Source organism: Delphinapterus leucas, chromosome 17, assembly GCF_059928025.1.
Source record: "Delphinapterus leucas isolate spDelLeu-1000000601 "Yukka" chromosome 17, BTC_Dleu_Yukka2, whole genome shotgun sequence".
In the NCBI taxonomy this organism is placed as follows: domain Eukaryota; kingdom Metazoa; phylum Chordata; class Mammalia; order Artiodactyla; family Monodontidae; genus Delphinapterus; species Delphinapterus leucas.
In genome coordinates, this window is record NC_143145.1 from 35,077,431 (window position 1) to 35,149,179 (window position 71,749).

A 71,749-nucleotide genomic window follows, 5' to 3' on the forward strand; every position below is an offset into this window, starting at 1 on the left:
TTCTGACAGGCTGTGACTTCGGATGATACTGGGGGACCGTGTCTTCTTGTACCTGTTGCCACCAGGAAAGCACTACATATTTCGTGCCTCTAAAACACTCTTCTTCAGTTCCCTGGGACTAAAGTGCAAGGACAATGATAAAACAAACTTGAAGTACAAATAGTTTTCCTGAACTCTAGTCAACAAAAAAATTACCAGTGCCTTCTAACTGTAAGGCATTCTTCCAGGAAGTGTGACGTGGCAGGGGGTGGGGGGTGATACAAAGAAGTAAAAGTGGGTACAAATACAAAGTAAAAAATACGGTCCTGAGCTTCCCTGGTGGCACAGTGGTTGAGAGTCCGCCTGCCGATGCAGGGGACACAGGTTCGTGCCCCGGTCCGGGAAGATCCCACATGCTGCTGAGTGGCTGGGCCCGTGAGCCATGGCTGTTGGGAGAGGCCCGCGTACCACAAAAAAAAAAAAAAAAAAAAAAAAAAAATACGGTCCCTTTCTCATGCAGCAGAGGAGGCAGGCTGTGAAATACGTGCTTCCTGCGTCTCTCCTTCCCTGTGAAGTCTGCTCATTGCCCCCAACTCTGTCAAAAGTATTTACGGTAAACCACACTTGTGAGTGAGCCGTATATCATTGCTGTATTTCTAGTCAAAAAAGTAGAATGTCAGCAACTTCATTTGGTTCTACCTAATAATCAGTTCTCCCAAAGCACTTTACGTGTTCCTCTATTATGACCCTGTTTTCGATCTGTCTTGGGAATGATTAGGTATTTACATGACCTTGTCCTCCACTTGACTACAAAACTCCTTGAGAGCATCTCCAGCTAGTACTGCACCTTACACAGAGTAGGGGAACAAATGAATAGGAAAGTAAATGTGTGTGTGTGTGTGTGTGTGTGTGTGTTTCTAAGCAGTGTGCTGGTGTTGGGGATAAAAGGCTGAATCAGCAAGGGCCCTGCCCAGGATGAGCTCAGGTCTCAGTGAGACAGAAGGAAAATTTCACTCCATCAAGCAGGGTTTCTCAACAGCGGCATTATGGACATTTGGGATCAGGGAACCCTTTGTCGTGAGGGTGACTGTTCTGTGTGTTGTAGGATGCACGGCAGCATCCTTAGCCTCTACCCACGATATGCCAGTGGTATACCCTCCACCCCACCCCCATCCAGCCTTGACAATAACATATCTCTAAACAGGGCCAAATGTCCCCTGAGGAACAAAATCAGCCCTATTGAGAACCACTGCCACAGATGAGCTAAGGTGGCAGGATGCCAGTGTAGCAGCTCAGAGGAAGTACCTGGGGTAAGTCTTGAATGACAAGTATGAACCAGCAAGGTGAAGCAAGGTAGAGGCCACTGTACAAGCCAAGACACGACAGCTTACACGTACTTTACCTTGACTGGCTCAAGTATGACCCGCATGTAAGTGAAAGGCAGTGACTTCAAACAAAAAAAAGCAGCCTACGTACTCTCTCATTAAAAAGTAGATCCCATCAAGTCTTGGTTTCTGATATAACTTTCTTTCTATAAATTCCTCTGCTTTCAGCAATGCTTGGCCCAAACATAGGACCTTGATGAATTAAGTGAGGTCACTCAGAAGTTTCACTGCTTGTGTGGAAGCAACGTCAGGAGTTACAATACTGTCTTCTTCTGGCAAAGGTACTTTACCACATGTTTTCCTCTCTACTTTTTTCTTTTTTGCATTATATTTTTTAAGTGCCTTAATGAGATGTTGAACACATACAGAAGAATATTTAACATGCAAGCACACAGAGTACCGATGAAGCATGTAACCTCCATGCAGCCATAGACATAGACTATCACAACCATCTCTGAAGCTCACTGTGTGCTGCTGATATCATTCCCCTCTCTACCCCACAGAGGGGAAAGATTTTTGTGTTTACAGTTATTTATTCAACAAACATTTTACTGAATACCTCACTAGGCTATGGGCCAGGCTCTGTGCTATAGAGCAGTGAACAGAACAAAACCTTCTCCTCCCTTACTTAAAGCACTTTCACATCAACCATTCAATTTAATTTGATGCTCTCAATATCCCAATGAGATACCTATAAGCAATGAATAATTACTCTTTCCGCCACGTCCTTCACACATGAGGAAATAGAGGCTCAGACTGTTGACTTGTCCCAGGTCACATGGTTACTAAGTGGCAGAACTGGAGCAGGAAGCCAAATGGTTGTCTCCTTCCCATCCTCCTTCCATTACTCCACAGAGCCTGCCCCTCCCCTCCCCTCCCCTCCCCTCCCCTCCCCTCCCCTCCCCTCCCCTCCCCTCCCCTCCCCTCCCCTCCCCTCCCCTCCACACCTGACAGCAGATTCACTCCTACCAAATGCCAAGCTCTGCAACTAAAGCGAGGCAACTGCAGAGCCAGGAGATGTGCAGGGTTCAGAGACCCCTAATGGCCCTGCTGGATTCAAGATGAACCAGACTGTGTGTTGGGGCAGGGAGAGAAGTCTCTGCAGTGAAACAGATCCCAGTGGGGGCAGACTTGTCCCCAGGCATTTGGGTCCATATCAAACCCCCATTTTGTTTTTTAATTTTTCTTAAATTTTAATTGAAATATAGTTGGTTTACAATGTTGTGAATTTCAGGTATACAGCAAAGTGGTTCTTTTCCATTATAGGTTATTACAAAATATCGAGTATAGTGTCCTGTGCTATACAGTAGGTCCTTGTTTATCTATTTTATATATAGTAGTGTGTATATATTTTTTATAAGATTTATTTTACTATTTATTTAATTTGTTTATTTTTGGCTGCATCGGGTCTTAGTTGCGGCACGCAGGATCTTTGTTGAGGCGCACAGGATCTTTCGTTGTGGCGCGCGGGCTTCTCTCTTTAGCTGTGGTGTGCGGGCTTAGTTGCCCCATGGCATGTGGGATCTTAGTTCCCTGACCAGGGATCGAACCCGTGTCCCCTGCATTGTAAGGCAGATTCTTTACCACGGGACCACCAGGGAAGTCCCATAGTGTGTATATTTTAATCCCATACTACTAATTTTTCCCTCCCCACCCTTTCCCCTTTCGTAACCAACCATAAGTTTGTTTTCTATGTCTGTGAGTCTATTTCTGTTCTGTAAATATGTTCATTTGTATCACTTTTAACGATTCCACACATAAGGGACATCATATGATATTTGCCTTTATCTGACTTACTTCACTTAGTATGATAATCTCTAGGTCCATCCATGTTGCTGCAAATGGCATTATTTCATTCTTTTTTATGGCTGAGTAACATTCCATTGTGTGTATATATACCACATCTTCTGTATCCATTCCTTTGTTGATGGACATTTAGGTTGCTTCCAAGTCTTAGCTATTGTAAATAGTGCTGCTATGAACATTGTGATGCATGTATCTTTTCAAATTAGAGTTTTCTCCAGATATATGCCCAGGAGTGGGATCGCTGGATCATACAGTAACTCTATTTTTAGTTTCTAACCTCCATTTTAAAGTTGCACCATATCAGACAAACAAAGCCATGTTTTTGCCTTTTACATTTGATTGAAAAAAAGAGGTTAGTTGTGGTTGGTTTAATGGTTACTTATGTTGGATAAAGTTGGGGCCGTTTATTTAGGACTCAATTTCTACTTTACTTGTTGGTATTCTTTGGCAAAGGCCTTCCTGCAAACAAAAATATGGATGCCTCTGATGGCCCAGATGGCAGTAAGACAGCCCTCAGAGGCTGCTCAAGGCAAGACATGGCTTCCATCTAGTGTAGCAACTCTGAGCAGTTGGTAGTAACTATCCAGGGTGTTGTCTTGAGAAGACTTGAGGGCCAAAATAGAGTAGTGATCACGGGCACTGCAGAATGGATTGGGGGCCCTTATGTCACATATTTACTAACCTGGATATAGCTTGTGATCAGCCAAGACTGACCAAGCACCAGTGAAGACCTCAGACCAGAAGGGTCCATGGTGCCCAGTATCTGGCCTCTTGGTGTGTGAATCACATACTCTATAAGGGAGGCAAAGATCTGGTCCCTGGTTCCTGACCCTTTCAATCAAGGACATAGCCTGATAGGAAAGACTCAGCTCCAGAACCAGATGTGACCTCCAGTGATCTAAAAAGAACTATGTATTTGGTCTCTGCCCCCAGTTCCTGACACAGAGCTCCTAAATCCCTAGGAATTTCCTGGGTGACAGGAGCATCATTTGTTCTAATGAGGTAACTCTTGGTGGGCTTCTGGATGGCTCAGGTTGGGGGCTGGTCACTAGAAAGACCAAGTCACGATTAGAAGCTTGGAGTTTTCAGTCCCATCCCCACCATTCCTCTAGGGAGGGGAGAGGGACTGGAGATGAGTTAATAATGGATCATGCCTACATGATGTAGTCTCCATAAAAGATCTTCCGGGTTGGTGAACACATCCATGTGCTGGGAGGGTGTTGCACTCCAACTCCATGGGGGCAAAAGCTCCTGCACTTGGGACCGTCCAGACCTCAACCTATGTACCGCTTCATCTGGCTGTTCACCTGTATCCTTTATTATATCCTTTACAGTAAACCAGTAAATATAAGGAGGTCCTATGAGCCATTCTAACAAATATTCGAAGCTGAGGAGAGGGTCATGGGAACCCCTGATTCATAGCTGGTTGGTCAGCAGTACAGGTGACAACTTGGGACTTGGGGCTGGCATCTGAAGTGGGGGACAGTCTTATGGGACTGAGCCCTTCACCTGTGGGGTCTGTGCTAGCTCCAGGCAGTTAGTGTTAGAATTGAGTTAAATTATAAGGTACCCAGTTGGTGTGCACTGATGATTGGAGAGTTGTCGGGTATAGAAAAACCTACCCGTCTGATATCAGAAGTCTGAGGAGTTGAGGAAAACAGGGGTTTTCCTTTAGTTCTGCTTGATCCATTCACTCATTCCACAAACATTTATTGCATGCTTTTCTGTGCCAGGTACTATACTGGTCACTGGGGATCCAAAGGCAACCACATCAGAGCCCCTGTCCTCAGGGAGCTCACTGTCTAGGGGTGAGACAGATATCAAACAAATAGTAACACTACAGTGTAGTGCGGGCTGCGGTAATCTTGCTAGAGCTTATTGACATGAATGATCAGGGACGGATGGCTGCCCATGGCACTGGGGACAGAAAAGTTGTTCAAGGACCAAGGAAGTTCTATTCTCCCCTGAAACATTTTGGTGAGACTGTTTTGTGACCTGTCTATGCTTGATGATACTAGGAAAGCAATTAGAGGCCGGACTCAGGGCCCCTTGGCATTAATGGACAGAATAGGTACCCAGGGCAGCTATATATATCCAGTTATGCAGGTTGTGGCCTGCACAAGGGCACCCAGATTAAAAGGGAAAGCGGGAGGAAGGAAGGGGTGATCTTTACTAATGCTACCCAAAGGAGGCACCTTTTTCTAATTTGCCCAAGGTGCTGTTATTTGCCAGCAGAGAATCTGGGGAATCATCTTTTTCAATTACCCTGTGATCATGGATGGTAGGACTAACTGAGTTACCTTGTAACTGATGTCAACACATCTTAATAGCCCACGAGCATTTCTTGGATCTAAATGGAAGGCCAATTCCCAAGTCTTGCTTTATTTTGGACACGGGAAGTGTTTCTTGACTGGTCAGTCAGGGTTCACCCAGGGGAAGCAGAAGCCCCTGTGAGTTCTGAGGTAAGGGATTTGTTATAGGAGTGAGACCTGACTTCCCTGTGGGAGGAGCTGGGGAGGTGAAGACCTGGAAGGGACTGGAGGGTCAGAGAAGGAGCCACCAAGCGTCCAGTCGGATAAGTTAAGTAGACCCCACCACTGCGGAGGGACCGCAAAAAAAGCCTTCTGGGAGGTTTTGCAGGGGGACTCTGCCCTGTGTGGGTCCCTCCTCCAGGGCTCTGCCACCAAGCATCTGAGGGAGGGTCTGGGGCTGCTGTTAGGAGGAGCTGGATGTGGAGTGGAGGAGAGTGAGGACAAGTGGGACCTGGCACCTTCGTGTCTGTCTGTCACCGAACTTAACCCCGACCACCTTCCGAGAGTAATGGCCACCACCCCACATTCATCTTCCAGATCTTTTACGAGTTCCTCCTTTGTCCATCTCTAACTCAGCGTTACGGGGAAGGGGAGCTGGGAGAGGTAGTTTCATTTTAGCCAAGTTCAGGGTACAAACCACCATGCTTGAAGGAAAGCGGGGGAGGGGTGTGCAGAATAAAGACACAAACACTGCAGAGTCCTTAGTTCAAAGCACCTGAGGTTCTGAGATGTGTGTGTAGCAGAATTGCTTGGGGAGATGTTGAAAGACAAATTCCCAAGCTCCAACTCTCAAGATTCCGAGGTCGCATCTGGGCACCTGTTTTAACAAGCTCTATAGGTGATACTGATGCACATAAAGCTTGAAAACCACTGTCACCAACCTTACAAGCAAATAAATAGGTTATTAATCAGTTCAACTCTCACGGCCTGCTGCTGGAAGCCCTCAGTAACCTGCCATTTAGGGACCCTGGGACCGTGTCCAGATGTTGACACTACCCCAAATTCCCTCCTCAGCTGGACTTGGATAGGCCCTCCATCTGCATGCCTGCACCCTTTCAAAAGCAGACGAGACCTACTCTCCTGAGCTCTTCTCTCAGGGAGCTCGGTGTGGGGTGTGGTGGGTCGGCAGAGGAATCGCGCCTGATACTGCCCAGGTGTTGATGGATTGGGAAAGCTGACGTATGCTCCACCCTGCAGACTGGGTTTACTGGTAACTCACACAACGGATTTATTTCATTCAGATGATTACCATTAAACAGTATGCACCTGACAGCCCAAAGTGCGTGGGCATCTGTGCAGGGCACTATGTGAAGCAAGTGAAAATGGTGGGTACCTGCCTTAGAGGTCAGGGAGGACCAGATTCACAGACCCTCCCACGTTCCTTATTTGCCCTGGGGCTCGCAGGCTCTCCCCACAGCCACCTACGTACACACCGCTTCCACTGGCTCCATGGAAACTTTTGACCCAAAGCTACGGGAAATGCCAGCCTCTAGCTGCCTGGGGAGGTAAGGCAGGCAACCTGATAAATCTCCAGGGGTGATGGGGCAGGGCCTGGAGTGGCCCAGCTAAGGTGCAAGGCTGAGCTGAGAGATCTCCCTGCAGAGCCCCATAGGGTCAGAGTCAAGGCCATCATGTAGCTCTCCAGACCATCCCTTTCCCACACCTGTGTCTTCTGACTTTGTGAACAGAATCACAAAGAAACTGAAGCACATTCAAAATGCCACTTTCCCCTGTCTTCTCCTAGTATTAGTCAGCAGTACTGACTGAACAAATCGGCAGGCTGGGGATCCTCACACGTTAAACCTGCCTTGACAACCCAGGGACCTTGATGCGGAATCCAGAGTTTCACCCTCAAAGGACCTGACTCAAAAGGTGAGACCGGGACGCTGCATTTTAAACGATGCCACGAGGAAGTCCCATGCAGATGGTCAAGGACAAGATTCTGGAAAACATTGTCTAGGCAGAATGCTTGTGGAGGTGGGGTGGGAAGAGGAAGGGGCAGACCAGAATAAGACTTCACAGTCTAGGTGGGAAGGCAGATGGCACACAAATGAAAGACACTTAAGGACAGGCAACATGCAGAGCCCCACAAAGATGCTGGGAGAAGGGAGAGTTTACTTAGGTGCATTGATCTCTGTCTGTTTTGTTCATGGCTGTGTCCCCAGCACCTAGCAGGGCTGGGACTAGAGTGAGACAAGCGAGGCACCTAGGGCACAAAATTTAAGGAGGCGCTCACTCTCAGGTGACAGCCCTGCTCTTGCTGCTGCTAGAGGGAGCTGCTGATTAAATTCTGCGTCCTAGGTACCTCGCCCTCCCTCATAGCCCTGAAACCTACAATTATGCCTAGCGCATAGTAGGCACTCTGTAAATATTGGTTGGGTGAATGAATGAATCTCTTTAACAAACATTTACTGGGTGAAAACCATAACACTAGGTGTGGGCAATGGGGGAAGGGGTGGGTCCAGGAGAAAACGACAGCCTAGAAATGAATTGGACACAGATTGAGCTCTGAAAGAATTTGTAAAACTTGATCTAGTAAGGTGAGCAGGCTGGGAAATAGAAAATGCAAGGGAGTGAAGGCTGCTGGAAAGGGAAGGGGCAGGGGCAGGGGTGAGGGGGTCTAATCGATCTCTGCTGGACGACATGCTCTGTGAGAGCTGAGACCCTGCCTCTTCTGACATAGCCCCGTTCCCAGCACAGGGTGGGCACTTAATACACATTCATCAAATGACTGAATGGCAAGCAACAGCCTGAAAGGTCCAGAGACATGCCCCACTGTGCTGTGCACCTCTACAGTTGAGTCTAAGTCCAAAAGAAGCAAGCGCCTGGAATTCGCTGAGGTTAATAACAAAGGCTCCCTAAAGATCCAGCCCAGCAGATCCCACACTTGGTTGATTATCAAAACCATCTGAGGCGTGTTTGGAAAATACTGACTCCCAGGCCCTACCCTAGAGGTGCCAAATCAGGGTCTTTATGGCGGGGCTCAGGAATCTGTATCTGAAACTCCCCAGTGCAGTTCATGAGCACCTGGCCTGGGGACCATCGCTCTAATCAGGAGACCAGACCCCAGCTTCCCGAGCACACTTGGTGGGCTCAGCCTCCAGGAGTGGCCACAGCCCTCCCGCATACCCCCAAGTTTGTACTGTGGTAACATACACATGACATAAAATTTACCATCTTGACCATGTCAGTGGTATTAGTACATTCATAACATTGTACAACCATCATCACCAACCGACTCCAGAACTCTTTTCAGCTTGCAGAACTGAAACTCCCACTCTGCTCCCACAGCTGGCGTACCTGGGAAGTTGAGGTGTGTCCCACAGGGGGATGGGACATGTGACTATGGGAAGGTCTGAAGGTGTGGGCCCACGGGGGCAACCTCAGCAGGCCTTGATTCCCTTCACTAGAAGAGGGCGCCGTGCTTCACGTTGCTCTTTCAGGCCGATTCCTTCCCCCAGATAATGATGAGAAATCAGCTGGGCAAAGAAAACCCTGGAACTCCCAAACTCAGAAGCATCCTTCAACTTAAAAAACAAGGGAAGTGATGGGAATTCCCTGGTGGTCCAGTGGTTAGGACTCCGCAGTTTTACTGCCGAGCGTGCGCATTCAGTCCTGGTCGGGGAACTAGGATCCTGCAAGCCATGTGGTGTGGCCAAAAAAACAACAACAAAAAAACAAGGTAACTGAAAGATTACCTCCTCCCTTCTAACACTGTCCACCTGCCTCCCTCATCTTTGCCCAAGGAGGTGAAATGAGGCTGCTTCTTCAACTGCATCCAGCTTCTTATACTCCTAAAAGGCAGGAGTTGGCCAGAAGGTGGCTACTGAAACGCAAGGGCCATCTCATAGAGAACCTCTGCTTTAAAAAGAGGTCAGTTGTCAAAATGAACCAATTCAGAAGCATAGCCCCTGGAGGATCTCAAGCTGTAAGCAGTGGTAGGAAGGATGCCTGGGTCAGGCCCAGGAGGTGGATTAACAACCTTGTGACCTTTTTTTTCCCCCTTGGCCTTGTGGTTTGCGGGATCTTAGTTCCCCGACCAAGGATTGAACCTGCTGGACCGCCAGGGAATTCCCCCTTGTGACCTTTCTTTATCACATTCTTGTTAGTGGGTTTAGGCCTCCTTTACACAGTTGTCTGGGGGAAAAAATACCCTTTGTTTTGGAGGATTATGCAAACATTTTATAAGTGATTTACTGGCCTGTGTTTAACCTTTATTTAGTTGGTCCTGATTTACTTTACTAATTGATGCTCAATTCCAGGAAAAGCTCTGCTTCAAGGTTTACGGCCTGCCGAAAAAATGATTAAGATGTGTAAACACACAGCAGGAAGATTCTCTCCACTGTTCAGGTGATAAGGGACTTCAAATACATGAATGGCATCCACACAGAAAAGGAATTAGATTTGGTTGGGGTGGAACTCCACAATGGCAGAACTGGGATTAGTGGGATGGAAGCTATAGGAAGAAGTATCCACTTGGTACGAGGAAAAAACTTTTGAACAATTATAATTATGTTAAAATAAAAATGAAGTGCCCCAGGAGGTGGTGAGCAGCTGAGCACTGGAACCATTGAATCAGGGGGTGGAGGGGTCACCTGTCAGGATGCTGGGAAGGGTTTGAGCTGATGTCAAAGGAGATCCAACTCAGGTCTAGGATTCTGTGATGAATGTTGGGGCTAGAAAGTTATATACACAGAGTTACTCCCTGTCCGGGGCCAGGGAAATGCTTTTCAGACAGGACTAAGGAGAAAGGATTTCCACATGGGGAGACTTGTTACAGAAAACATTATTTCAATGGGTAGTTAACAAAATAGAGCATGCATGTGAACTTATTTACAAAATGGAGATGGTGTTATTCACGTTGGTCACAGGGCTGCTGTAAATACTGAGACAATATAGGGATGTGCTTGGAACAGAGCCTTAGCTCAGTAAGTGTTCGAGATTATTAATAGATTATTTACAATGTGTAAAAGTTAGCTGGTCAATTTCTTTCTGAGGACATAGTCGTTAGATGGCTACTGAAATAACTAGGAATCTATAAAAATTGACTGTGGTATATTGCCCATGGTAGAGTAGGAGGAGATAGGTTTTGGGGTTTAGAAACTAAAACTTGGTTAATATACCCACTTCTCCAATCACAGGAGATAGTAACTATCTGTAATGCCACATTCAAATACAGAATACAGTAACTTGCGTTACCTACATACAGTTTACAGTGTACATTTACCTCTTTTGCATATAGATGGAGACATATGGCATAAGTATTTACATGAATATTTATAATTACTCTAATTCCTTGAAGTTAGGAAGTTAAGCAGTGAAAATATTCTTATAAAGTTATAAAATTGGTCCCTACTAAAACATCACTTCTCAGGTAATACTACTACCCCCTACTTCTTCTGTGATAGGGCTTTAAAAGTCCAAGTAAAGTGAAAGATGTTATGATTTATAATTTTGTCAGAAAATGTATGCTGAGAAAAATAACATATAATTCATTCTCTAAGAATCAGTCCATGTTTGGGACTTCCCTGGTGGCGCAGTGGTTAAGACTCCGCACTCCCAATGCAGGGGGCCCGGGGTTCGATCCCTGGTCAGGGAACTAGATCCCACATGCATGCCACAACTAAGGAGCCTGCCTGCTGCAACTAAGACCCGGCACAACCGAATTAATTAATTTATTAATTAAAAAAAAGAATGATGCTTGTAAAAAAAGAGAATTAGTGCACATTTGCAGTGATAACCTAGACTTATTAAACCTAAGAAAACATATTTTAATATCATTTAGTTTCATTTTTCAATATGAAGTTCCAATCAAACTTTTTCCCCCACTGATTACAAAACTGTGATTCTCTAAGTGAATTCATATTAAATGCTCTTGCCTGGTAGCAATTATCCTCAGATGTGGGAAGAGAAAGAGAGGGAGTGTGAGCAAGCACCAGTGACCTTTCTCAACTGTTGCCTAATTCTCTAGCTAAGTAGCAATGCGAGACAAACAGATCCACTGTCCTTGCTTCAAAGTCTTGTGAAATAGAAGCAGAATGACATTTCCTTTACTAGAGGAGGCCCTAAAAAGTAACCCGGGTTCTTTTACCAGAATTTTGCTGGAAGAGTTTGTGCGATGTGTTTGAAGTAGACAGCAACATTCAGATCAGATACTTCAAGACACTTCAGAGTTCAAACCTCACCGTGACTTTTTTTTTTTTCGGTACACGGGCCTCTCACTGTTGTGGCCTCTCCCGTTGCGGAGCACAGGCTCCGGACGCGCAGGCTCAGCGGCCATGGCTCACGGGCCCAGCCGCTCCGTGGCATGTGGGATCTTCCCGGACCGGGGCACGAACCCGTGTCCCCTGCATCGGCAGGCGGACTCTCAACCACTGCGCCACCAGGGAAGCCCTCACCATGACTTTTGATTGCCATTTGAATGCATTCTTAGAATTTCAGAGCTAGAAAAACATTCTAGAAAATGATCCCTGGGGGTCAAACTTGTGTTGCTTTTGGTCAAATACATTTGGAGGCAATCCTCTCATTTAATAGGTAAGAAAACTGAAGAGAAAGTGGATAAGTGATTTTCCCTAGACAACAGGAGATTAGTGGCTTGATTGGAACCATGACCCAAGTCTCCTGGAATCACCTGAGGATCTACAAAAACTGATACTCCCTGATCCTACTGATGTCTCAGTCCCACCTCCAGAGTTGCTGACTTAATTGGTCCTGGGGGCAGCTGAACTGGGCATTTTGAAGAGCTCCCCAGGTGATTCTAGCATGCAAGAGATTCACTGATCTTTCCTAATTTTTGCTCTTACAAAGGGACCTATATCACTTTCCACTACAGTCTTTCTTCCTATCCTTTTACTTTTTCCTCACAGTTAATCCTAGTGTTGCCATATCCCAACAATTATTAAAGCCCACTGCCTGAAAAGGTGAGGCTGTGTGACCTCCAATGGGCGGAAGAGGATGGGAAGGCTGGGGACAGTGCGGGGGTGATTCAGAAGGTGTATGAAACCACAGAACAGCGGGCACCTAGTCCGCCCGGCCTTCTTATACTGAACAGATGGTGAATTTCAAAGCCGAATGTACGAGGGAACCAATGCCATACACCCAAATTTAAGTTTAAATATTCTCCATATGCTCGGGTTTTGAATTCTCTCCGGGAGCAGCAGGCAGCAGAAGCTAACCACCCCGAGTCCTAGCAGACAGCAAATGTCTCTTGGAGCTGAAAACTGCCAACTGCTGTGGTGATGGGAGCATGAAGCCAGGCCCTGGACCAATCCATTTCACCACCTGCTTGCTTGTCCCTCAGCTGTGAGAGGGTCTTTTCATTGCATTTAGTTGGGTGTGTAACAATGAGTGTTGGACCCTGTCCTAGAAGGGCAGTGGTGAAAAATTAAATTTAGAAATTACTCTTTCTTTTTGAGAAAAGTGATCAGTACAAGGAGAAAAACCTGTTCTGGAAGCCCGTGCCCTTGTGCTGGGCTTGTGGCCACAGTGATCGAAACGACACAGAAGTTCTCCGCCCCACCTTCAGGGCCACCAACTTCAGGCCCTCAGATCGTGCAAGAAGTTCTGCCCCCGCCTCCTGGAGAATGCACCAATCAGGACTGGCCGCTGTAGTCCCCGCTAGGCTGGAGGATTCCCCTGATGCTGTGTTATGCTGCAGACTTCCTCAGAGGGGAGCTTCGTGTTCTCACCACGTGGGAAACGGAAGTGCTGGCTTTCCCATAAACAACCAACCCAGCAAATACCTGACCCTTCTGGTCATGTGCATGCCAGATCTGGCTGCACAGAAGGTAGCTTCCATCTTTCTGAAGGATACGAGGCTGCAGTGATGAATACCCACTCCTTTCTTGTAAAGGCTTTCACCCCAGTGTTTCATATGATTCTGCTTTCCTTTTCAAACCATGGGAACCCAAGAGTTCACTTTAACTATGTCCAAACTCTCTTTTTAGTTTTATCCAATCATTTCTGGGACATACATTACACTGTTTCTTGAAGGGAAGGAAAATAGAGATGGTACTTTATACCTTTGGACACAAGAACTGGAGCAACTCTCTCCTTGTTATCATGTATTAATTTTGTGGCATATTCTAGGACCATAACACAAGGCACTTTGAAACTACTACCAGTTAAAGTTTTGAATTAGATATAAAATAGTTAGAGGCCAGGTTGCTCCACCGTTTGGCTTAGGGGGCTGGGGAATCCATTTCTAAAACATTATTAGAGAGGGGCTTCTTATGTGATTAATTCTGGGCAGTGGACATAGGCAAATAAGGTTCCCACACTCTACGACCTCACAGTCTAGTGAAGAACAGAAATATTTGAATTAAAGATGACCATCCTGGGTTGTCCTACAGGAGAGAGATGCACAATTAAGTGACTTCCTTAGATTCTCTATCAAATCAGTAGTGTCACCAAAGCTGGGGAAGCAAACCCCTGATCTAACATATTCTGATGCACCTTTGGACAATGATGTCCACATTACCTTGGAGCCCAGGTTCTGTCCGCTAGGGACCTATTGAAAGTGAGCGTAGCAAGAAACCAAGATGAGAAGACTCTGACTGCAGCCAAAAAGATGTCAAAGAGAGAAAGTCCATGATCTGTGGTGAGGCAACAGTGAGGAAGATGGCACCCGAAACGGGGAGTTACATGTGGGATAGGTCATATAGGACTGGATTGTGAAGGCTGTTATAGAGGGAGTTACATGTGGGATAGGTCACGTAGGACTGGATTGTGAAGGCTCTTATAGAGGGAGTTACATGTGGGATAGGTCACGTAGGACTGGATTGTGAAGGCTGTTATAGAGGAAAATTTTAGGGGGGTTGTTTTGCTTTTATCTTTTTTTCACCCCAGGTGAAGAAATTTGAATTAAAAATTCAGTTTTTTAAGCACTTCATCATTAATCCATGTAAGGTTCTCTTACTTTACTTTTACTTTTTACCTCCAAACCCTAATTATATTCCCTTTGCCCCCATAGTACCTACTCTCGTGTTTACTATATCTTTAGATGTGCATGCATACCTTCTTCAAAAGGCATATTACTTTTATGTGAATGTGTCTTTACAGAAATGATAATGTGCTATAAATCCTGTTCTGTTTCCTATGTTTTCCCCTCAGCACTAGGTTTCTAAGATCCATCAGTGTTGCTATGTACATCTGGTTGACATTTCTTAACTGCTATTTAGTTTTTAAGTGTACATCTGCCAGATTTACTAATAATCCCTTTCTCTAATGATAAGCACCTAGGCTGTCTCCAACATCCAGCTACCCCAAGAAGTCCCATGATGAACATCCTTATGGACCCGTGGGGGAATTTCCTTGGAGTATATTCCAGATTTTTTCCACAGGTCATAGGGCATGTGCATGCTTAATCTCAACAGCTGTCAGATTGCTCTTCTGAATGATTGTACCAGTTGACACTCCCTCCAACAGTGCCCTAGTGTTCCATCTTCCACATTCTCAGCTGCACCGTTATCACCCTTCTGATATTGGTCATTCTTAGGCATTCTAAGACAGAAGCTTAGAGTAGATACAATAGGTCATAGGGAGCTATCTAAAGCTCTTCACCTGTGAGTACCACGAGAAAGGGGATGCTTTAGAAGCATTGTGCAGGGATGAATGATCTGACTTGCAAAACCAAAAGATGCAACTGTATTCTCTGGGACGTTTGGGAGGTGTTTAGCATTACAAGTGCAAAACGTTTTCTACATATACTACTTTCTTTGCACAAATATCCCATTCGGTGTTTGTTCCCACTCCCATGATTGGTTAGTTTGTGCTGATCTGGCCTGAAACATGATTTGACTTGGTTATGGCCATTGTTCACTATGGCTGGTAGTGGAAGGCAGGGAGGGGAGGTGGGGCTGCAAGACCAGAGTATCTTGCTGAGCAGAAGCCCGGCCTCTCTTGATGAGCTGTGCCTTCCTCCCTATCTTCAGCTGTCATCCTCCTTGTGTGAGAGAATTAGATGGAATATTAAAGTGACACTAAGTGATAACAAGGAACATTCGTAGAGTACTTGCTACTCAAAGTGTGGTCCTCAGACCAACAGCTTAGGTAACACCTGGGATGCTGCTTGTTAGAAATGCAGAATCTTGGTGCCCACCCCAGACCTGCAGAATCAGAATCTGCCTTTAGCAAGGTCGCCAAGGGATTCTATGCACATTAGAGTTTGACAAGCACTGCTTCAGTCTTTGCCAAACATTTTTTACATAGACTGTCATATTTCCACTCTTCCCAACACCCTGATTTCCTTGGGTATCAGTTATTTAACTCCCATGTTACAGGTGAGAAAACCGAGGCTGGGCAGGTTAAAGTGACTATTCCAAGAATACCCAGAAGAGCCAGTGCAGCCAGATTTTCAGACTCTGCAACTGCCTCTCAAGGTCGTGCTTTACTTACATCCCCTTCTCCCCATGCCCCACGTTTCTTCATTCCAAAAGAAAGACACCCAGGAAGAGCTCATTTCAGAGCGAAACAAAAATGGATTGGTGGTGAGGCTACCCAGTCTGGTGGTCCTCTGGGATGCAAATTGCATTCACTGCTATTCAGACTCAATCCTCCTGCTTCACTGCAACTTAGTTAAGAGGGGCAGTCAGATCTTCACTGAGTGTGAGTTGGGTGGAGATACTAGTGGGTCCCTCCCTTGATTGAAGAGTACCAGGGTCCATTTTTCCTTCTTAAAAGCAGGTTAAGCAGGGGTGCTTAATCTGGGGTTCCTCAGGCCCCCAAGACATTTGTGAATAGAGTTCAGGAGTCTTCAACCTTAGCATTTTCTTAAACATAACTACATATAGAAAACAAACCACAGTAGCATCAGAAGGACCTGTGATTTTGTCACTAATAGAAATCACAGGTATTTCTATACCGAGTTGCAACTATTGCACATTTCAAAATCATGTTTATGTTCATCACAACTTCAATATTACTTCAGTTATTAGACCCACACTAGATCTTGTTTTTGAATGTGTTCATGAACGTGCACTATATTTCTAAATTACAATTTTTTAAATATTTTGATAACTATATCAGTATAATGGTTTCCTTTGTAATCTGACAAATTGCATTTTATGAGCTTCAAAACATTATTCTGAGAAGGAGCTCATAGGCTTCATTAAACTGTAGAAGGACTATGTCAGATTCTGGAAGTTTTATCACATCTTCCAGTCTGTTTTTGGTCAGTTAGGTCATCCCTATATTTGTTTTATATCTGTTATCGGTAGCAACATAGCACTTAAAACCAAAAGGGCTTATGTGCTTGTCTTCAGGGGTGAAATGAAGGATTTTCTGCACACCATTCTGCACACCATTGCAGTCAGGCTTGGTGGGATTGGAGGTTGAAGAACCCCAAGGGAGAACATTTATGACCCTTGCCCTTCTTCTAGAAGATCTTCTCAACATTCAGAAGATTTCAATTAAAATTGCTGGTGCATGGGGCTTCCCTGGTGGCGCAGTGGTTGAGGGTCTGCCTGCCGATGCAGGGGACGCGGGTTCGTGCCCCGGTCCAGGAAGATCCCACATGCCGCGGAGCGGCTGGGCCCGTGAGCCATGGCCGCTGAGCCTGCGCGTCCGGAGCCTGTGCTCCGCAACGGGAGAGGCCACAGCGGTGAGAGGCCCGCGTACCGCAAAAAAAAAAAAAAAGAGAGAGAAAGAAAAAATTGCTGGTGCCACATGCTGGACAGAGACCATTAACCATAGCTTTTTCTATTATTTCCCCTGCTGCAGGTGTGTGTTATAATCTCGATTATAATCCACAAAGAAGCTGGAAGATGTTCGGCCTTTGAAAAGGAACATCCCTTCTTTTTATTTTTTGCATCTTTATTGGAGTATAATTGCTTTACAATGGTGTGTTAGTTTCTGCTTATGACAAAGTGAATCAGCTATACGTATACATATATCCCCAAACCCCCTCCCTCTTGTGTCTGCCTCACACCCTCCCTATCCCACCCCTCTAGGTGGTCACAAATCACTGAGCTGATCTCCCTGTGCTATGTGGCTACTTCCCACTAGCTATCTGTTTTACATTTGGTAGTGTGTATATGTCCATGCCACTCTCTCACTTCGTCCCAGTTTACCCTTCCTCCTCCCCGTGTCCTCAAGTCCATTCTCTACGTCTGCGTCTTTATTCCTGTCCTGCCCCTAGGTTCTTCAGAACCATTTTTTAAAAATTTTTTTAATTTTTTAATTTTTTAAAACATCTTTATTGGAGTATAATTGCTTTACAATGGTGTGTTAGTTTCTGCTTTATAACAAAGTGAATCAGTTATACATATACACATGTTCCCATATATCCTCCCCCTTGCGTCTCCCTGCCGCCCACCCTCCCTATCCCCCCCCTCTAGGTGGTCACAAAGCACCAAGCTGATCTCCCTGTGCTATGCGGCTGCTTCCCACTAGCTATCTGTTTTACGTTTGGTAGTGTATATATGTCCATGCCACTCTCTCACTTTGTCACAGCTTACCCTTCCCCCTCCCCATATCCTCAAGTCCATTCTCTAGTAGGTCTGTGTCTTTATTCCCATCTTACCCCGAGGTTCTTCATGACCTTTTTTTTTTTCTTAGATTCCATATATATGTGTTAGCAGACGGTACTTGTTTTTCTCTTTTCACTCTGTATGACAGACTCTAGGTCCATCCACCTCACTACAAATAACTCTATTCCATTTCTTTTTATGGCTGAGTAATATTCCATTGTATATAAGTGCCACATCTTCTTTATCCATTCATCTGTCAATGGACATTTAGGTTGCTTCCATGTCCTGGCTATTGTAAATAGAGCTGCAGTGAACATTGTGGTACATGACTCTTTTTGAATTATGGTTTTCTGAGGGTATATGCCCAGTAGTGGGATTGTTGGGTCATATGGTAGTTCTATTTTTAGTTTTTTAAGGAGCCTGCATACTGTTCTCCATAGTATCAATTTACATTCCCACCAACAGTACAAGAGGGTTCCCTTTTCTCCACACCCTCTCCAGAATTTATTTATTATTCTTTTTAATTTTTATATTTATTTGTTTGTTTGTTTTTGGCAGTGTTGAGCCTTCATTGCTGTGCACAGGCTTTCTCTAGTTGTGGGGAGTAGGGGCTACTCTTCTTTGCGGTGTGCGGGCTTCTCATTGCAGTGGCTTCTCGTTGCAGAGCACAGGTTCTGGGCACGTGGGCTTCAGTAGTTGTGGAGCGTGGTCTCAGTAGTTGTGGCTCATGGGCTCTAGAGCTCAGGCTCAGTAGTTGTAGTGCACGGGCTTAGTTGCTCCACGGCATGTGGGATCTTCCCGGACTAGGACTTGAACCCGTGTCCCCTGCATTGGCAGGCAGATTCTTAACCAGTGTGCCACCGGGGAAGTCCTCCAGCATTTATTGTTTGTAGATTTTTTGATGATGGCCATTCTGACTGGTGTGAGATGATACCTCACTGAAGTTTTGATTTGTATTTCTCTAATGATTAATGATGTTGAGCATTTTTTCATGTGCTTGTTGGGAATCTGTATATCTTCTTTGGAGAAATGTCTATTTAGGTCTTCTGCCCGTTTTTGGATTGGGTTGTTTGTTTTTTTGCTATTGAGCTGCATGAGCTACTTGTAAATTTTGGAGATTAATCCTTTGTCAGTTGCTTCATTTGCAAATATTTTCTCCCATTCTGAGGGTTGTCTTTTCATTCGTTTATGGTTTCCTTTGCTTTGCAAAAGCTTTTAAGATTCATTAGGTCCCATTTGTTTATTTTTGTTTTTATTTCCATTTCTCTAGGAGGTGGGTCACAAAGGATCTTGCTGTGATTTGTGTCATAGTGTTCTGCTATGTTTTCCTCTAAGAGTTTTATAGTGTCCAGTCTTACATTTAAGTCTCTAATCCATTTTGAGTTTATTTTTGTGTATGGTGTTAGGGAGTGTTCTAATTTCATTCTTTTACATGTAGCTGTTCAGTTTTCCCAGCACCACTTATTGAAAAGGCTGTCTTTTCTCCATTGTATATTCTTGCCTCCTTTGTCAAAAATAAGGTGACCATATGTGCGTGGGTTTATCTCTGGGCTTTCTATCCTATTCCATTGATCTATATTTCTGTTTTTGTGCCAGTACCATACTGTTTGGTTTTTTTTTAACATCTTTATTGGAGTATAATTGCTTACAATGGTGTGTTAGTTTCTGCTTTATAACAAAGTGAATCAGTTATACATATACACATGTTCCCATATCTCTTCCCTCTTGCGTCTCCCTGCCTCCCACCCTCCCTATCCCACCCCTCTACGTGGTCACAAAGCACCAAGCTGATTTCTCTGTGCTATGCGGCTGCTTCCCACTAGCTATCTATTTTACGTTTGGTAGTGTATATATGTCCATGCCACTCTCTCACTTTGTCACAGCTTACCCTTACCCCTCCCCACATCCTCAAGTCCATTTTCTAGTAGATCTGTGTCTTTATTCCCATCTTACCCCGAGGTTCTTCATGACCTTTTTTTTTTTCTTTCTTAGATTCCATATATATCTGTTAGCATACGGTATTTGTTTTTCTCTTTCTGACTTACTTCACTCTGTATGACAGACTCTAGGTCCATCCACCTCACTACAAATAACTCAATTTCGTTTCTTTTTATGGCTGAGTAATATTCCATTGTATATAAGTGCCACATCTTCTTTATCCATTAATCCGATGATGGACACTTAGGTTGCTTCCATCTCCTGGCTATTGTAAATAGAGCTGCAATGAACATTTTGGTACATGACTCTTTTTGAATTATGGTTTTCTCAGGGTATATGCCCAGTAGTGGGATTGCTGGGTTGTATGGTAGTTCTATTTGTAGTTTTTTAAGGAACCTCCATACTGTTCTCCATAGTGGCTGTATCAATTTACATTCCCACCAGCAGTGCAAAGTGTTCCCTTTTCTCCACACCCTCTCCAGCATTTATTGTTTCTAGATTTTTTCATGATGGCCATTCTGACCGGTGTGAGATGATATCTCATTGTAGTTTTGATTTGCATTTCTCTAATGATTAATGATGTTGAGCATTCTTTCATGTGTTCTTGGCAATCTGTATATCTTCTTTGGAGAAATGTCTATTTAGGTCTTCTGCCCATTTTTGGATTGGGTTGTTTAATATTGAGCTGCATGAGCTGCTTGTAAAGTTTGGAGATTAATCCTTTGTCAGTTGCTTCATTTGCAAATATTTTCTCCCATTCTGAGGGTTGTCTTTTCGTCTTGTTTATGGTTTCCTTTGCTGTGCAAAAGCTTTGAAGTTTCATTAGGTCCCATTTGTTTATTTTGTTTTTATTTCCATTTCTCTAGGAGGTGGGTCAGAAAGGATCTTGCTGTGATTTATGTCATAGAGTGTTCTGCCTATGTTTAGCTCTAAGAGTTTGATAGTTTCTGGCCTTACATTTAGGTCTTTAATCCATTTTGAGCTTATTTTTGTGTATGGTGTTAGGGGGTGTTCTAATCTCATACTTTTACATGTACCTGTCCAGTTTTCCCAGCACCACTTCTTGAAGAGGCTGTTTTTTCCCCACTGTATATTCTTGCCTTCTTTATCAAAGATAAGGTGACCATATGTGTGTGGGTTTATCTCTGGGCTTTCTATCCTGTTCCATTGATCTATATTTCTGTCTTTGTGCCAGTACCATACTGTCTTGATTACTCTAGCTTTGTAGTATAGTCTGAAGTCAGGGAGCCTGATTCCTCCAGTTCCGTTTGTCTTTCTCAAGATTGCTTTGGCTATTCGGGGTCTTTTATGTTTCCATACAAATTGTGAAATTTTTTGTTCTAGTTCTGTGAAAAATGCCAGTGGTAGTTTGATAGGCATTGCACTGAATCTGTAGATTGCTTTGGGTAGTAGAGTCATTTTCACAATGTTGATTCTTCCAATCCAAGAACATGATATATCTCTCCATATGTTTGTATCATCTTTAATTTTTTTCATCAGTGTCTTATAGTTTTCTGCATACAGGTCTTTTGTCTCCTTAGGTAGGTTTATTCCTAGGCATTTTATTCTTTTTGTTGCAGTGGTAAATGGGAGTGTTTCCTTAATTTCTCTTTCAGATTTTTCATCATTAGTGTATAGGAATGCAAGAGATTTCTGTGCATTAATTTTGTATCCTGCTACTTTACCAAATTCATTGATTAGCTCTAGTAGTTTTCTGGTAAAGTCTTTAGGTTTCTCTATGTATAGTATCATGTCATCTGCAAACAGTGACAGCTTTACTTCTTCTTTTCCAATTTGGATTCCTTTTATTTTCTTTTTCTTCTCTGATTGCTGTGGCTAAGGGTTCCAAAAGTATGTTGAATAATAGTGGTGAGAGTGGGCAACCTTGTATTGTTCCTGATCTTAGTGGAAATGGTTTCAGTTTTTCACCATTGAGAACGATGTTGGCTGTGGGTTTGTCATATATGGCCTTTATTATGTTGAAGTAAGTTACCTCTTTGCCTACTTTCTGTGGGGGGCGGTTATCATAAATGGGCGTTGAATTTTGTCGAAAGCTTTTTCTGCATCTATTGAGATGACCATATGGCTTTTATCCTTCAATCTGTTAATATGGTGTATCACATTGATTGATTGGCATATATTGAAGAATCCTTGCATTCCTGGGATAAACCCCACTTGATCATGGTGTATGATCCTTTTAATGTGCTGTTGGATTCTGTTTGCTAGTATTTTGTTGAGGATTTTTGCATCTATGTTCATCAGTGATACTGGCCTGTAGTTTTCTGTCTTTGTGACATCTTTGTCTGGTTTTGGTATCAGGGTGATGGTGGCCTCGTAGAATGAGTTTGGGAGTGTTCCTCCCTCTGCTATATTTTGGAAGAGTTTGAGAAGGATAGGTGTTAGCTCTTCTCTAAATGTTTGATAGAATTCACCTGTGAAGCCATCTGGTCCTGGGCTTTTGTTTGTTGGAAGATTTTTAATCACAGTCTCAGTTTCAGTGCTTGTGATTGGTCTGTTTATATTTTCTATTTCTTCCTGGTTCACCCTCAGAAAGCTGTGCTTTTCTAAGAAATTGTCCATTTCTTCCAGGTTGTCCATTTTATTGGCATATAGTTGCTTGTAGTAATCTCTCAATATCCTTTGTATTTCTGCAGTGTCTGTTGTTACTTCTCCTTTTTCATTTCTAATTCTATTGATTCAAGCCTTCACCCTTTTTTTCTTGATGAGTCTGGGTAATGGTTTATCAATTTTGTTTATCTTCTCAAAGAACCAGCTTTTAGTTTTATTGATCTTTGCTATTGTTTCCTTCATTTCTTTTTCATTTATTTCTGTTCTGATCTTTATGATTTCTTCCCTGCTGCTAACTTTGGGGTTTTTTGTTCTTTCTCTAATTGATTTAGATGTAAGGTTAGGTTGTTTATTTGAGTTGTTTCTTGTTTCTTGAGGTAGGATTGTATAGCTATAAACTTCCCTCTTAGAACTGCTTTTGCTGTGTCCCATAGGTTTTGGGTTTTCCTGTTTTCACTGTCATTTATTTCTAGGTATTTTTCGATTTCCTCTTTGATTTCTTCAGTGATCTCTTGGTTATTAAGTAGTGTATTGTTTAGCCTCCATGTGTTTGTATTTTTTACAGATTTTTTCCTGTAATTGGTATCTAGTCTCATAGCATTGTGGTCAGAAAAGATACTTGATACGATTTCAATTTTCTTAAATTTACCAAGGCTTGATTTGTGACCCAAGATATGATCTATCCTGGAGAATGTTCCATGAGCACTTGAGAAGAAAGCGTATTCTGTTGTTTTTGGATGGAATGTCCTATAAATATCAATTAAGTCCATCTTGTTTAATGTATCATTTAAAGCTTGTGTTTCCTTATTTATTTTCATTTTGGGTGATCTGTCCATTGGTGAAAGTAGGGTGTTAAAGTCCCCTATACTATGGTTGTGTTACTGTCGATTTCCCCTCTTATGGCTGTTAGTATTTGCCTTATGTATTGAGGTGCTCCTATGTTGGGTGCATAAATATTTACAATTGTTATATCTTCTTCTTGGATTGATCCCTTGAGCATTATGTAGTGTCCTTCTTTGTGTCTTGTAATAGTCTTTGTTTTAAAGTCTATTTTGTCTGATATGAAGATTGCTACTCCAGCTTTCTTCAGATTTCCATTTGCATGGAATATCTTTTTCCATCTCCTTACTTTCAGTCTGTATGTGTCCCTAGGTCTGAAGTGGGTCTATTGTGGACAGCATATATATGAGTCTTGTTTTTGTATCCATTCAGCCAGTCTGTGTCTTTTGGTTGAAGCATTTAACCTATTTCCATTTAAGGTGGTTATCAATATGTATGTTCCTATTACCATTTTCTTAATTGTTTTGGGTTTGTTGTTGTAGGTCTTTTCCTTCTCTTGTGTTTCCTGCCTAGAGAAGTTCCTTTAGCATTTGTTGTAAAGCTGGTTTGGTGGTGCTGAATTCTCTTAGCTTTTGCTTGTCTGTAAAGGTTTTAATTTCTCCATCGAATCTGAATGAGATCCTAGCTGGGTAGAGTAATCTTGGTTGTAGGTTTTTCCCTTTCATCGCTTTAAATATGTCCTGCCACTCCCTTCTGGCTTGCAGAGTTTCTGCTGAAAGATCAACTGTTAACCATATGGGGATTCCCTTGTATGTTATTTTTTGTTTTTCCCTTGCAGCTTTTAATATGTTTTCTTTGTATTTAATTTTTGATAGTTTGATTAATATGTGTCTTGGAGTGTTTCTCCTTGGATTTATCCGGTATGGGACTCTCTGTGCTTCCTGGACTTGACTATTTCCTTTCCCATATTAGGGAAGTTTTCAACTATAATCTCTTCAAATATTTTCTCAGTCCCTTTATTTTTCTCTTCTTCTTCTGGAACCCCTATAATTCGAGAGTTGGTGTGTTTAATGTTGTCCCAGAGGTCTCTGAGACTGTCCTCAATTCTTTTCATTCTTTTTTCTTTTTTCTGCTCTGCAGTAGTTATTTCCACTATTTTATCTTCCAGGTCACATATCCGTTCTTCTGCCTCAGTTATTCTACTATTGATTATTTCTAGAGAATTTTTAATTTCATTTATTGTGTTGTTCATCACTGTTTGCTCTTTATTTCTTCTAGGTCCTTGTTAAACACTTCTTGTATTTTCTCCATTCTATTTCCAAGATTTTGGATCATCTTTACTATCATTACTGTGAATTCTTTTTCAGGTAGACTGCCTATTTTCTCTTTATTTGTTTGGTCTGGTACATTTTTAACTTGCTCCTTCATCTGCTGTGTGTTTCTATGTCTTCTCATTTTCCTTAACTTACTGTGTTTGGGGTCTCCTTTTTGTAGGCTACAGGTTTATAGTTCCTGTTGTTTTTGGTGTCTGCCCCCAGTGGCTAAGTTTGGTTCAGTGGGTTGTGTAGGCTTCCTGGTGGAGGGGGACTGGTGCCTGTATTCTGGAGGATGAGGCTGGATCTTGTCTTTCTGGTGGGCAGTACCATGTCCGGTGGTGTGGTTTGGGGTGTCTGTGACGTTATTATGATTTTAGGCAGCCTCGCTGCTAATGGGTGGCATTGTGTTCCTGTCTTGCTAGTTGTTTGGCATAGGGTGTCCAGCACTGTAGCTTGCTGGTCGTTAAGTGGAGCTGGGTCTTAGCGTTGAGATGGAGATCTATGGGAGAGCTTTCGCTATTTGATATCACGTGGAGCCGGGAGGTCTCTGGTGGACCAATGTCCTGAACTCAGCTCTCCCACCTCAGAGGCACTGGCCTGACACCCGGCTGGAGCACCAAGACCCTGTCAGCCACATGGCTCCTGTGGGTTGTCAGTGAGCCAGGAGACCGCGGTCATCTGAGCGCATCCAAACTAGAAACCAGACTTTTTTCTTCCTTTGTGCTTAGTCTAGTTTCACTTGGTCGTAGGGTACCACATGTGGAGGTTCTGCACCGGGCACTTAAGACGAGAGTTTCTAGTGCAAAACGACTGCGCCAGTGCCTCAGCTTAGACGCTGCGATGACTCTGTGAAGGAACATCCCTCCTTTCATACCCATGATACTAGACAAGATTTCCAGGATTCTGAAGTCTCAATAGGAAAAAGGTAGTAACTAAGACTCTCCAGAGAAAATGGAAACTCATACTTTTAAATAGGCTGTAAGAACTCTATAATTATTGATGTGCAGAGTGATAGATTAAGTTAATAAACAAAAAGCAGGTTACAAAGTAGCATACCTTATTATAGGGTGGGGTGGGGGGTAGTGAGAAGGCAGGGCAGAGAAAAAGAGTGAAAAATGTATATCAAAATGTTAATAGTGGTTAATTCTGGGTAGCAGGATTACAGGAGATTTTCATCTTTTTATTCCTTTTTGTATTTTTTTATGATCAGCATATATTATTTTGTTTAAAAAAAAACCCCAAGGCGATAAGGCTGTTTTCATTTTGTAACCTTGCAGTACCACTTAACCAGTTAACTAGCTTCACACTTCCTGGGGAGATAAAAAAGAGCGGAATGGAGAGTGGAAAAATTGAATTCTTTACCAAAAAAATCCTAAAGTGTTATAATAAACCATGGACTTTATATAATGGGTCAAATTAGGTCCCCCGTATACCTAGTGAACCAGGCAGCAACTGGTGCATAGCAGGCGCTGGATCAAGGTGAACTCCCTTCCTTCCTATTACACGTTTATTTCCATTTCCGAGCCTCAGTAGAGTGCTGGGGTGGGGGGAGCGGGAGTGGGGCTGCTGGGGGTAGGGTTCTTCCAGATCTACATACTTACCCCTTCTCCAAGTTAAAAAAAAACTTACTTCTTGCTCCAATTTTTCTTCCTTTTCTAATTCATCAGTTTTTTTAGTTCTCCTTCCTGGAACCTTCTTCCAGCCATTTTAGATTCTTTGAAGAAAAAAAAAAAAGTATTCTTATGAGTATTTTGAAAACGGTGGCTGTCTCTCCAGAGCTGAAACAAACACACAGCCACTATTTCAGTTATCCCTTGCAGCATATCAAACCACCCCAAAACTTAGGGACATCCCTGCAGACAGAAGTGGGGGTAAGGGGCTACTGGGTGGAGAGGAGGCAGGAAATGCTGCCTGGGTTACTCTTCCATTTATTGTTCATGATTCTGTGGGTCAGAAATTCAAGTAGAGCTTATCTCTTCTCCAGGCTGTGTCAGCTAGGCCTGCTTGACTGGGGCTGGAGGACATCCAGTCGCCCTGTCAGGCATCTGGAGTCTTGTTCCTGGCTGGTGGTTGGTATACCTTGGTCTCCACGTGGCCATTCTCTCTTCAAATGTTCTCTCTTTATTCAGTAAGTTAGCCTAGCCTAAGCTCCTCTGCCTAGTGGCTGATTTCCAAGAGGGTAAAAATAGGAAATTCAAACCCTTCTTAAAACCTAGGCATGAAGTCCCATAGTACCATCCAGGTCCCTACTGGTCAAAGCCAGCCCAGAATCAAGGGTTGGGGGAATTAAACTTCACCTCTTGATGCAGGAATGGCAAAGTCACATTGGAAAAGATTATGCAGAATGGGAGGGGTTTTGTGACCATCTTTAGAAACAATCTACTCAACATATCAATATTTAAAAAAAAATTTTTAAAGAGCTTAATAACTATGGTAACTAGTATAATGAAAATAATGAATGATATTCACCAATCAGAGGGGATAATTATTTTTTCTAATTTGTTTGACCCTTTCAATTTCTGAATCATCCCCTGTTTGCCTTTCATCTCCACTTTGTGTCACATTAGGCCAAGAAATCCTAAGTGCTGCATGTATGAAAGAAGTCCTCACTGTGTCACTCTTTGCCAGTATTTCACCATGTGGCTGTTTCCTCTTAGTCTCCGTCCTGTGCTTGTAGTTCACCAGAAGACCACCCTCAGTTCTCTTACCTCTCATTCCTTACTCTTCCTAGAGGATTTCATTCACCCCCTGGTTTCCAATGCCACCTACACCCTGATGACAACAAATTTTAATCTCCAGCCCAGATCCTTCTCTTCTGGGCTCCAGACCTGAAATTCCAGCTGCCTCCTGGACATCTCTATTTGGATGTCCCACAGGTAACCTCATGTTTATATGTCCTAAATCAAGTTTGGCATTTTCTTCCTCTCCACCCTAACTTACTACCTCCCTACAGTCCCTTCCTTGGGCAATAGTGTCCTGTTTTTGTCCTGTTTCATCCAGTGAATCAAGCCAAAAACTCAGCAGTCCTCCTCCACACCTCCCTCTTCCTCACGCCCACATCCAATCAATTACCAAATCTTCCTGGTTCTTGGTGTCTCTGTTCCAGCTTTTCCATGCCTGCCACCATTTCCATAGTTTAAGCTACCATCATCTTTGTTGCTTACATTGCTACGAAACCTTCTCACTGGTGTTAGACCCTAGCCTCTGTGGTCCATTATCAAACTGGGCCAGAATGAATTTTCTATACTATCATTGCTAAAACCTGTCAGTAGGTCCCCCCTGTCCCCAAGATAAAAGTCCCACATCTACATTTCTTAGCAGGGCACACAAAGGCCCTTTATGTTTGGGGCTGCTTCCCTTAATATACTAAGTGCCTCATCCTAACTCTCAAATTTGTGATCCAGACAATTCAGAGCATCCTGAATCCCCACCACTCTCTCTACTCTTCACCTCCACCTCTCCTCTCCTCCAGCTTAGAAGTCAACCAGAGGAACCTTCCCTTACCCCTTCCTTCCTCGCCTACCTAGGACACTGTGCATACTCTTTTCTTAGCATTTACCACACCACAGTAATGGCTGGCTCACTTATTTACTTCTTCCACTGTACTGGAAGCTCCTGAAACACAAGAGCTGTGTCTTTTCTTATGGTGGTTCCTTAGTGTTCAGCTAGTGCCTGGCATATGGTGGGGCAATGAATGAATGAATGAATGGTGATAATATCCACTGGCTGTAAGGAGCAAAGAGAAGATGGCTGGTGGGTACAATGTGTTTTAATATCCATATAACTGAACTGAGGAATCTTTACATGTCACCCCCCGGCCCCCCCTTCCCCTTCCTTCACTGTTCTGATTGAAGGAGAAACCAGCACCATTAGCAGGAGGGGGTCAGCACTTAATTGAAGTAATGCTTACTATTGCCTACGACTTTTTTTACTCATGTTTAAGATGACAGTTTTCCGTGCCTGGTCCTGTAATGATGTAAGCTAAGGGAAAGACTTAGAAGGATCCATACTTCTGCCTAGGCACTTGTTCACATTCTGTCTATAACCTCAGTGAATCTTCACAGACAACCTACAATTTTATTTCCTCCATTAAAGAGTCTTGACTGCCTAAAATGTCTGCACTGGACCACAAAGATGATTATGACATGGCTACCATCTTGAAGGAGCTTTTATTTATACATATAGTCTACTTGTCTTTGTCTTGCCGTCCAAGCCTTCTGAGAGCAGGGACCTGGCCTGTCTTATTCATTGCTGTTGTCCCAGTGCCTACAACACATAGTAGGTGCTCAACAAATGTTTGTTGAATGGAGTGGATAAACGAGCAACACAATGTTTATTGAATGAGGATGTAGCCATAGGCAAGGGTATATCTGGGTGGGAGATGAGGTTTATCTCCTAGGTAACAGGAGCAAAGGATCATTTCTTAAGTAGGGATTGGATCATGACTTTCAAAAAACCCACTCTGGTTTCAGTGTGGAGAGTTTGCCACTGGGGTGCCAGCTGGGCTGGGGTGGGGGGTTGGGTGGAGAGAGTGTAAATTGTTTAACCCAAGCAAGAATTGATGACAGACTGACCTAGAGTGACAGTTGAGGGGTACAAATGGAAAGTGAGGGAAGAGAGACATTTCTGAGGCAAAACTGCTCAGACCTGGGGACCAACTGGATCCAGCGCTTTGGGGGAGATGGTGAAGGCTGGATGGGAGACGAGAAGCCCATACGGGAAGAAGTAAAAACAAGGACTTTAGTTTTGGTTACTTTGAGTCTGAGATGCCTGGGTAACATCTTTCTCTGAATCTCTAGGAATTGTGCCACCACCACACTGTTCCTCCTACCCCTTTTCTCTTTTCTTTCCTGTTTTGAATCACTCCCACAAGCCATAAATGCTCCCTGCTTCTTGGCGTGCTGGGGCACCATGCCAGCAGGGCCCACATTCAGTTCAGACCTGGAGGGCCGACTGTGGCCTCTGAGGATGGCAGCTCCCTGACAGGAAGGAAGGCTGGCTTGCCGGCTGGGCACAGACAGGAGCTTGCTTTGCTGCAGCAGGTGCCCAGGGCCAGCTGCTCCAGTACCCTCAGGCTCACATCAACAGGATGGGACAGCCCAGGCGGAAGGAAGCCTGCAGGGAGGGACACCGATGCAGACAGAAGCCGGGGCAGGGGATGGAGGGGAGACAGGAAGAGCTGCCTGAGCTGTTGAGCTGGCGCCCCACCAGCAGATTCAGGAGCGGCAGTGACAGGGGGCCAATGAGTCCTCTTTCCCTCTGTCGATGGGCATCTCTGGCCCTGGTTGATTGTATTGTTATTACTACTACTGTTGTTGGCCAGCCTGGGCCTATTTCTAAAATAGTTAATTGCCTTTTTTTCCTTTCTTTCTCTTTTTTTCCTTTGTTTCTTTCTTCTTTTTTTTTTTTTTTTTGGCTGTGCCGCACAGCTTTTGGGGTCTTAGTTCCCCAAGGAGGGATTGAACCCTGGCCATGGCAGTGAAAGCGCCCAGTACTAACCACTGGACCTTCAGGGAATTCCCTAGCTAATTCCTTGTCTATACTCATTTTGTGATTATTGGGAAAGAAAGGACACTTCCATTAGCCTTTCAGTTACACAGAGCGGTGAGAAAGCTCGAGGGAGGGGCAGTGGTTTCTGCCCCGTGTTCAGCCTGTCCACAGGAGATAAAATCTCCAGTTTGCTTTAAGCCGCGTTATCACCACCCTCCTCTCCAACAACAGCAGCTGCGAACGGGCACCAAATGGCCAAAAAGGGGCCAGTAGGGAGCCATAACAGACCCATAGGCTCGCAATCCGGAGGCCGCAGACCGCTTCTGAGCGGGGTCGGAGGTCGGGGTTGCAGCGGGGGGGGGGGGGGCTGGTGCTTTCGCGGGCCCGGGGGCGGGGCGTTTCGTGTCGGGCGTGGTGGGCATTCCCACTGCTACCCACTCGCAGGCTGGCCCCGGCTGGCGCCTGGTGACCCCGGGAGACCCCGCCCCGCCCCATCCCCACCAGCAGTTTCCTGGCAGGGCGTTTCCGGAGGCCCTGGCCCGGGGTGGGGGCGTGGGGAGGGGTAGGGTCTGCCTTTGAGACAGCTTGTAGAGTGCACTTTAAACTTCACACCGAGCTCAAAACTCGATTCTGCAGCCGAGCTTCGGCTCCCGGGAAAGATAAAAACTCTGGTCTACGGCCCCCCATCATCCCATTGGTCTAGTTCTCGGGGCTTCCTGCCGTCCCCACACCATTCTCTCCACAGCCTGGGAGGAAGGATGGGCGGGGCAGACGGGGGCGGGCAGTACTGCCGGCAGTGCAGCTGAGGAGGGCGAGCCAGCTCCCGCGGCCCGGGCGTGGGCGGGGGGCGCAGGAGCAGGTGTCCGCTCAATGACAGGATACCCTTCCCTCTCCGCCCCTCCCTCGTGCTACCCACGGCTCAGCGAGGCAAAACCCAGCATATGCTCCAGAAATGCAGCTCAGTCGGTCTCCGGGCTCTGCTTTCTCGCCAGACGCGCAAGAGATCGGCGCTTCCAAATGCAAATCTCTTGGCTCCGGACCCTTGGCTTGCAGCCGCCGCCTCCCCCGCTTGGCTACCCCGCGTCCTGCCTATCCCGCAGCGGCCCGAGATGGGACCTTGCGCCGAGGGGACTGGGCGGAGCGGGCATCCCACCCCACCTCCCACGTGGGGCCGGCGCTCCGCAGTGCCTGGGCGCGCCGCCGCTGCCGCGCCTCCGGTCTAGGTCCTCCGCGCCGCCCCCCCAGGCCAGGGAAGGGGACCGCAGGCGGGGGTGGGTGAGGGGTAGGGGCGGTGTCACTGAGTCAGGTGGTGGCGGGAGTTCCCTCGGGCTGGGCCGAGGGAACACGCTGCCGGAGATTGTGTACACGCTCCACTGACACAAGCTTCACGCTGCCGGGCAGCCGCTGATCACGCGTGGCCCCGCGAGCCCATTGGCCGGCGCCTCACACACCTTTGTCACTGATTGGCCGGCGGAAGGCTCCGCCCCCACCCCCGCCCGCGGCGCGGGGCAGGCGGAGCGGCTACCTGAATGGGGAGGGGGCAGACGGCGCGGAGCGCGGCGGTGGCGGGAGCGGCGTCGAGTGTCTCCGGGCGCCCGTCTGTGGCCAGGCAGCCAAGCAGCCTAGCAGCCAGTCAGCTCGCCGCCGGCGGCCAGGCAGCCAGCCATGCTCAACTTCGGCGCTTCTCTCCAGCAGGCTGCAGTAAGTGACCTGGGGATGCCCCTGCCCTACTCTGCCTCGCTGAGTCTGAGGGGCCCCCGGGGGCGCGAACCCCGAGCCCCTGACATTAGCCTCGCCTGAGGACTGAGGCTGCAGCGGAGTCGTGGGAGAGGAAGGGGCTTCCTGCCTGCAGACTGGGCATTAGTGAGGGCGTGTGCGTCGCGGAGGGGCGCAGGAGAAGCAGGCGGGTAGCTAGAGACGAAAGGAGAGAGGGTCTTGCTCAAGGTGTAATGAGGGGAAGGGGCAGCTCCGCTGGGAGACTTGAAGCAGGTGAGGGAGAGGATGACTGGAGGGGCGGGAAGAGTGAGGAGGGGGCTGCTGCCCTGTCAGTGAGAATAGGAGGTGTGGAAGAAGGGGGACAAGGGGCCACCCTGCACCTGGCGCCGGGGACAAATGCCTCCGTCTGGATAAGGAATGCGACCCAGGGTGGGACGGGGCTGCCCAGAAGCTTTTGAGGGGCGGGGTGTCCGCTGGAGAGGAGAGGGGGCTCCCCATCTCGGGCTCTGAAAGGAGGCTTGCAGGACGGGGCTGCTCAGCAGATAGCGGGGGCTGGGGGAGGGGCGCCCGGCGTGGGTGCGGGGGATGGCACGTGGGCCCGGGACTGCCGAGGGGGACCGGGGAGTTGCCCCCCCTAATACGGCTGGAGGAGACTCCCCATCTCGGGAGCGGGCAGGTGGCCGACTTCTGAGGACGCCTTGGAGGGGGAGGGAGCCGCCTCGGCGACAGGAGATGGGAGGGTGGGAAGCGGGAACCAGCAGCGGGGCGGGGAAGGTGGGCGGGGGGAACCGGGCTGCGAGACGCGGGGGCAGCGTGTCGGGGCGGGAGCCGCAGGCCGTGGAGCCGAGCGTCTGGAGCGGGGCCTGTTGGGGCTGCACGTCTGGGAACTCGTGGAGACGCGCGGCTGGCGGGGGCCGGTGCTGCCGGAAACCGCGGGGAGGGGACGCGCATCTTCGGGGACAGTCAGGGTGGTCTGAGGTCCCGCGGGAGGCGTAGGCGGGAAGCGCCGAGGGCTCGGCCGGGTCCCCGGGGGCTGCAGCCGGAGGAGGGCGGGGGCCGGGTTTCCGCGGCGACCCGGCTCCTCCTCCGGCAGCTGAGGCGGAGGCTGGGGGTGGGCCGGGAGCGGATGCGCCCGGGGAGCTTCTCGTCCCTGAGTGACCCAGCCCCGACCTCCGCCAGGGGCGGGAGTGAGGCCCGGCCCCGCTGTCGGTTCCTAAGGGAACGGCGGCTCGCGGGGAGCTGGAAGGGGCGGGCGCTCCTGGAGCCCAGCGCCCGCGGCTCCGCCCCTCCCCGCGGGCTCGGGCGCGCACTGCCGGGCGGTTGGCGGCGGCGCCCGCGGCCCCTCCCCCGGGCCGTCGCGAGGGCGGGGGCCCGCGGGCTCAGGAAGTAGGTGAAAGGTGACGGCGCGGCAATTCCCAGTTCAGGTTTCCTGCGCCGCCCGGAGCAGCCGCTGATCACGCTTTGTTCACATGCCTCGCCCCCTCCTTCTTCTCCTACGCGCCCCCGCCCTTCGCGCCCAGCCAATCCCAGCCCGGGCCGCCCGGCCTGCTGGCCAATGGCGGGGGCAGGGACGCGGGGACGTGCGAGCGGCGAGGAATGTTCCCAGTGACTCACCCGCGAGCCTCATTGAGACTAGGGCGGCCCCATCCGTCTGTCCCAGCCAGCGAGGATCTCCCCCGCCGTCCGCCCCCGCCCCTCGTCTGCCTTCCCCTCCCGCGCCTCCGCCCGCGCTTCCTTTTCCTGCCTCTCTCGCGGCCCACTCCCTTTCCTCCCCTCCCGACTTTTCCCTGCCCTTCCCAGCTCACACTGTTCTTCCCTGCTGCCTGCCTTTTCTCTTTTTTCCTTTGCATTGGCGTCTTGAGGCTTTTACACAACATGCGTTGTCCGTTGCAGCTTACATAAAGGGCCCGCGATTATGCAATTGCATTGTTCGCGATGTTTCAAGAGCGATGGCTTCTTAAGGCTTCAGTACGAAGGGTTTATGCGTTTTTTTCAGCAAGTGTTGAGATTAATACCTTGCCACGTAAAGACAATTCTTCTGTGTGTTTACACAATCGCTACTTTGACCAACGAATGGGATCACATTGGTGGAAAATTGGAGAGATGGAGGGTAGTAACTTTTAGTGCAGTTTAAGGAACTTTAATATGAAGCATTAAGTACCTGATAGAAGGAGTTGTTCAAATAAATATAAAGCATGTGCTGTTATTTTTGTCAAGGAGCAGTTCTTTAAAAAAATTAAAATAAGATTCTATTTTGACTATTGAACTACAATCAGAGTTCTCGCAAATTTAAGTCGCATATTAAATTTTTTGATTATCTCTTTCTTGTGCTATTGCATTAGCTGGTCATAGTTACGCATAGCAAACCATTGTGTTAAGTATAAGATCCAGTGAATGAGAACACAAACATGAAGAAGTTGAAATTATTCTTTCCAAAGGTCACACCCAAATCAACAGACCACAGCTCTGTCCACTATACTTTGCCTTTTTAAAAGAAAGTTTTGGCCCTTTATTTTTTTCTGGTAGGAACTCATACCTGAAAAGATCTCATACCATATCTGTAGTATTTCTTTTAATGATTTTTTAAAAATATTTATTTATTTGGCTGCCCCGGTCTTAGTTGCCGCACGCAGGATCTTTAGTTGAGGCATGCATGTGGGATCTAGTTCCCTGACCAGAGATCAAACCGGGCCCCCTGCATTGGGAGCCTGTTGCCTTAGCCACTGGACCACCAGGTCCCCATACCTGTAGTATTGAAAGAAGATGACTTTTTTGCAGAGCCTTCCCTCAGTTATTTTGTCTGACTCCTGTTGCAGTTGACTACTCTGGAAAGAATATAAAATGTTTTTTTTTTTTCTAAGCCAAGCAGTTCTTTTTTGGATTACAAGTACATTGGTACCTTTGGCCTTGGTCCTCATAATGGCAATAAGTTCCTCTTTACTTTGCAAGGGTATCAGTGTTCAGGCCTAAGTGTGAGAGGAAGAATGAGGAAGACTTTTATCAGTATTACTATCAGAGTAGGGATGAGAAAAATTATTTCAAGTTTTATTTTGAAAAATTGTGCAGATAGTAAAAAGAATTGCACATTGCTCTGCGTGTCATGTGGATGACAATATGCTTATAGCATTTAATTTTTTGTATTTATAGGAGGAAAGAATGGAAATGATTTCTGAAAGATCAAAAGAGAGTATGTATTCCTGGAACAAAACTGCAGAGAAAAGTGACTTTGAAGCCGTAGAAGCACTTATGTCAATGAGCTGCAGTTGGAAGTCTGATTTTAAGAAATACATTGAAAGCAGACCCGTTACTCCAGTGTCTGATATGTCAGAGGAAGAGAATCTGCTTCCTGGTACACCTGATTTTCATACAGTCCCAGCATTTGTAAGTATTGTTGCTTTAAAGATGAGTGTAAGTGAGAATTTCTTATAATTTATATGATGAACTCTACTCTTCTTCACGCTGTTGCCTGTATTTCTCTGCTCTAGTGTTTGACTCCACCTTACAGTCCCTCTGACTTTGAACCCTCTCAAGTGTCAAATCTGATGGCACCAGCGCCATCTACTGGACACTTCAAATCGTCAGATACTGCCAAGCCTCACATTGCTGCTGCACCTTTCAAAGAGGAGAAGAGCCCAGTACCTGCCCCCAAACTCCCCAAGGCTCAGGCAACAAGTGTGATTCGTCATACAGCTGATGCCCAGCTGTGTAACCACCGATCTTGCCCAGTGAAAGCAGCCAGCATCCTTAACTATCAGGACAATTCTTTTCGAAGAAGAACCCACCTAAATGCTGAGACTGCAAGAAAAAACATACCTTGTGCAGCTGTGTCACCAAACAGATCCAAACGTGAGAGAGACACAGTGGCAGGTGTTGAAGAGAAAGCAAGTGCTGCACTTTATGACTTTTCTGTGCCTTCCTCAGAGACAGTAATCTGTAGATCTCAGCCGGTCCCCATGTCCTCACAACAAAAGTCGGTCTTAGTCTCTCCACCTGCAGTATCAACAGGGGGGGTGCCACCTATGCCCGTCATCTGCCAGATGGTTCCCCTCCCTGCAAACAACCCAGTTGTGACAACAGTTGTCCCCAGCACTCCACCCAGTCAGCCGCCAGCCGTCTGCCCACCTGTTGTATTCATGGGCACTCAGGTGCCCAAAGGCGCCGTCATGTTTGTTGTACCCCAGCCCGTTGTTCAGAACCCCAAGCCTCCAGTGGTGAGCCCAAATGGCACCAGACTCTCTCCCATTGCCCCTGCTCCAGGATTTTCTCCTTCAGCAGCAAAAGTCACTCCTCAGATTGACTCATCAAGGATAAGAAGTCACATCTGTAGCCATCCAGGATGTGGCAAGACGTACTTTAAAAGTTCTCATCTGAAGGCCCACATGAGAACGCATACAGGTACCAACCATTTCTTATTTCATATTTAAGTCTTAGAAATTTGGATGAAGGTTTTTTGGCAATGATCACACATGTAAACCAGGCATGTTAAGGAAGAACTTGCCTTATTAGCCAATTCAGTGGATGGTATTTACCAGTGCAAGTTCTTCTAAAAGATTTCGTCAAGGTGTTTTTGTTTTAATTTCTCAAATGATGATTCTTTAAATGTCTAATAAAGTATCTTAAATATGATTTAATATGTAACTTACAGCGACTTAATAAATGCATAATAATAATAATATGACTTTTATTGTTTCAGGAGAAAAACCTTTTAGCTGTAGCTGGAAAGGTTGTGAAAGGAGGTTTGCTCGTTCAGATGAACTGTCCAGACACCGACGAACCCACACAGGTGAGAAGAAATTCGCCTGTCCCATGTGTGACCGGCGGTTCATGAGGAGCGACCATTTGACCAAACATGCCCGGCGCCATCTGTCAGCCAAGAAGCTACCAAACTGGCAGATGGAAGTGAGCAAGTTAAATGACATTACCCTACCTCCAACCCCTGCTCCCACACAGTGACAGACGGATGGTAAAGAATCAGACTAACTTTGGTCACAGCCAGAAGCCAGTGGTGATATAAAAATGCTTCCACTGCAAGTCTGTGGCCCTCCAGTGCGGGCTGCAAGCAGAAGCCCCACGGCCTGGGGAGAAGGCCCAGCCTGGGTTAGATGGTAAGAAGTGCTACAGCCACAGGCAGCTCAAAGAGTGGCAGGACTCATTTCTTACCACGTAAGAGAGATGAGAAAGTGTATTCCTTTCAATATTTTTTGAAGGTTTCAGGTGAGGTCAGCCCAACCACAGGTAGCACAGATTTTGAATTTGTGTGCACAATTTGTTACTTTACTTTCACCATTTATACTTGAGACCAACTTTTCAATGTGATTCTTCAAAAGCACTGGTTTCAAGAGTGTAGAGACTGGAAGTAAACATTACGGTACAGAGATGGAGATGTAAAATTGATTTGTGTTATCGCGAATATTATTATCCTTTCCTAGAGTTATCTTGTTTACTATTCTTAGTCTTTCCATTCAACTTCGTGGACATAGTTGTTAAATATATCTAGAACTAGCATTTTTACACTAGTTGCTGACGTTTGGAATTGAGCAACTGTATATTGCTGAAGAGGTCCCAAAGAATTGGAATCCTCATTAATTTAATTGCTTTGAAGTGTAGCTTCAGGGTTTTTTTTGCGTTTTTGTTTTAAAAGTTTAACAAATGACTATAACTAGGCATTTTATTACGCTTTGAACCTTAGTTGGCTGCAGTTCCCTGTGTAGATTTGAAAATTGTATACCAATGTGTTTTCCGTAGATTCTAAAATACACTGCACTTTGTTTCAAAAAAAAATTGAAGATGAAAACACATATTGTAAAGAAGGGATATTAAGAATTTTAGATAACTCCTTCAAAAAGATGGCTTAGGACATCAGTAAAGTACCCTTATGTTATGAGGATATAACATGTGCTTTATTGAATTAGAAAGTGAGTGAACATTATTCACAAGTGGACAAATGTCCTGTTAATTTATAGGAGTTTTTATTGGGGGGGGGGAATGTGGAAGTAGATAGGTAGAAAAATAATTAGGACATTCACTTTTGTTAACAGTATTTCTGTTATATTCTGTTTTGTATAGTGGATGATATATACAGTGGTAAAACAAAAGTCAGTTGTTTAAAATATATAGTGAAAAATGTCATTATGTCTTTCCATTTAACATTTTTCTCTATATTGGGTGTAGATTTCTGCCATCAAAACTTTGGACCCTTGGAAAACAAAAAAGAATTTTCTTTTAATAAAAAAAATCCTTGTGATTTACAATTTGCACAATATTTCTTTTGTTGTACTTTATATCTTGTTTACAATAAAGAATTTCCTTTGGTATATATATAATTGGTTGGTTGTATTTGTTGAAAACCATTCTCACTCTGACCTTGACATTGATCACTGTGGTGCTCTCCAAAGACTTATGGTCTGAATTTCTCGAAGGGCCTCATTCAAATTTAGAACTGCAGGAGTATATATTTAACATGAGTAATCAATTTAGACAGTATGCAAAGCAAGGCCAGGGAATTCCTTGGTGGTCCAGTGGTTAGGACTTGGCACTCTCATTGCCAGGGGCCCAGGTTCGATCCCTGGTCCAGGAACTAATATCCTGCAAGCCATGTGGCACAGCCAAAAATAATAATAATAAAATAAAATCTAATTAAAATACACACACACACAAAGCAAGGCCAGATATCTACCATTTTAAAACATTTTTGTATGTTTTGATGATGTGGGGTTGAAATATAGTTCTGGCTCCCAGCAAAACCTTAAGTAGCACTGAGTTAAAGGGAACACCACATGAGTAATTACAGTAATGACTGCTGTGAAATGAAAAGAAGCCTGACCTGTTAAAGAGTAAATTACTTCTAGAAGTTAGATTAACTCAGACCATTCAGTGATACCTTAAATGCAATAAACATACTAGTACTTCAGCTGCATGAAAGCTAATCCACCTCTGAAGAGAAATACTTGCCAGTCACTTGCCAGTAGAACTAGGAGCTGTAAATGCTACTTAGTGTATGGCATATAATTTTGGAGATTAGTATTTTAATTTGCTCTGAGATTACCTTGTCATGAGAGAACATCTTCAACGGTGCCCAGCTGTTGAGTGCCATGGTGAGGGGCAGTGTGCTCGCTTGGCACCAGCTGTAGGACAGGCATCCTGAGCCATCCATGTACCTGCTGATCCTTTTCTTGGAAACTTACACCACCTAAGCACAGCACAGCTGCTGGAGGGGACCTTGCCATTCTGTAGTTTCTGTGTTGGGACCTGGACCATCCTAACCCCTAGAGTTCCTCATGGTGGCAGGTCTTCAGAAGTGGGAATGAAGGAAGGTGGCTGAAGTAATCTCTGCCTGTTCCAAAGCCCAGTCCCTTGTAATGACAAAGCCAGTGGAACTGTGCCACCCATTGCTGTGTTCTTCCCAGTCCTAGTTGACACCTGACACTTTTCCTTAGAAATATTGTAAATCTTTTGAATAGAGTATTATATATGAGTTGAATGTTGATGCAGGCTCTGATCTTGATGCAAAAGTTGTCCCCCAAACAAGTACATTTGTAGCATGTTATGATAATGTGGTTTTAGTGTAGCTTTAGCATGTCAGTTTTGGTTGTTTCTTGTCTGATTTATATATTAAGTTGAACAATATGGAATTGCTGATATTCAGCTCTCTTAACAGTTAATTCTTCTTAGATAATTGTAGACTTAGAGAAAGTTGCAAAAATAGTTACCATATACCCTTCATCTAGCTTCCCCTTTAGATATCTTCCATAGCCATAGAACATTTAAGAAAATGAAGAAATTAACTTCAGTACAATATTACTAGCTAAAGTACAGACCTTATTTGGGTTTCACTGGTTTTTCTACTCATGTCTCCTTGCTATTACGGGACCTAATCCAGGGTCTCAAATTGCATTTAGTTGTCAATCTCCGCAGTCTCCTCCAATCTGTGGTTATGCGTCAGTCTTCTCTCATCTCTTTGGAAGAGTACTTGTCAGTTATTTCTGCCCCTCAGTTTGGGTTTGTCTGATGTTTTTTCATGATTAGATTGAGGTTATGCATTAATTGGGAAGATACCACAGAGTGGTAATGTCCTCAGTGCGTGATATCAAGGAATATGGGATGTCATTCTGTATTATGGGAGATGTTAACTTGCATCACATGGCTAAGGTGGTGATATCTGCTGGAATTTTCCACTGTAAATTGACTCTTTCTTGCTTTATTAAATATTTGGATGGAGATACTTTAAGACTACACAAATAACCTATGTCAACTTTTTCCCACTCATTTTAGTATCCTTAAGTGGATCTTGCCTGAGGCAGTTATTACTGTGATATACTAATGGTGATTTCCTATTTCCTCCATTATTTATTCATTGGAATTTTCTATAAGAAAGAGTTGTTACTTCTCTCCCATTTATTTATTTATTCCGTTTTTTATGTCAGTATGGACTCATGGACATTTATGTCATTATTTGGGTTATAATACAATACTATTCTTATTTCGTGACTCAACTATTCCAACTTTAGCCCTTATTAGCTCCTTCAATATTCAACCATTTTTGATTGACAAAGATGGAAATTTCATACAGTTCAACCTCTCATTTCTCCCCGGAATGAGAGCCATTTGGTATTAGTAAGCAGACTTTTAAAACGTTGTCTCTACCTGCATTGCTACTACCCTGTCTAATCCACCCTCTCCTGCTTGGACAACTGCAGCAGCCCCTAAACTGGTCTCTCTGCCTCGGGTCTTGTCTCCCCACCATCCTCTCTCCTTACCACAGAGTCTTTTGAAAATGCAGATCTGACCATGTCACTTCCCTGTTTAAAATGCTTCAGACCCTTCCCAATGCTCTCAAGGCTGTCAGAGAGAAATAGAATGTGAGCCACATAGGGAATTTGAAATTTTCTAGGAGCTACATCAGAAAATAAAAACAGAAAAAAGCAATTTAAATGTTTTTATTTAACCCATAATATTATCATTTCAGCATATAATCAATATAAAACTGTTAATGAGATACATCACATCTTTTTTTTGTACTAATCTTTGAAATCCAGTATATATCCTATGCTTATAGCACCTCTCAATTGGGACTCACCACATTTCAGGTGTGGCCAGTGGCTGCTGAAGTGTCCCAAGCAGACCTAGAAGACCCTGCACCATTCAGCTGCTCCCAATCTCCCAACCCACCCCCACCTTATTCTCTACATCCTGTCCAAGCTCTGAGCTGTCACATATGCTGTTTTGACTGCTGGAAATGTTTCCCTGCCCTTTTACCTTGACATTTCTGCTATCATAATAATCATTACCCTTTACTGAAATTGCTTAATGTCTGTAAAACTCCCCAAGGATAAGAACCCTGTGGATCTTGCTCACTGCTGTATCTTCTGGAGATGTCCAACTGACTTCCCCCCCGCCCAGTGGAAGGAATAAAACTAAATAGGGCCAGATAAATGAGGTTGTTTTAAGCTTCCCCTGCCAGTTGGCATCCTAATCTTGACAGAGATTTAGAAATTCATGGTTCTCTACTCAATGGATGCCAACAATCCCAGTTTGAACTTGATTGACCAGCTTGGCAGTGGGATGCTAAAAGGGGGGGGAGTACCCCAAAATATAAGAAAGTGACACCTTATCTTTCTTTGATTTCTTTGAAATAATTTAATTTTTAATCCTAAGTTTAGCCACTAGTCAGTGGAGGCACTGCTTGGGTTGGGAAAAAATGAGATTCAAGGAAGAAAATGAAAAGCTAAGAAATAACATGAAGTGTAGGGTAGGCTAGGGTAGAAGCAGTTTTCTATTTCTATGATTAGATTATCTGGACCTTGAATATCAGTTTCCAAAAGGCATCCTTCTAGTTTGAACAGATAAGTATTGAGTGTTTTTTGTTTTGTTCTGTTTTAAATATATATATATATACATTTATTTTATTTATTTATTTATTTATGCATGCTGCACCAGGTCTTAGTTGCTGCACGTGGACTCCTAGGTGTGGCGTGCATGCGGGATCTAGTTCCCCGACCAGGGATCAAACCCAGGCCCCCTGCATTGGAAGAGTGGAGTCTTACCCACTGGACCACCAGGAAAGTCCCAGTATTGTTTACTGGGGAATTCCCTGGTGATTCAGTGGTTAGGACTCTGAGCTTCCACTGCAGGGGGCCCGGGTTCAACCCCTGGTCGGGCAACTAAGATCCTGCATGCCTGGCAGTGCGGCCACGCACACACAAAATAAAGTATTGAGTGTTTATTACCCAGGGACAAAGTAAAACAGTGTGGCCTTGGGAAAGGAAACTTCTGGGGTCAAGGAGCCTGTGCACTGAACTGACTAATGAGCTAAACAATTTGACTATTTCATGGTTCAGTTTCATTATCTATAAAATGGGGATTATAATGCTTATCTGACTTGCTTCCCAAGGTAGAATTAGATCTGAAAACTGAGAAAAACAAGCAAACAAATGCTAGGTGGACCACTGCAATACCAGTGATGGGGATTGCACTATCACGCTGAGATCAGTCATTGACAGAAAAGGCCCCTAGAGGTGGGGCTAGCAATCTGATGTCAGTTAGAAATGGTCATAATGTGGTTCCTGTTAGGGAGCAAACGTTCACAAAATTGTTTACAGTTCTGGAGGCTAGAGGTCCGAGATCAACGTGTTGGCAGGGTTGATTTCTTCTGAGGTCCCGCTCCTTGGCTGGTAGATGGCCCCCTTCTCCTTGTGTCTTCACATGGTCTTCCCTCTATGTCTGTCTGTGTCCTAATCTTCTTTCCTTTTAAGGACACCAGTCAGATTAGGGCCCACTCCAATGACCTCATTTAACCTTAATTAACTCTAAAGTTTCTGTTTTCAAGTACAGTCACATTCTGAGGAGGTACTGGGAATTAGGACTTCAATGTATGAATTTTGAAGCGATACAATAATATTGCCTATGTGTTATATATATATACAAATAGTATTGCCCATAATATTGGTCAACATATGTCAGTCTATATTGGTCCATCTTAATACACTTATAGCAGTATTTTCTAAACTAGTCTTAAGTTTCTATTTCTAGTATCTGGTAAATTTCCTATGAGAGCTAAATACTTTTAAGGCCTACCGCATGTCACACAGTGCAGTGACATCATGCCCAGTGCAGTGTGTGATTCCTAGCCATTCAGGAGACATATTTTTCAATTGTGCACTCAGGTATTTCTTAGTCATGGAATACACTTTATCCTAAAGAAAGTTTTCCTTCATTACATACCTGAAAGCATTCTTTTTGACAATGGACATAGATCAGATTCAGAATCCTCTCTCTGATCCCAACAATAATGTGAACAGAATAGGCATCATGATGGTCTTTTGTTATCCATGTTTAGATTTGTTCAATTTGATTTTTTCTAAGGGATTATATATTCTCATCTCCAATTTAAATTTAGTTCAACCAGGAAAATTTAGTCAAGGCTGTAGTCAGCCTTGCTGGTTGTGGATATAACCTAGCCATGAGGCCTCCTATGCTATTCATCACCTCCATTCTATTCGTTGTCAGTGTGGTTCAAATCACAATGGTTTTCAAACAGAAAGGGAATCTGGTCCCCATCTCTGTAGTTCATCCAATAGTTCAGGCTCTCTGCTTTTCAGACACACGGTAGCATTGGACTTCTCCCTTGTGGCAGGGTGGGGTCCAGCCTGCTCAATGGCTTGGAATGGAAATGACATGTGTCACTTCTGGTCCAGAGTATTTAACTGACAGTGTTCAGCCCTCTAGAGCTCTCTTTCCCTCTACTGTGGGGACCGGCAATATTTCAGCTAGTCAACCTTAGCTCTGGAAAGAGTATGACAAGGAGCATGAGTAAGAACTAAACCTCTGTAGTTTTAAGACATTGTGATTTGGGGGATTGTTTGTTGCTGCGGCATAACCTTGACTTATAAAGGTATACTGGCTGTACTATCACTTTTGTTTCCTGAGACTGCTTTGCTCCAAGTGAATTTATTCACCTCCCTCCAGGGGCCACTTCTATATGTCATGTTAAGGGGGTTGACCTTAAAGGACCAAAAGACCTGAGACACTTCTTCCCCCATAACAATGAGTGTCTTATATTTGCATAACTAAGAGCCGCCAAGTCCCAGGTCCTGGATCCTGAACAAGGAGGCATTGCTGCACGGTGCTTGGTGGTGTCTACGTTGTCTACCTGGACAGAGTAGCAAACCCCTCAGCCCTCTCCCTTCACATACCACCATCATCCTGGTTGCACTGGTGGAAAACAGGCAAAGGTGATGAGCCACTGTGATGATGCTGTCTTAGATAACTCACTAGACCTTCTGGAAGTAATTCCTTAATTTTGAGATTCACAAGTGTTTAATGGGGGTAAACTACTCCTTTCACCTGAAGCATCATGTGTGTAGGAAGGAAGGCTGAGGCTAGAATCCTCTGGGAGATGCTGAAGGAATCAGGGAAGGGTGGGCAGGTATCTCCCAGCATTTTGTCCTTAACGGCTCTAAGGACTAGGAAAGAAAGAGCATGGGGCTGGCAACAGCTGCCTTATGCCTGGTTTTGATGGTGAGGATATCACAAATGCTCAAAGGGTAAAATGTTGATCTCCTTCCCTAAATATTTTCAGAAGGCAGTGTGGTATGGTGGTTAAAAGCATAAGCTCTGGACTGTTAGTTTTCAGATCCTAATTCCACCATTTACTGGCTATGTGGTTTAAAGAAAGTTAGGATTAAGTATGGGGATGAAATGAATTGGCATATATAAAGCACCAGGAATGCCTGGCACATCGTGAACATGACATTTAAGTGTTTATGAGAGCGATGATATCTGCATTTCAAATGCCCCAGCCACAAGGATCCTGTCTGGGTATAAGATTAACCTATTTGGGAATTCTGCCTTAAGGGGCCAAAAAGGGGGTTCTAATGAAGGACGTCATAGGCAGTTTTTGGAGTGACACCTGTGCTGTTTGATCATAAAGACTTCAAGGTTTGACAAGACAGCTGAGTCCCTGACTATCGCATACGATGAGCTAAACCTAGCCGACTTCTTCTCCCTAGGCCTGTGGGTTGGGTAAAGAGGTCTTTGACCATTTTTTCTGAACATGAATGTTTTGGATGGTTTGGGTTTGTTTTCAGGCTTTCTTTGGCAACTGCGAAGTAAATCCCTTTCAGCGGGTGTCAGGGTGGCCATGCTCAAGCCACCCTGCGTCTCTTGGCCAGTGTTGTAGGCACTCTGGGCGGCCTCCGCAGCAACCGCCAGTCACTGCGGGAGAGACGTGGTGTGAGAACTTGGCCCTGGCCCTGGATCCTCTCTTCCGGTTTGGCTGGTCTAACACTGAATCTGCCCCGTGGCCATGTGTGGGATAGGTTTAACAGGCAGGAACTGCTTCAGGTCAGACTGGTCCTAGGAGGCTCAGCCCAGCGCCCCCCCCCCCCCACCACCACCCCGGCTAAACTACCAGAGGGATCCCAGGCCAGCTAGACGATCAGGGTGAGCCTTAAGGTATCAATTCCTTTTGCCTCTGCTTGGAAAAGTTACAAACAAGCTATTCTGATTCTAGGTTCAAATCATGGCTTTCCCCCCTTACCAGATCTTGGGCATACTGTTTAACTTCTCTGAGCCACAATTTTCTCACATGTAAAATGAGCATGATACTAATACTTACCTCAAACCAACTTGTTTTAAGGATGTTTGACACAGGAGGTGCTGGAGAAAAGTTAGTTAGCATTATTATCTTAACTCCCACCTCCCTCCCCATCGCAATAGCCTCCTGTCAATGCCTGTTTCTGCTCGCATTACTTCTCTTGTCTAGAAATATCTCTTTCCTCTCCACTGAACATAGACCATCTTGTTCACTTTTAAAGGTCATTTCAGGGCAGGAAAGGGGAAGGGCCCATCCCAGAACTACTTGGGATTAGTCTGTATTTGTTTGCCAGGGCTGCTGTAACAAAGTACCATAGACTGGGTGGCTGAAACAACAGAAATGTATTGTCTCACAGTTCTGGAGACCAGATGTCTGAGGTCAAGGTGTTGGCAGGATTGGTTCCTAACGAAGGCTGTGAAGGAGAATCAGTTCCAGGCCTCTCCCCTCGCTTCTGGTGGTTTGCTGGCCATCTTTGCCGTTCCTTGGGTTATAGAAGCATCTCCCCATTTCTGCCTTCATCATCACATGGCATTCTCCCTGTGTGTGTGTCTCTGTGTCCAAATTTCCCCCTTTTATAAGTATATCAGTCATAGTGGAATAGGGCCTACCGGAATGACCTATCTTAACTATTACCTCCCCGACAACCCTATTTCCAAATAAGGTCACGTTCACAAGTCCTAGGGGTTAGGACATGTGAACTGGGTTTGTGTGGGAGAGGATTACAATTCAACCCAGAACAGGGTCCAATTACTAAACCTGGGTTTCCTCCCCAGGATTCCCACTGCCAGCCTCTGGGCGCTGGGGACCCCGCCTTCTTTCCTCTCCTGCACGTCCCGCACCCCTCTCTCCCTGCTCGTTTTGGTCTGACCACTGCCTGGGACTCCTGGTCTTTGCTGTCTCCTGAGACAGACTCAAAGGACCAGCTTTCCATGCAATTGACTAGTGAGCAGCTGATGGATGCCCACATAAGGAAAGACCTGAGCCCATGGAGAGGTCAGGGATCCAAGGAAGGCTGCTGGATCCCTGCATTCCTGACCTCCAGGCTCTCTTCCCCGGGGAGGAGGTAACATATAGGGAGGGTGTGCCGGCCACCCTGGAAACCATACTTTCTTTAACCTTAAGATTCTTTTGGAAGAGTCCAGGGTCTCAAACCCAAATGTCTACACGAAGAGTTGGGCAGATCCTGTAAAGGAAACAAGTCCCATGTATAGGAAATGAGCAGAGATGGCCAAGGTGCTAATGTTGCTGTGTGGGAAGACAATTTTGTGGAATAGTTTTTGGGTTTTTTTTTTACATTTTTTAATCGAAATGTTTCTTGAGATAATTATAGATTCACATACAATTATAGGAAATAATACAAAGAGATTCCTCATGTACTTTGCCCAGTATTCTAATTTTTCAAAGAAGCAGGAAATCTAGACCTTTTATACATTTTTTTATTGTGGTAAAATATACATAAAATTTTACCATTTAACCATTTTAAGTATACAATTCAGTGGCATTAAGTACACTCACAATGCGATATAATATCATCACTCTCCATGGAAATCTAGATTTCTGTATCCAATGTCCTGATTTTTAACTTTTGACATCTAATTCACAGGACCATAAACCCTTTATGTTGGCTGGTTGCCAGTTTGGAACTTCTAAGCCCATTAAGTGATGATGTGCTATTTTGTCTTGGGATGGTCGAGGTTGTGGGATTGCTGGGAAAGACAGGCCCCCAAACTGGAGTTTTGATGCTTGAGGCCAATGGGCCAAAGTTTCTAAGGTGTGGGGGGGGATGTCCCCTTGGAGGAACTGGGACCCTCCAGGAGCGACTGCCGAGTTCGCTGACCAGCACTCAGCATAGGCATCACATAGACGGCTCATCTGTTTTCGTCCGAACTAAGTGCGTGCCAAGGTTTCTTGCACAGAATGAGTGAAGGGAGCCTCCAAAAGCATTGACTTCAGGCTTTTCCCCACCTCAGTAAGAAGCTTGATAGATTGGATTTGATTGATAAAACGTGACCTCCTGGGACTTCCCTGGTGGTCCAGTGGTTAAGACTTCGCCTTCCAATGCAGGGGGAGTGAGTTCGATCCCTGGTCAGGGAGCTAAGATCCCACATGCCTCGTGGCCAAAAAACCAAAACATAAAACAGAAGCAATACTGCAACAAATTCAATAAAGACTTTAAAAAAAAGACTAAAAAAAAAAGAGACCTCCTGGCATGCTTAGTATCCTGGAGTGGTTTGTGGCAGTTACCAGTGAGATCTGTTACTGGTTTTCCTGTCCCATGCTCCTGACTCCAGCCCCGTGTCCACTCCCAGGGTAGTCCCTGGGGGCCGTTTGAACCCCTGTCCTCCTTGTTTATTTCCAGGAACCGGGCTCATCAAAGTCCCCTTCTGCTTTTGATCTGCCTGGAGAAAAGGCCCTGAAGACCTGCTACCCTGGGGATGGACTGCCTTAGGAGCAGAAGTTGAGGTGTGGACGCTGCTGGCACACACTGTCTGAAGGCCCAGCCAGGCGGCGGGAGAGGGTTCCTCCCAGAGGGTGTCAGAGGATGGAGGGGAGCCAGCGGAGCAGCCGAGGCAGAGCAGAGGTAGGAATGAGGCCTGTAAGGCCTGCAGAGAGGGCAGCAGAAGGTCGGGAAAGGTTGATGGGGCCAGAGTCTGAGCCTCGCCCAGGGGAAGGAGTTGGAATTTGAGGAATTCTGGGTTTCTGTTGGGTGGATTTTTGTCCCCATTTGGTTCATTCTGACCCCTCCTCTAGTTGGACCATGGGCAGCTTGGATGTCACCCGTTCTTTTTTTTTTTAAGATGTTGCGGGTAGGAGTTTATTACTTTATTTATTTATTTTTGCTGTGTTGTGTCTTCGTTTCTGTGCGAGGGCTTTCTCTAGTTGTGGCAAGCGGGGGCCACTCTTCATCGCGGTGCGCGGGCCTCTCACTATCGCGGCCTCTCTTGTTGTGGAGCACAGGCTCCAGACGCGCAGGCTCAGTAGTTGTGGCTCACGGGCCTAGTTGCTCCGCGGCATGTGGGATCCTCCCAGACCAGGGCTCGAACCGGTGTCCCCTGCATTAGCAGGCAGATTCTCAACCACTGCCCCACCAGGGAAGCCCCACCACCCGTTCTTAAGATGCTTACCTGGAGCCCCATCCTTTCCATTACATTTTCTCAGGCTTCTCTGCCCTCCCGGCCAGTCTCTCTATTTCCTCATGGTCCACTGTCCTAAGTTTCTCAGGCCCTAGCTAAATCCTGTCCTGACCTGTTGTCACGTTGACCCATAACCCATTGTCACCTTCTCTGGGAACTGTCACCTCTCTGGGCAGGGACAGTATCTGCTGCTATTTTTGTCTCACTCCCTGGGCAGATCTTTGGGCTGGGCCAATAGGAATGGACTCAACCCAGTGAACTACCCAGGATTCTCCCTCGACTTCCCTGCAGGAATGGAGGGATTTATTGCTGGCACAAATGACCCTCCAAGACTTCTCTGGACCACAGGCTCCCAAGAACATTCTCAGAGCCAGAAAAAAGAAGGAAGGAAAGGAAGTAAAATGGATAGCGGGCTGGGGGTGGGGGGAGCCCCACACCTGGATTCCAGGGAAACGTCACTGGGCTGAAACCCCTCCACATTAGCTGGTAGGCAGTGCCCCTGGCTGGCACCCCTGCCCACAGGTGGGTGCCTACATTCATGGAGCACAAACTGAGGATGACGTAGCCTTATCTGTGTGGTTGCAGTAACCTTTTTCTGACAGCAGAGGGGGCACTTCAATCCTTACCTGTGAGCTCTGTCTTCACCGGCGAATTCTATGGCAGCAGAACGCTGCATCCAGCCCGCTGTCTAGGGAGCCCATTGGAAACCAGACATCCACATAACGTCCTGGCTTTTAGGGTCGGACAGGGGCGGGGACACGTGTGTGTGTAAGAGAGAGAGACTGAAACATGTTACGTGATGAGCATTAATATCGAATTTTACTTTCCTTTGGCTACACACAAGTGTTTATTGTGGCCTTACTCTGTGCAGTCACCGTCCCCAGGGATAATATTCTAAAACGCAGATCTTAAAACCCACTACTAAGAGTCACCCCACTGTCCACAGGGCGGGGCCCAAACGTCTCATGGCATCCAGGGCATTTCACAATCTGACCTTAGCCTCCTGTTCCAGAATCATCCACCACCACAGCTCCCACGATCCACAGAGGCCAGGGGCAGAGTGTCCACAGAATGCATTCCCGCCTCCAAGGAGCTCAGTGCTGGGATGGGCAGGGGCCTTGTCACACCACCACAGATCAAGTCTACCTGGCCAGGCTCCCTAGAGAAGGCCACTTATACTGTGCATGGTGACAAGAGCTGAGGCAGCTGGAGCCCTGGGCAGTGGAGCCCAGCCTGCCTCTCGGATACTCCAGCTCCGGGCCCATCCTCCCTGGCTTCATGCTTCCTCTCCTGTCCTCCGGACCAGCCTGCTGCCACTTTCCCTGCCCAGCCCCACAGCGGGTAAGGGGTTTCCTCTTGGAGTGGAGGACGCCTCTCAGCCACATGTTGTGTGCTTCCACCCAGGAGCGGCAGAAATGGGGAACTCGCCCTGGGTTTACGTATCCTTCCTGCTTCAGGCCTCTACTGGTGCAACCAGGAGAGACAAGCGCTGATGGGGGTACCCGCAAGGTGCTGGCAGAGTGCAGGCTGGGCCCCTGGCCCCCAGGTTTGTTTTGTTTATCTGGAGGGAGAGGGTCTGATTCTCAGCTTCCCAGTTCTGACAACAGGACTTATCCGCGTGTTCAGTGAGTGACTAGAATGATAAATTCCGCAGGACCACCGTGCAGACTAGCATGTCCGTTTATTGCTTTATGCGTGGTGGTGATGGTGGCGATGGACGGAGGGTATTGAAGATCGCTTTGACCAGCCGCTGTAACAGTTAAATCCAGAAAACAGAGGTTTACCACAGTTAACATGGCCTCTGCCCCACAGGTGTTCCTGCCCCTTCTTAGCAGTGATTTAGGAATCTAGGCTCTTTCCATCTTGAGGCTCCTTTGGCCTCAGCAAGATGACCCGAGCAATTGTCTTCACGCCAGCCAGCCTGACGGGGAAAGAGCAGGAAAGTTGTACGTGGGAGGAGCTTATCCTAGAGCTGCTGTAACAAATTACCACAACATGGGCGGCTTAAAAGAAGAAAAATGTGTTCTCTCACGGTTCTGGAGACCTGAAATCCAAAATCAGGGTGTCAGCAGAGTTGATTCCTTCCGGAAGCTCTGCAGAAAAATCTTTTCCATGCCCCTCTCCTAGTTTTGGGGGGCGTCTACCAATCCTTAGCATTCCTTGACTTACAGAGGCATCACTTCAATCTCTGCCTGTGTTTACACGCCCTTCTCCCCTGTGTGTCTGTCTTCTCCTGTGCTGTCTTACAAGGATACTTGTCATTAGATTTAGGACTCACTCTGATCCAGGAGGATCTCATCTCAAGATCCTTGCCTTAATTACATCTGTAAAGATGTTTCTTTCAAATAAGGTCACTGTGACATAAGAACTAAATATTTGGTCTCTGCCCCCAGTTCCTGACACAGAGCTCCTAACTCTCTAGGAATTTCCTGGGTGACAGGAGCATCGTTTGTTCTAATGAGGTGACTCTTGTTGGGCAACTGGATGATTCCGAATGGGGGCTGGTCACCAGAAAGTCCAAGTCATGATTAGAAGCTTGGAGTTTTCAGTCCCATCCCCATTCCTCTGGGCAGGGGAGAGGGACTGGAGATGAGGTGATAATGGATCATGCCTACATGATGAAGTCTCCATCAAAATCCCTAAAATACAGGGTTTGGAGAGCTTCCGGGTTGGTGAACACATCCACGTGCTGGGAGGGTGTTGCACTCCAACCCCGTGGGGGCAAAAGCTCCTGCACTTGGGACCGTCCAGACCTCAACCTATGTACCACTTCATCTGGCTGTTCACCTGTATCCTTTATTATATCCTTTACAGTAAACCAGTAGATATAAGTAGGTCCTATGAGCCATTCCAACAAATATTCGAAGCTGAGGAGAGGGTCATGGGAACCCCTGATTCATAGCTGGTTGGTCAGCAGTACAGGTGACAACCTGGGACTTGCAATTGGTATCTGAAGTGGGGGACAGTATTGGGGGACTGAGCCCTTAAGCTGTGGCGTCTGTGCTCATTCCAGGTAGTTAGTATTAGAATTGAGTTAACTTAGAGGACACCCAGTTGGTGTCCACTGAGAACTGGAGAATTTGTTGGTTTGGGAACCACCATCCCACACACGTTTGGTATCAAAAGTATTCTGTGGGCATAGAAAAAGTTTTCGTTTAATTACATTCTGAGGTTCTGGGTGGACATGAATTCTGGGGGACACTGCATTCCACTACAGGGACATACCTGGGTATGGTGCCCTTCTCGTGCCCACTTTCCAGAAAGTAGTCACATGGCCTAATTACGCTGGAAAATGTCATCTTGTTGTGCCCAGGATGACTAGAAAACTGGTTTGGGGAAGAGCTACCAGTTTCTGCCACGTGGGGGAGGGTCCTTGTCCAGGACCAGGAAGCTCAGGCTTCCAGGGGGAGGAACGACTCTCCCTTCGGCAGAACCGGATATATACTTACTAATCCTTCTAGGTCCCACCGCACCTGCCATGGCCTTGCAAGCCCAGCTTCTGCTCCCAGAACTTGCCAGGCTCTGGGAAGAATCTGGGCTGCAGAGATGGTCCATGGGGGCTCTTAAGAAGTGCTGCCCCCTGGGGTTCCAGGAGGGAGGAAGGGTGAATGGTGTAATGGGGTGGAGCAGAGAGAGGTGAGTGCCCTGGGAGACTTTGAGAGAGAAATATCCCTTACCCCCGCCCCTACCCTCTCTCCCTGCAACTGACCCATTGATGCCTTAGGATTTCAGTGTCTTTGGGGAGAAGATGCCTCTGCTTCGTTATCGTGTCTCCAAAACTATGCAAAACCAGCTCTTTATCCTCTTTATCCTTTGCCAGGATTTTTTAAAGAAATGTTGTTCTTGGCTCACTTGGTTTTCAGTTCCCTAAACAGCACTTCTGAGCTGTCCAAGCTTTTTAAAAGTGTTCTTAAGCTGAGACTAAACCCTACTTTTCTGGAAAAGCTACCTTGACTTCAGAGGAGATATTCTTTTCTCCCCATTCCTTTTTTTCTACTGCCCTCTTAACAATCCTTGTTCTCAAAGACGTTTGTGTTTTATTTTTTGCTTTCTGTCAAGACAAACTTCCCCCTGCCCACCCCTTCCCCCTGCCAAAAAAACCTTTCCTAGAACATAGGTGTTTCAAACCCATGCCAGTGTTTTGTAGTTGGTATACACGGGTTAAACTACATAGAAATCCCCCCAAGAGCCAGAGGTAAGCAACAACTTTACTTATTTGATTGGATGCCCTTCAAGTTTAGGAACATCCCATTTTTATTACCCAGCAGATAAGACAGAGCCCTGAATGGCTGTGGCTGTGATTAGATAACTTCTGATGTTTTCATTTCCCTTGCTGATCTGCTGCTTCTAGGTTAAATTCATTTTGTTGCCTGTCCATTTTTAAAGAAAGACTGACAGAGTCACTCTAACAGATCAGGGGTCTGAGCTCAGAGTAGGTCAAAAGTAGTCACATGTAGGGAGATGGATAAAAATAGAAGGAGGGTTGGCAAGTACAGCCAGGACACCTGTGTTCATCACACATACTGATAAAGGCCAGAATCTCCTCATTTATCTCTGGTGGGAAGTTCTGATGGTTTCACAGGATCAAACTCAAACCACATCAAAACCAGGTGATTTCCTCTGAGCATTCCATAAAAGGAAGCATCTGTCCATGGTAGGAGTGGCTGTTGAATCCTGGGCAGTTTTCAATGGTCTGATGAGAAGAGCTTGCCTAGAATGGAACCAAATGTCTGCTCACTCACGTGTTACTGTGTGAAAACACTCAGACATCAAACCTATACCATTCCTGTGCGTGCTCAGTCTCATGTTTATTCTTCCAGACACAATCCCAGCATTATTTATTGGAAGCAGGAGCTGATGGGGTCCAGTGAGCTTCCCAGCAGGAGACAAGCGCTTTCCTAGAGCTTCTAAATATTTCTTTAAAATAGTTGCTCTGAGGTTTGTGAGGTGTTTTTTCATTGTACTTAAAAGACTTCCTGTTTCTCTCCAGGTCTCTGGTAGCAACATGGTATTTTGCTTGAACCCTTGGTTTGTCTTAAGGAGATCCTGCTTTTACAGGTTTGGATTAAAAAGTGTCTTGTATCATAGGGTTTCTTGATACGCATGTGGACTTCTGACTTTAAAATACCACATTCCAGTTAGTAGGAAGCAGAGATATTATGTTTCCAGAGAAGTTTTATGTAGTATTCCAGGAAATAGAGGCTTTAATTCTTCCCATCACCAGATGATTGGAGTCCACCATAATGAGTGAAAACCTCTAGATTACACTGACTCTAAGGAATAATCACAGAGAAAAAAATAGATCAATGGTGGAATATTTATTCTCATCTGCATCTGAATCTTTTGGAATCAAACTGAATGTATGGTTTGCACCATGCGTTTCTCTGTCTTCTCTTCACAAGTTCCCTGAAAGAGAACACTCTGGGCCTCCATGGTCACCTTTATTCACATAAAGAAAGGATTTTTCCATTTGGAAGTAAACATGTTGGAGGTGAGTAGTTAATATTGTTTATATTTGTTTCCACTGCAGGGGGCACAGGTTCAATCCCTGGTAAGAAAGAAAGAAAGAGAGAGAGAGAGAGAGAGAGAGAGAGAGAGGCAGAGAGGGAGAGAGGGAGAGAGGGAGGGAGGGAGGGAGGGAGGGAGGAAGGAAGGAAGGAAGGAGGAAGGAAGGAAGGAAGGAAGAAGGAAGGGGCATCATAAACAGAACTGACAGGAGTCACAGGTACTTGTTATTAATAATAAAGTATCAACACCTGCCAATGATTTGCAATACTTGCAGTGATATTAATAAATCAGAGCAGATAACATCCTTGCATTCTCTAGAATTCTCTGGAGTTTTAAGCTGCTTTCCTTAGTAGGAGAGAAAGAGGTGGTTTTACTTCTAGCCTTCCCAGCACTATTTTTACCTTTTAAACACTATGTACACATACGTGAGGTGACATGATCTCTTAAGTGTGCCTCCTCAGGACAAAAAGGCAGAGAATGGTGGGTTTGTGTTGGAGCTTAGTAAATCCAGGAGGCCCTTAATGTTTGATTTCTCCAAACACTGTCTCTCAGGTACCTCTTGAGTGTTCTTCTTGGAGTTTTCCAGGGATTGTTTACATGTATCTAGACCTCTATCTGGCTGGGGCCCCGTGGGTGGGTACTGGAGTGCTTTACACCTTCTTCTTGTGCACAAAATGCATGTAGGCTCCCGCCACCACTAGCTTTTCACACAGTTCATGACAAAAAGGCCCTTTACCTGTTGTCTTCCTCTCTTTTTTCCAGTGGATTGGCTTTCACTTTCAGGATAAAAATCTGTCTCAGAAGATACTGTGTCTCACTTGTTATAAAGAGCTGTTTATTCAAGACATTTCTTCTCTCCTAAATTGCTGTCGTTGTCTCCTGGTTAGTCTCCCTGCCTCCAGGCCAAATCCCCTCATTCTTTATAGGAATAAAACATACCCATGAGACGTCTGGATATGCTGGTCACAGACTTACTCATTCTCTTGGGTGTATAGTGATACCATGGAGAAGTAAAGTCTTTGAAACCATGTAGACTTGGGTTTAAACCCAGCTCCATCCCCTATGACCTTGTGATTTTCATCACCTTTGGGTATCAGGGTCTTCATTAATGAAAAGGAATAACAATCTCTACCTTGCAGAGTTTTCATGAAAATGAAATAACACAGTGCTTATAAAGCAGTCAGCACAGGTGTCTGACACACAGTAGGGTTTTAACAGAGGTTACCCCTCCCTTCTTCCCTTTGTTGTCCAAAGTAAGAGCGTCTAAGGGTTGGGGAAATACTGTACAATTTTTCTTCACATGACCTTTCCTTTTGAAACACTTAGTACTAGCATTTTATCAGTTTGTACTACCTTGTTGAAAACATCTGGAGATTCTGAAAATAGAATGTGAATCCTGCCTAAATTTATTTTCAACATAGTCCTGTGGAGCGGTAAGGACGAAAAGGGGGAAAACTCAGTGACGAGAAAAAAAAAAAACTTTATGAAAGAAAAAAAGAGAGGTTGTAAGTGAATTACTGTTAGCCTATTGTTTTTTCTCTTCTAGTTACTTTGGTTTGATTGCAGGCTTACAATATAAGACATGGTGGCATTTTTTTTCCATCAACGTTGCTCTTAGCATCGGGTCCCTCAGAAGCAGACACAGAGCACGTAGCCCCTTTCCACTGTCCTTCCAGAGCTAACATCCCACCTTAAGTCCAATGGGATATTTCAGTTATTTGTTATAATGGAATTTTGCCAAAAATTATACAAAATAATGTTTCGCATTCAAAAGATCTTAAGAGAAAATAGAGCTCTTCTGTCATCAGTCAGCCAGTGAATGGATTCTGCTGGGCTGGATGCACCATGAACACTCCTTTCTTTCTCTACAACTCCTTTCATTTTAATCCCTCTCTCCCCACTCTCCACCCCCAAGCTTATGCATTTCTTTGGAGAGGTGTTTGCTGGGCTAACTTTCACTGAAATGGTGATGATGTTAGAAATCAGAAGAAATGAGCCTTCCCGGTTTAGCCCCACTCCCCAGGCTTAATCATTTTGTCATTGTTGTTGCTAAGAAGTGTTGGGTGAACTATGGAAAACAATATGGAGGTTCCTCAAAAAACTAAAGATAGAGTTGCCACATGATCCAGCAATCCCACTCTTAGGCATTTACCCAGACAAAACTATAATTTGAAAAGATACATGCACCTCTATGTTCACAGCAGCACAATTCACAATAGCCAAGACATGGAAACAACCTAAATGTCCATTGACAGATGAATGGATAAAGAAGATGGGGTACATATGCACAATGGAATACTACTCAGCCATAAAAAAGAATGAAATAATGCCATTTGCAGCAACATGGATGGACCTAGAGATTTTCATACTAAGTGAAGTAATTCAGAGAGAGAAAGACAAATACCATACGATAGCACGTATATGTGGAATCTAAAATACAATGCAAATCAATGTATCTATGAAAAAAACAGACTCACAGACATAGAGAACAGACTTGTGGTTGCCAAGGTAGGGGGGAGGGGAGGAAAAGAATGGGAGTTTGGGATTAACAGAGGCAAACTATTGTGTGCAGAATGGATAAACAACAAGATCCTACTTATAGCACAGGGAACTATATTCAATATTCTGTGACAAATCATAATGGAAAAGAATATGAAAAAGAATATATATATATATGTTAAAAAAAAGAAGTGTTGGGTGAATCAACTTTTATTTAGATGATGATGATGTTGGGGGTCAGAAAAAATTTAGGAAGTTCAAAGATAATGACAACTTGGTGACTGCTGTCTGCAGAGGTTTCTCTTCTCCACTTGCCGCTGACAATGCCATAGCATTCAGGCATCTTCTCTGGCGTGGGCAGGAGTTTTTACATGAATGGAGCCTTACACAGAGCTTCTTCTGGCAGAAATTTTATTATAACCAATTCAACGCATCTCTTTGCAACTTGCCACTCATGAAAGTAACAATGGCTTTGAGGCTTCATCTCAGCTGAAGACCGAAGAGCCGCTGGTGGCCTTGGATCTCGCAGCTGCTCGGGGTTTTTAGACCTTCAACTATAAAAATGGGCAGGATTTTCCTTGATCATATCGGTGGTACCCATCTGTTTTCCTGTGCAAACTGCGATACAATCCCGACCAACCACTCAGAACTCATCTCCACTCAATTCACAGGTGCCACTGGCAGAGCATTTCTTTTTAACTACCTTTTAACAAGGTAGTTAACCTGCAGTACAGTGAAATTCAAGACCGGGTCATGCTCACTGGCTGCCACATGGTTCGAGATGTGAGCTGCAAAAACTGCAATAGCAAACTGGGATGGATCTATGAGTTTGCCACTGAAGACACCCAGCGTTATAAGGAAGGCCGTGTGATCCTAGAAAGTGCTCTAGTTCGAGAAAGTGAGGGCTTTGGGGAGCATGCACCATCTGATAACTCTTGAAGAAAAAGAGATAAATCCATCTTTTTCCCCGGTCTTCTTCACTGAAAACAAAAGTCCACTTACATACATTGTCACCTTAGCATCAGTGTAAGATTCATGAACTGTGGAACAAGAGGTTGTGAGAATCTATAATGGAACCTTTCTTTCTTTCTTTCTTTCTCTTTCTTTCTTTTCTTCCTTCCTTCCTTTCTTTCTTTCTCTCTTTTTCTTCCTTCCTTCCTTTCTTCCTTCCTTCCTTCCTTCCTCCCTTCCTTTCTTTCTTTTTTTAATTATCTATTTCCCATCCAACAGCAGTGTGTAGAGAGAATATTACGCAGATGCCGTTAATTTTTTTTTCCCCTATGTTTACATCTTGAGGCACAACAGTCTATCTGCAGCTACATGGTGGGCTATGTGAGGAAAAAACCCTGGGCTATTAGAGTGAAAAAGTGTTTTATGTAAATTCTGAAAGGAAAATGTGTCAAGAGCATGGTTCTTAAATTAATTCGGGCTTCATTTAAAAACTTTTTTTTAACCCAGGTATTTCAGTTGATTTGCTAGCTTCAGAGAAGAGATTCGAATTTGTGACCAGTGCTAAAGGTTCAGTGTTAGTATGGTTTGTGCTGGCCATTGTGCCATATTCTTGTTGGAGATGAACCGTAGCATCAGAGCCCATTCTTCCTTGTCAGTCTTGATCCAAAGATGTCACCATTCCTAGTTATTTGTCACCACATAATTGGTGTTGATTGGAAACTTTTCCTGATATGGGGCAGAACTGCTTGGCTGTCTTTTCCATGTAAATTAAGCATAGTAACATAAACAAAGTAATAGTTGGATGTTAAAAAAAACAAAACAACAACAATGGCTTTGATATACAGACCGCATCTTTAACATCTTTAGTTTTAAGGGAGTTTACCTAGGCCTCAGACATGGAATCATCCTGCCCGGAGAGCACAGAAGACTTTTCTTAGTGAATTATGATATTCCACCCTTGCCCTTGCTGCCTGGTGACGTTGTGGATTAGAGCGGCTGGGCTTTCTGACCTGTACATCAATCTCAAGTTCCATTTTGGACACAGAGAAGAGAGGGCATGGGGGAGAGGGAGACTGAAGACTACAGAAATGGCCTCAACCAAGTTAATCACTAGTTTTTAAAGCTAATGAATTTTTTTCTCTAACTCTGTTTATCAGCAGGGTGTGTAACGTACTGCTTTCCTCCCCCTCAGGCCATGTCTCTCTCAGGGCTGATCACGATTCTTACGAGATGTGTTCACTTTATTTTTTTAAAATATTTATTTATTTAATTTATTTAATTTATTTATTTTCTTGGCTGCATCGGGTCTTAGTTGAGGCATGCGGGATCTTTTGTTGCAGCGCGAGGTCTCTTCATTACGGCATTTGGGCTTCTCTCTAGTTGTGGCACACGGGCTCCGGGGCGCGTGGGCTCTATAGTTTGTGGCACACAGGCTCTCCTTGAGACGCGAGCTCAGTAGTTGTGGCGTGCGGACTTAGTTGCCCTGTGGCATGTGGAATCTTCGTTCCCTGACGAGGGATTGAACTCGCATCCCTTGCATTGGAAGGTGGATTCTTTACCACTGGACCACCAGGGAAGTCCTGAAATGTGTTCACTTTAAATTTACCCATTCGCCTATCTTCTCTTCTAGGTAGCTATAGATTTCATGGCCTTGAATGGGGACCCCAGGAACAGCGCTTCCCTGACTACATCCACTCCTACCAACCCAACGAGCACTTGAAGGCCTTGGTGGCTGTGGTGGAGATTTGCCAAGACTCTGACAGGTATGAGACTCCCCATCTCTTTGGGTTCCTGTGGCCCCTGGCTAGCCCAGGGCAGAAGAATGGAAATGAAGTTATGCTGAGGCTCATGAGGGGACAGAATAAAGCCTGGCCCCAAATGTGTTATCCTCTCCACACCTAGAGAAACTGAGTTCATGCCAAGCTCACGTTGGGCACCAAAAAAAATCCTTTCTTAGCTTTCTTCTCTTACTTGGCTGGCAGGACCACCGGATAGTGATTTTGGTTTCCCTTTTGTAAAATTTGAGTATGTGCCTCTCTACGCAAAGTTTGGTCCGTGGACCAGAAGCATAACGTCTCCTAGGAACTTAGAACGTCAAGCCCCACTTGAGAATCTGAATCAGCATCTGCATTGTAACAAGATTTCCAGATGGTTCATGTGCACTTGGGAGTTTGAGAAGCACCGGTTTATTAGGCACTATTCTGCCTGATCCTCACCTTAACCCTTCTGTAGTGAGTGTTGTTTAGTAGAAGAGGAAAACTGTGCAAGGAGGTGCAGTGATCTGTGCCCTGTCCTACAGCCAGAGGCAGGATTTAAACCCAGAGCCAGCTCATTCCACAGAGTAAACTTGTAAAATTGTGGGGTTTCACTGACGTCAAAAGCTATTGGTAACTTTAGCAGAGGGTGTGTGTCTGCCTGTGTGCACGTGTGTGTGTGCCCACGTCATTGTGTGTGTGTTTGTATGTGCATATAGAGTGAGTCCCCTACATAAGAACGAGTTCTGTTCCAAGAGTGTGTTTGTAAGTCCAATTTGTTTGTAAGTCCAGCAAAGTTAGCCTAGGTACCCAACTAACACAATCAGCTATATAGTACTGCACTGTAATAGGTTTATAATACTTTCACACAAATAATACATAACAAGCACAAAAAATAAAGAAAACATTTTTAATCTTGCAGTAGAGTACCTTGAAAAGTACAGTAGTACCAGCTACGTCACCACTGCTTTTATGCTCACTTCAGGACATCCTGGGCTTGAAATAAAGATACTGTACTGTATTCTATACAGTACTGTACAGTAGCGTACACAAAAGCACAGCCACTTGTAGAGGCTGCATGCACGTGACAATGTACGCCAGACACATGAATTAACTTACGTGATTGGACATGTGAACACACGTATCGGTATTATATTTATTTTTACTTGATGGTAAATATTGACCTTTACCACTAAGGGAATTCCCTGTAATAAATTATTTACATAAATTACATTAAACTGGATTTATTCTACCTTTCCAGTATTTCCAGATTGAGGTGAAGCCGTTCACATGTTTGATCAAGAAGGCTCTTTGAGGTTGAACCAGTGTAAATATAAATATGGGTAAATCTCAGTTGACTGACTGGTGTGATGGTAAAACAGGGCTAGGTGGTAATAAGCAGCAACTAATTGACCCGTTAAACCAGGAGAATAAAGAAAGTGACTCTGTCCTCCAGTTTCAGAGAGATTTCATGGAATGGCCTGATTTCTGTTCTTTCTAGTCTCATAATTGGTGAAAACCATATTAAAAACCTGATACCCAGGTACCATAGGAAGTGACACAGCCTAGTGAACAGAAAGTGCAGAGAAACCAACAGGACAGGTAATAGGAAAGTTGCCATCAGTGTCCTTCCCGCTAGTGAGTCTCTGGATTCGGCTTGGTCATTGCCAGTAACTCAAATAGGTGTGAGGCCAGTTGGGATGAATGAACAGGTCCAGTCAAATCAGATAGCTCTAAACAGTAGGCCCCTACCAACACTTCCCCTCTTACCCGTTTGGAACAAAGGGCAAAAATAGCATTTTAAATTACCTTGTTGAAATGATACTTATACTCAACCTTGAGATACTGTCTGTGAAGACAACTTGAATCTCAGCTCTGTTGTCTTCAGGCCCCAATTCAGAGAGGATTCTTAGAGAGGCTCAGGTCATATGGAGATTTCTACCAAGGAGGGAAAAGACAGACAGATTGCATCCCCGCTGTCAGAAACTCCTCCAAATGTCCCCAAGTCACCAACACAGTAATTCTCTCCCTTCTCTTTATAACAAACACAATTTATGGAGGAGACTGTCCTTTCCCTGGTGTATGTTCTTGACAGCTTTGTCATAAATTAACTGACCACGTATGTATGGGCTTATTCCTGGGCTCTCTGGTCTATTCCTCTGGCCCATGTGCCTCTTTTAGTGCCATTTCTACACTGTTTGGTTCCTGTAGCTATGTAATATGGTTTCAAGTCAGTGAGTGAGTTTCCTCCAGCTGCTGTTCTCCTTTCTCAGGATCCCCTTGGCTGTTCGGGGTCTTTTGTGGTTCCATACACATGTCAGGATTGTTCAGTTTCTGTGAAAAATGCCTTTGGAATTTCAGTAGGAATGTCATTGAAGTGCATACTGTTTTGGGTAGAATGGACATTTTAGCACTACTAATTCTTTCCATCCAAAAGCACAGGATATCTTTCCATTTATTTGTGTCCTCAGTTTCTTCATCGATGTCTTAGGGTTTTCAGTGTGCAACTCTTTCACACTCTTGGGTTCAATTCATTCCCAGTTATTTGGTTCTTTTGACGTTATTGTAAATGAGATTGTTTTCTTAATTTCTCTCTCTGATGGTTCATTATTTGTATATAGAAACACAACTGATTTTAGTATATTGATTTTCTATCCTACAGCTTTACTGAATTCATTTATTAGTTCTAATAGTTTCTTGGTGATTTGATGTACAAAACTGGAATTAGAAATCCCACTATTTCTACCACATCCAGGTCATCCACAACACCCAAGACATAGTGGCTACTATTATAATCTTCCCACAGTGCCCCTTAAAAACATGTGAAATCTTATAAGGGCAAATTGCATCATCACTTTGGGTGCGCAGGATCTGGGTAAAGCTTGGCCTCTATACAAAGTTTCATGTCTTCTCTACTTTTCTGTCCTTTTATTGACATGATTGTTTTGAAATATAATTCATTTTCCAGTAATTTCAAATGTATAGAAAATTTTCAATAGCAGCACAAAGTACTCACATTTGGCACTTCACACAAAACACTCCAGTGTGTTTTACCCAAAACACGGATACACTCTCAGGGAACAAGCACTTAATTACCAAATGAGAATCATTACAATTTCTTATAATAATCCAATCCACAGGTCCACTTCAACTTTCACCATCTGCTCCAACTCTATGAAAATGTCTTTTTTCATTGTGATCCAGTTTTCTTTCTTTTTTTTTCCCCTCTGGAACCCTAACTGAGACTTTGCCTCATATTCAAAATCTTGATGGATTTAAAGTACAGGATGGGTATGTGACCTGGTGGCCTTTCCTGTATGGCTTCTTTCACTTAGGATCATCCATGTTTTAGCATGTATCAGTACTTCATTTTTTCCTTTGTGATTAAAAACACATAACATAACATTTACCATTTAAACCATTTTACATATACAGTTCTGTGACATTCATTGCATCTACATCGTTACAAAAATATCCTCACCATTCATCTCCCAAACTTTTTCATTTTCCCCAAGTGGAACTGTATCCATTAAACACTACCTCTTCTCAGCTCCTGCAACCACATTCTTTCTGTCTTTGAATTTGACTCCTCTGGATACCTTATGTAAGTGGAATCAAATAATTTGTCCTTCTGTAACTAACTTATTTCAATTAGCATAGTAACTTCAAGGTTCATCCATGTTGTAGCATGTGTCAGAATTTCCTTAGTTTTCAAGGAAATAATATTTCCTTGAATAATATTTCCTTATGAATATACCACATTCCATTTACCCATTTATCCATCAATGGACACTTGGGTTGCTTCCACCTTTTGTTATTGTGAATGATGCTGCTATGAATATGAGTGTACAAATATCTGTTCCAGTCCCTGCTTTCAAATATTTTGAGTAAATACCCTGAAGTGGAATTGACAGATCATATGTTAACTCTGTGTTTAACTTTTTGAGGAGCTGCCATGTTGTTTTCACATGTTTACTCTATTCATTTATATGTTAGAATAATATGGCAGTTCATGGATGTGCTGCATTTTGTTTATTTATTCACCTGTTGATTGACATTTTAATTGTTTCTACCTCTTAGCTATTGTAAACAGTGCTGCTATGAATATTCGTGTACAACTTTTTGTTTGAACGCCTGTTTTTAATTCTCACTAGGAGTGGAGTTATTGAATCCTATCATACTTTACATTTATCTTTTTGAGGAAATGTCAAAGTATTGTGCACATAGATTGCATCATTTTACATTTCCACAAGCAATGTTTACAGTTCCATTTGCTCTACATTGTTGCCAGTATTAGTTATTTTTTATTTTTCTTGACTATAACAATTCTAGTGTGTTTGAAGGTGTATTGAATTATGGTATGAATTTGCATATCCATCATGACTACTGATGTTTGACATCTTTTCCATTGTATGTTGACCATTTGTATGTCTTTTCTGAAGAGTCTGGTCAAGTCCTTTGTGCATTTTAAAAACTGAGTTCTTTGTGTTTTTGTTGTTGAGTTTCTTGATATGTTCTGGATAACAGACTCATTAGATATATAATGTGCAAATATTTTATTCTGTTCTGTGGGCTGTCTTTTTACTTTCTGGATAGCAGTTTTGATGCAATAAATTTTTTAACTTTGAGGAAATCCAATATATCTATTTTTTCTTTCATTGCTTGCGCTTTGATGTCAGATCTAAGAAACCATTGCTAAATGCAAGATCATGAAGATTTATTCCCTTGGTTTATTTGAGAGATTATAGAGTCATTCCTTGGTATCCACTTTGCTAGGATTAAGGTCTGCTGTCAGAGTCAGTGTCAGGGCTTAGGTGTCAGGGTTTAAGATTATGGTCAGAGTTGGATAGTCAGGGTAGAGGGTAATGGTCAGGGTCAGGGATTAGAGCTGAGGTGTCAGGATCAAGGGTCTAGGGTTGTTAGGTTTAGGGCTGTAGGTTAGGGTGTTAGGGTTATAGGTTAGAGTTAGAGTTAGGTTAAAGCATAACCTTCCCTCACTCCCCTTGTCCCTCTCCATCTTTCTGAGGCCTCCAGGAAGGGCAGGACTAGTCCAGGGTCACACACATGACTCAGAGACTTGAGCTGGACCAATGTTTCTTTGCCCCTCAATCCTGGGCATAGTTTTGTGTACTATCTGTGTACTATCTTCTTTGACCAGGTGTTTGTTCAGAGCTTTTCCTATTTTTAATGGGGTTGTTTGTGTTAGAGTTCTTTGTATGTTTTGAAACAAATCCTTTGTTAGACATGTGTTTGCAAATATTTTTCTCTCAGTTTGTGACTTTTGATTTTCTGAGTAAGGCCTTTCACAGAGTAGAAATCTTTAATTTTACAAAGTCCGTGGTATTCCTTGTTCTTCTTTGAGGATTGCCTTTTTGTGTTGTGTGTTAGAACTCAGAGCTCATGATGTACATAACCAAACCCAACCTCCTGTCAATTTTCCTCTGTCTTCTGTAATTTTGAATAGTTTTGCATTTAAGATTTGTCTATGAATAATTATGGGTGAATTTGGTGTAAGTTATAAACATTCATTTCATTCCATACGGTTTCCAATTAGTTGTTCCTTAAGTATTTTGGGAGAAATTATAGGATGCTGTCTCCATTTAGGTTTGAATTTCCACAGTTTAACAGATTCAGCAGTTCTGCCAGTAGGGGGCGCTGTCTCCAGTGACCTGTGAGGTAGGTACGGCCTGCACTTCCTGCACTGACCACAGGGGGGCCGAGACCGCCTCTCTGACCCACAGAGCATGCGCATTCCACTGAGGACGGCTCCGCGCAGCCGAGAGGAGTTGTGTCTCCTCAGGCGCCAACTGGGCTTCGCCTTCAGATGCCCCGGGTCAGCATCTCTGCCGACAGGAGCTCAGTCTTCTTAGGACTCACCAGGGCTTCGGCTTCAGGACAACTTGGGGCTGCGTCCATACTGACAGGAGCTGAGTTTCCTGACGACCCAGGTGAAGCCGAGAGGAAAAGGTGAGGAGAAGTGAGGAAAAGTGGGGAGAAGCTTCCCGTGTGCGACTGACTGTTGAGGGAAGTCCGTCTTCATGCGACCCAGGAAGGGCTTGATGTGGAAAACTGGGTTTTTAGTCAGTTTTTTGTGCAGTGTAGATGGTGTCCAGTGTCGTTATGTGGCGTGTGGCATCCAGTTTTCCTAGCGCTGTTTATTGTGGGCACTGTCCTTCCCCTTGGTGTGTTCTTGGCCCCTTCGTCATAAATTAACCGACCCCAGCCATATGGGTTGAATACTGAGCTCTCTGTTCTGTTCCTCTGATCCGTGAGCCTGTTTTTGTGCCAATTCCACACTTTTCTGGTGACTGTAGCTTCATAATGTAGTGTGAAGTCGGGAGGAAGATGCCTCCAGCCTATTCTCCTTTCTCAGGGTTGCTTTGGCTCTTTGGGATCCTTTGTGGTTCCACACAAATATTAGGATGATTTGCTCTATTTCTGTGAAAAATACCATTGGAATTTTGGTAGGGATTGCATTCACTGTGTACATTGCTTTGAGTAGAATGGACATTTTAACAATATTCTTCCATTCCACGAGAACGAGATATCGTTCCATTTATTTGTGTCTTTCAATTTATTCTTCAATGTCTTTAAGTTTTCAGTGTGCAAGCCTTTCACACCCTTGGTTAAATTTATTCCTAGGTATTTTGTTCTTTTCGATGCACTTGTAAATAGGGTTGGGTTTTTTTTTTCATTTTCTGATTGGTGTTTGAAAAGCAATTGATTTCTGTGTACTGATTTTGTAACTTTACTGAATTCATTTATTATTTCTAATAGTTTTTTGGTGGAATGATGCGGAAAATTGGAATTCAAAAATCCCACTGTTTCTTATCATTTTTCTTGTGATTAGACTGGGTTTATGGGTTTTGAGGAGGCAGGTCACAGAGGTCAAGTGCATTCTCATCATTTTATGTCAAGGGAACAGGCTCTCAAGGCAACTTATCACTGTTTATGTTAACTTTGGTCACGTGACTGAGGTCGTGTTTGTCAGTTTTCCCTGCTGTGAAGTTATTTTTCTCATGTCCATACTGTACATCTTATTTAGGAAGAAGTCACTGTGTGGAACCCACACTTCAGAAGAGGGCTAGGGTTACTTCCTCAATGGATGCCTATGTGTCTACATCAATTATTTGGAATTGTTCTGCATAGGACATTCCTATTTAACCCAACTCATAAAAAGTGTTTGTAATTATTTATTTTACTAGTGTGGACACCTGAATAGTTATTTTATACTTGTGGTTATAATTCAACTGTACAGTATTTGGGTGCTTAGTTCTTTTTTTTTTTTTTTTTTTACAGTACTTGGGCCTCTCACTGCCGTGTCTGTTTTGTGAAAAGTTCATTTGTATCATTTTTTAAGATTCCACATATAAGTGATATCATATGATATTTGTCTCTCTCCGACTGACTTCACTTAGTATGATAATGTTTAGGTCCATCCATGTTGCTACAAATGGCATTATTTCTTTTTTTTTTTTTTTTTTTGCGGTACGCAGGCCTCTCACTGCTGTGGCCTCTCCCGTTGCGGAGCACAGGCTCCGGACGCGCGGGCCCAGCGGCCATGGCTCACGGGCCCAGCCGCTCCGCGGCACGTGGGATCCTCCCGGACCGGGGCACGAACCCGTGTCCCCTGCATCGGCAGGCGGACTCTTAACCACTGCGCCACCAGGGAAGCCCCCATTATTATTATTATTTTTTTTTTCGCAGCACGTGGGCCTCTCACCGCCGCGGCCCCTCCCGCCGCGGAGCACAGGCTCCGGACGCGCAGGCCCAGCGGCCATGGCTCACGGGCCCAGACGCTCCGTGGCACGCGGGATCCTCCCGGACCGGGGCGCATTGGCAGGCGGACTCCCAACCACTGCGCCACCGGGGAAGCCCCCCATTCTTTTTTATGGCTGAGTAATAGAAGGGTCATCTTCAAGGGCAAGATAGAAGTTTGCTGGGGAACTAAGCCCAGAATGAATCCAAGTCATATATCATTGTGAACTGGAGCTCTTCTTTGCCAGTGCGTGGAACTGGCATAACAGAATGCAGGGGTGTTTGTTATACTCTGGTGAAAAATTGAAGATATACAAAAGGCAAAGTTTAGGGTGTTGGTGTGAGATGCTCACATACTATATAGAACTATATGGAGAAGACTATTTCCATCTATGGGATCAAATCATTTTAGCAATTGTCTTTTCCTCTCAAACCATGAACGACGGCACTAGTTAAAGCTGTTGCTTGGTGACATGCCCACAGGTCCATGTGGCTACTACCAACTTTAAAGGACTTCTTTTTTCTTCCTCCTCTTCAGCTGGTAAGGTTAATGTATATTTAAGTGGAAGCCTTATTTAAGCGGAAGCCAAAAGTATCACCTCAAAAATCGTCCCAAACACTCATACCTCATACTATTCTTCACAAATGAGCTGTGTAATTTGTATGACCAATGATAGCCATTAAATAGAAAGGGACCTCAGACCTCATTTTGATATTTCTGATGTTTGGAATGCCCTCCAAACATCAAACCAGACAGTCTGATTAATGTCCAACACTACAACTTAAATTGACAGATTGTTAAGTATTACAGGTTCTAATTGAATGTAAATATTCAGGATGACTTCCTAGAGCATCCTCAGCTTCTCCTTCATGGGACTTAATTATTCCTGTATACCTAGATGATGTTATTGACCCCTTACCCCTATGAGAAGGTCCTTCCTACACTCTAAATTGCCCTCCCCTCTCTAAGAGTAATGATGAATTTGCACTGAACCATATACACCTATTTCAGGCTTGTACACAATGGCATTCAGTTTACAGATTGGGAGTGTAGTGGGCATTTGTCATGTTTGCTTGCTCTGTGTTCATTCAGTTTTTTAAAAAAGCACCTGGTTTTCCTTGGGGAATCACTTGTTCCCCACTCTGAGTGCATGTGGTTTGAGTGGCTGAATCTACCTCCCTGCTACCAACAGCCCCTCCTCTCTGCTCCATGGGCCACCATGTAATCCAAACCTTGACAGGCTGTATAATGTACGCCCTAGTCACAGAGATGACGCAGGCATGAGTACTTGCCACAGATGGCCCAATAGACTCAGTGTAGGGTTGTGAAGGGAAGCCCGCCTTCCCCAGGGATACTGGAATGTGAGCCTGAAACGGCTGATGGCCATTTCACCTCCGAGTGGGAGGAGCCTGTTCAAATGAAATTACACAGAGGAAGCGGAGCCAAAGGACAGAGATGTAGAGAGACCAAGTCCTGATGTCAGCAGTGGAGTCACTGGAGACCCTGACAATTTTGCTGTGGACTTTTGGTCATGTGTAGTAATAACTGAACCTTTTTTTAGGTAATTCAATTCAAGTTGTGCTCACTGAATCAATGAACAGATGAATGAATGAATGAACCTGGCCACACACCACAAAAACCAAGAGTACCTGCTCCCATCCCAATCAGTTTCTATGCCATGATCTTGTAGAACATTCTGCTACTGAACCACAGTACACCGTTCCCACGTTGTAGCAGTCACTGTCAGTTGCCCACCCATCCACCGCCCCTCCTGCCCCCCTCCCTCCCATTCCTTGTTAACAGGACAGTCAGGTTTGAGCCTGCAGGAATAACTCATAATTGTCATAATCGATCTCCAGTATGTCTCAACAGACCATGTGTTAGAAGACTTCTAGGATCTCTGGTCCCCAGTCATTAAATGACAATAGCCATTGTTGATAACTAAAAATGCCCTCCCCTCCCCCACACTCCCCTACATTTTCAAACTCCTGTCACTCCTTTTTGCCAAATATTCACTTTCCCAAATTCTCTTGCAGTCAGTGGTGACCACATGACCTGGCTAATAAGAAGTAAGGGGAGTAAAGTTCAACTAATAAAAAAATAAAATTCTGCCTTGTCCTGTTCTCTTTCTGCATTGAATAAAATGGTGTGGGATGTGATGTTTGCAGTGCAGCAGCCATATTTAGACCCTGAGTGTATTCGCTTTCTAGGGCTGCTGTAACAACTTACCAGAAACACAGTGACTTAAAACAACAGAAATTAATTTTCTCACTGTTCAGAGGCCAGAAGTCTTAAATCAAGTCCACAGGGTTGGTGCCTCCTAGAGGCTCTAAGGTAGAATCCATTGCATGCCGCTCTCTTAGCTTCTGCTGGTTGTTGGCAATGCTTGGAGTTCTTTGGCTTGTAGGCACTTCACTCTAGTATCTGCCTCTATCGTCACAGCACCCTTGTCTGTGTTTCTCCTCCCCTTCTAAGGACACTTGTCATTGGATTTAGGGCCTATCCTAATCCAGGATGACCTTATCTAGAGATCCTTAACTTAATTGTATCTGCAAAGACTCTTTATCCAAATAAAGTCACCTTCATACGTTCTGAGTGGACATACCTTTTGGGAGAGCACCATTTCACCTATCACAATGAGGTAAGCCATCTAGGATAGAAAGTCAACATGTGAGAATGCCAGAGAAGAAAGTTAGAAAGATTGGGGTTCGTGATGCTATCATCCACTCTGATGGTTTTTGAGCCGCTCGTACAAGCCTGGAATTTCTCACCTCAATTAATCAAGACATTTTGGAATAAGAGCTAACAATTCGGGGCTTCCCTGGTGGTGCAGTGGTTGAGGGTCCGCCTGCCGATGCAGGGGACATGGGTTCGTGCCCCGGTCTGGGAGGATCCCACATGCCGCGGAGCGGCTGGGCCTATGAGCCATGGCCACTGAGCCTGCGCGTCTGGAGCCTGTGCTCTGCAACGGGAGAGGCCACAGCAGTGAGAGCCCCGCATACTGCAAAAAAAAAAAAAAAAAAAAAAAAAGGAGCTAACAATTCTTCCTCAGACACATATACTCGAGATTTCCCTGCAGTTCATTTGCTGCTTTTACTTAACAATCAATTTAGTGGAACCTGGCAAATCCAGCAATAAGACAGGGAAAGTCAATTTAATGTTAATGATCACTTTTTGTGGACTAGAGAGGATATAAGAAACAGGAAAAATGAGGGCACTGTATCATTGTGTTGCCTTGTTTCGACTGGAAATGCTTAATTTCAATTATTCATAGTAGAATTTTATAGGAAAGCGGCTAATATGCCCTGGGAAGCTGCATTAAGGGAAAACACAGGGAGCCAAATGGCAGCCTGTGAGCTCACAGTCCTCCACACAAAACCCCTCCCAGGGGTGAGATACAGAAAACGGGAAGGAAGAATTGAGTCCTTCTTGCAGTCAGGTAGCTAGCATTTTCTGTGTTAATCCTTTTAAAATTAGCCAAGTAGCACATATATTCTCTTTGTCTTTTTAATTTCTTTATATATGTCTTAAAATATGTAGAATTTTCTCCAGATGCATAAATGAGTTCGTATGTGGTTCCTCTTTGTTTTTCTTTTCCTTTTATTATTAGCACCCCCTTCCCTCTCTTGTCTTCCCTTTACCACCAGGTTTCTACCCCCGACCTACTTGCTCCCAGAGCCCATGATTACAACCTGGTATGTGTCCTTATCTTTCTCCGTCTACACACATACTGGGTGAAGCCATAGCCAGGCCTGTGCACTGAAAGCTCCTAAGTGGATATAAATGGTGAAGGCCGAGATCCTGCAAATGCAGGAAGTCACACAACCTGAGATTCAGGCACCAGAAAGGGGATCTCCCTCAGTGTGGACCAGCAAGCTTCAGCTCCCAGGCCCTGGGCAGTGAGCCTGGCAGACAGGGCTTGTGGAGGAGCAGGATCGCTGACTGATGTGTGTGTGGCATAAGCAGACACTGGCAGGCCTGTATGGGGGTAGAAAGCAGAAGCCCAGGAAGGCATCCTCCTCACCTGGCTAGAGCCCTCCGCAGGAAGAAAAGAAGGTGACCACAGAGAACTGCCCTCTTTCAGATGTTCCCTTTGTCTGGGCTGTTCTCATATACTTTTTAGGCTCAATGGAGCTTGTGAGTAGGACTAACAGTATTCGAGGGTTTCATTCTGCCATCTTTGAACCCAGGTCAGGTCTTCTCAGATTCAGGCATAAGGCCTAAATCAAGAGTATTTTTAAAATTAGCTTATATATTGAAAACTGGGTTAGAATATAATATGCGCTCTTCTGTATCTTCCCTTTTCTCGCTTAAGCAATTCCCTCCGATGCAACTGGCATGGCGCCCGTGCATCCTTCTGCTATTGCATAATATTCCATGGTGTGTGTATTCCATTCCTGTTCATGAGCATCCTCGGCATTTCCAGTTTTTCTTTTTTCTTTCTCTTCTTTTTTCTTTTTTAAATGGTTATGAAAATTTCTACAATAAACATTCTTGTACATCTGCCCTGAGGCACAAATGCTTTTATTGCCATGGAATGGATTCCCAAGAATGAAATTACTGCAACATGGTTGAACCTTGAAAACATCATGCTAAGTGAAAGAAGCCAGTCACGAAGGACCACATGTTGTACGATTCCATTTACATGAAATGTTCGAAATAGGCAAATCCAAGGAGACAGAAAATAGATTGTTGGTGGTTGGCTAGGGCCGGGTGGGAAGAGTGGTTGTAGGGAATTGGAGTGATTGCTAGTGAATGCAGGGCGGGCGGGGGTTCTTTTTGGAGTGATGAAA

At 44.7% G+C, this 71,749-nt stretch overlaps 1 protein-coding gene, 1 non-coding gene and 1 pseudogene across 2 annotated transcripts; all 3 read left to right on the forward strand.

Annotated features, from left to right (window-relative positions):
• The first annotated feature begins 31,565 nt into the window (after positions 1–31,565).
• On the forward strand, positions 31,566–38,080 carry KLF10 (KLF transcription factor 10). The gene is made up of 4 exons (XM_022584664.3): positions 31,566–31,742; positions 34,905–35,138; positions 35,243–36,152; positions 36,451–38,080. Exons 1-4 carry the CDS (start codon positions 31,707–31,709, stop codon positions 36,708–36,710), a joined length of 1,440 nt encoding a protein of 479 aa, XP_022440372.1. The 5' UTR covers positions 31,566–31,706; the 3' UTR covers positions 36,711–38,080.
• Positions 38,081–38,261: 181 nt separating this feature from the next.
• On the forward strand, positions 38,262–38,334 carry TRNAE-CUC (transfer RNA glutamic acid (anticodon CUC)). Its single transcript has one exon. It is a non-coding gene; the product is annotated as a tRNA-Glu (tRNA).
• A 17,932-nt stretch (positions 38,335–56,266) lies between these two features.
• Positions 56,267–57,837, forward strand: LOC149746932 (protein yippee-like 5 pseudogene; annotated as a pseudogene).
• The last annotated feature ends 13,912 nt before the right edge of the window (positions 57,838–71,749 follow it).

Coding starts and splice junctions, on each gene's coding strand:
- KLF10 (XM_022584664.3), top strand. CDS start 31,707: ATGCTCAACTTCGGCGCTTCTCTCCAGCAGGCTGCA. Junction 31,743..34,904: donor CTTCTCTCCAGCAGGCTGCA/GTAAGTGACCTG, acceptor TTGTATTTATAG/GAGGAAAGAATGGAAATGAT. Junction 35,139..35,242: donor TTCATACAGTCCCAGCATTT/GTAAGTATTGTT, acceptor TCTCTGCTCTAG/TGTTTGACTCCACCTTACAG.